This window comes from Phragmites australis, chromosome 17 (assembly GCF_958298935.1).
Source record: "Phragmites australis chromosome 17, lpPhrAust1.1, whole genome shotgun sequence".
In the NCBI taxonomy this organism is placed as follows: Eukaryota; Viridiplantae; Streptophyta; class Magnoliopsida; order Poales; family Poaceae; genus Phragmites; species Phragmites australis.
The window spans coordinates 28,707,215-28,773,667 of NC_084937.1; the positions used below are offsets into that span (position 1 = coordinate 28,707,215).

General features: G+C 45.1%; 10 protein-coding genes across 16 annotated transcripts; 5 read left to right on the plus strand and 5 right to left on the minus strand.

Moving 5' to 3' along the window:
• Positions 1 to 3,420: 3,420 nt before the first annotated feature.
• Positions 3,421 to 8,654, minus strand: LOC133897302 (cysteine--tRNA ligase CPS1, chloroplastic/mitochondrial). Of its 3 annotated transcripts, none has more exons than XM_062337978.1 (9): positions 8,207 to 8,654; positions 7,569 to 7,632; positions 6,991 to 7,152; positions 6,456 to 6,626; positions 6,074 to 6,355; positions 5,863 to 5,988; positions 4,640 to 4,840; positions 4,410 to 4,511; positions 3,421 to 3,850 (listed from the first exon to the last, which is right to left on the minus strand). In XM_062337978.1, the coding sequence occupies exons 1-9, from the start codon at positions 8,572 to 8,574 to the stop codon at positions 3,617 to 3,619; spliced, it is 1,710 nt and encodes a 569-aa protein (XP_062193962.1). In that variant the 5' UTR covers positions 8,575 to 8,654; the 3' UTR covers positions 3,421 to 3,616. The 3 variants fall into 3 exon arrangements, with proteins under 3 accessions (XP_062193962.1, XP_062193963.1, XP_062193965.1); XM_062337979.1 differs by having other exon boundaries at positions 6,991 to 7,186; positions 8,207 to 8,284; XM_062337981.1 differs by lacking the exon at positions 7,569 to 7,632 and having other exon boundaries at positions 8,207 to 8,338.
• A 3,309-nt stretch (positions 8,655 to 11,963) lies between these two features.
• LOC133897258 (uncharacterized) lies at positions 11,964 to 21,231 on the plus strand. Of its 3 annotated transcripts, none has more exons than XR_009905878.1 (12): positions 11,964 to 12,113; positions 12,427 to 12,829; positions 12,922 to 13,053; positions 15,642 to 15,730; positions 15,866 to 15,955; positions 16,266 to 16,935; positions 17,265 to 17,887; positions 17,993 to 18,281; positions 18,386 to 18,503; positions 19,014 to 20,542; positions 20,640 to 20,717; positions 21,170 to 21,231. XR_009905878.1 is itself a non-coding variant. In XM_062337912.1 (11 exons), the coding sequence occupies exons 1-10, from the start codon at positions 12,048 to 12,050 to the stop codon at positions 20,515 to 20,517; spliced, it is 3,984 nt and encodes a 1,327-aa protein (XP_062193896.1). In that variant the 5' UTR covers positions 11,964 to 12,047; the 3' UTR covers positions 20,518 to 20,542; positions 20,640 to 20,910. The 3 variants fall into 3 exon arrangements, 1 of the variants encoding a protein (XP_062193896.1); XR_009905879.1 differs by having other exon boundaries at positions 20,640 to 20,737; positions 21,170 to 21,184; XM_062337912.1 differs by lacking the exon at positions 21,170 to 21,231 and having other exon boundaries at positions 20,640 to 20,910.
• A 1,216-nt stretch (positions 21,232 to 22,447) lies between these two features.
• LOC133897259 (uncharacterized) lies at positions 22,448 to 24,578 on the minus strand. Its single transcript, XM_062337913.1, has 4 exons — positions 23,429 to 24,578; positions 23,190 to 23,269; positions 23,027 to 23,098; positions 22,448 to 22,951 (listed from the first exon to the last, which is right to left on the minus strand). Exons 1-4 carry the CDS (start codon positions 24,437 to 24,439, stop codon positions 22,669 to 22,671), a joined length of 1,446 nt encoding a protein of 481 aa, XP_062193897.1. The 5' UTR covers positions 24,440 to 24,578; the 3' UTR covers positions 22,448 to 22,668.
• Positions 24,579 to 26,134: 1,556 nt separating this feature from the next.
• Positions 26,135 to 27,462, plus strand: LOC133897260 (metacaspase-9). Its single transcript, XM_062337914.1, has 2 exons — positions 26,135 to 26,582; positions 26,668 to 27,462. The coding sequence occupies exons 1-2, from the start codon at positions 26,225 to 26,227 to the stop codon at positions 27,300 to 27,302; spliced, it is 993 nt and encodes a 330-aa protein (XP_062193898.1). The 5' UTR covers positions 26,135 to 26,224; the 3' UTR covers positions 27,303 to 27,462.
• A 2,305-nt stretch (positions 27,463 to 29,767) lies between these two features.
• LOC133897261 (protein HEAT STRESS TOLERANT DWD 1-like) lies at positions 29,768 to 34,918 on the plus strand. Of its 2 annotated transcripts, none has more exons than XM_062337916.1 (15): positions 29,768 to 29,932; positions 30,062 to 30,133; positions 30,691 to 30,816; positions 30,908 to 30,961; positions 31,143 to 31,249; positions 31,338 to 31,416; positions 31,972 to 32,145; positions 32,268 to 32,366; positions 32,575 to 32,743; positions 32,927 to 33,030; positions 33,117 to 33,256; positions 33,348 to 33,420; positions 34,035 to 34,147; positions 34,254 to 34,371; positions 34,551 to 34,918. In XM_062337916.1, the coding sequence occupies exons 3-15, from the start codon at positions 30,766 to 30,768 to the stop codon at positions 34,716 to 34,718; spliced, it is 1,449 nt and encodes a 482-aa protein (XP_062193900.1). In that variant the 5' UTR covers positions 29,768 to 29,932; positions 30,062 to 30,133; positions 30,691 to 30,765; the 3' UTR covers positions 34,719 to 34,918. The 2 variants fall into 2 exon arrangements, with proteins under 2 accessions (XP_062193900.1, XP_062193899.1); XM_062337915.1 differs by having other exon boundaries at positions 30,726 to 30,816.
• A 1,953-nt stretch (positions 34,919 to 36,871) lies between these two features.
• On the minus strand, positions 36,872 to 39,939 carry LOC133896804 (probable purine permease 5). Its single transcript, XM_062337442.1, has 2 exons — positions 38,911 to 39,939; positions 36,872 to 38,131 (listed from the first exon to the last, which is right to left on the minus strand). Exons 1-2 carry the CDS (start codon positions 38,978 to 38,980, stop codon positions 37,056 to 37,058), a joined length of 1,146 nt encoding a protein of 381 aa, XP_062193426.1. The 5' UTR covers positions 38,981 to 39,939; the 3' UTR covers positions 36,872 to 37,055.
• A 154-nt stretch (positions 39,940 to 40,093) lies between these two features.
• LOC133896801 (cytochrome b561, DM13 and DOMON domain-containing protein At5g54830-like) lies at positions 40,094 to 43,239 on the minus strand. The gene has a single exon (XM_062337439.1). It carries the CDS (start codon positions 43,029 to 43,031, stop codon positions 40,383 to 40,385), a length of 2,649 nt encoding a protein of 882 aa, XP_062193423.1. The 5' UTR covers positions 43,032 to 43,239; the 3' UTR covers positions 40,094 to 40,382.
• Positions 43,240 to 45,583: 2,344 nt separating this feature from the next.
• LOC133896803 (transmembrane 9 superfamily member 9-like) lies at positions 45,584 to 49,151 on the plus strand. 2 transcript variants are annotated; one of them, XM_062337440.1, is made up of 7 exons: positions 45,584 to 45,850; positions 46,604 to 46,768; positions 46,858 to 46,967; positions 47,051 to 47,156; positions 47,264 to 47,376; positions 47,464 to 47,617; positions 47,759 to 49,151. In XM_062337440.1, exons 1-7 carry the CDS (start codon positions 45,737 to 45,739, stop codon positions 48,914 to 48,916), a joined length of 1,920 nt encoding a protein of 639 aa, XP_062193424.1. In that variant the 5' UTR covers positions 45,584 to 45,736; the 3' UTR covers positions 48,917 to 49,151. The 2 variants fall into 2 exon arrangements, with proteins under 2 accessions (XP_062193424.1, XP_062193425.1); XM_062337441.1 differs by having other exon boundaries at positions 47,270 to 47,376.
• Positions 49,152 to 49,282: 131 nt separating this feature from the next.
• LOC133896807 (basic blue protein-like) lies at positions 49,283 to 50,427 on the plus strand. Its single transcript, XM_062337445.1, has 2 exons — positions 49,283 to 49,775; positions 49,973 to 50,427. The coding sequence occupies exons 1-2, from the start codon at positions 49,631 to 49,633 to the stop codon at positions 50,329 to 50,331; spliced, it is 504 nt and encodes a 167-aa protein (XP_062193429.1). The 5' UTR covers positions 49,283 to 49,630; the 3' UTR covers positions 50,332 to 50,427.
• Positions 50,285 to 56,279, minus strand: LOC133896806 (probable protein phosphatase 2C 70). The gene is made up of 11 exons (XM_062337444.1): positions 56,108 to 56,279; positions 55,788 to 55,939; positions 55,212 to 55,275; positions 54,093 to 54,201; positions 53,849 to 53,993; positions 53,023 to 53,148; positions 52,812 to 52,935; positions 52,560 to 52,636; positions 52,426 to 52,478; positions 50,805 to 50,859; positions 50,285 to 50,729 (listed from the first exon to the last, which is right to left on the minus strand). Exons 2-11 carry the CDS (start codon positions 55,902 to 55,904, stop codon positions 50,547 to 50,549), a joined length of 1,053 nt encoding a protein of 350 aa, XP_062193428.1. The 5' UTR covers positions 55,905 to 55,939; positions 56,108 to 56,279; the 3' UTR covers positions 50,285 to 50,546.
• Between the last annotated feature and the right edge of the window lie 10,174 nt (positions 56,280 to 66,453).

Below are 66,453 nucleotides of genomic sequence, written 5' to 3' on the forward strand. Positions count from 1 at the left end.
CGCCACCGATTAGCCGATCGATTTTCTTTCGAATCCTCCCCGTCCATTGGAGGACAGGAGAGGAGCCACCCGGGGGCCCACTCGTCCGCCGCACCAAAACCCTAGCACACCACCCCAAAACCCTAACCCCCGCTCGCCTCCGCTATTAAAGTGTGCCTCCAAGAATCCCGCTGCGACTAGGTGCATCCCGCATCTCCACCCTCTCCTCCCTCGAGGAGCACGGCACGGCGCAGCGCAAGCAACAGTAGGCTTCGTGCTCGTCTTCCCCTCCCCCTCCATCATCCTAGTGTTCTGAGGTCAAGCCTCATTTCCTAGAGAAGAAAAATTGGGTTTTTACTTTTTGCATGTGTGGTGCAGAGATGGAGGCAGTAGTGCTCGGAGTGGAGAGGGTAGATGCGTCGGCAGGGCCCATGCTGCCTGTCGCCTCTGCCGCCCAGAGGTGTTTGGCCCTGCTAGCTCTCGCGGTGAGTGGTTTCAGTGTGCCTTGTGTTTTCCGTTTCTGATGTGTGATTGATGGATTGCTAGATATGCTTAATGACCTAGTGGTTTTTCTGGTAATAGAGCTAATTCTTGATGTTCATTGTTTTCTTCTAGACTTGAGTGAAAATTTTGAGGTATTTTAGTCTATAGATCTGGGGGTATGTACTCTGTTCATTGTTGTTTAGACAAATTTGTATCTGTCAAATGGAAATTTTGACCATTTTATTGACTAGGGTTGGTATAGTTCTTGCGGATAGATCTAAACGGATCTGTGTAGTTGAATTGAGAAGTTTCGGTTTGAGCTACAAAAGTAGGTAAGCATCTCATCGGGGTTAGCGATTTACATGGTATATGATAATGAACTGAATTTGGGCACACTGTTTCCAACACCATTCATGATGCATCATGCGAAAATGTTACTCCAGTCACCATGTGCTGAAATAAAGAAATTGCTAGTTGTATTGCTCTCCAATTACTATACTAGTGGATTATTAGTTGTTGATTCATACCTAGTGTCGAAAATAAGTTTCTTATAAGATGGCTGATCGCCTTGATTCTTCTGAGATTACTGTACTAGTGGATTATTAATTGTTTATCTTGTTATCTTTTTCATATTGTCTTGTGCTGATGGAACCATCTTTCTTAGATTGAAGCTGTAAACAGCGGAGCAAATATATTTAATGAAGACCAGCAGGCTATTTACAAGTAAATTCCTTCCCTTTTTTTAGAGGTTCACTCTTATGACTTTTTAGTGGAAGTGTTCCGAACCTGGTCTGTTGATGTACTTTTTGAAGGCAACTTGGCAGAATCAAATCTGAAACTGCCCCTAAGACCAAGGAAGCTGGGGGTTTGATCATGATGATGATGACGATGACAACGATGATGAGGACGATGAAGGTGGAGACAATGATGATGAGGACGATGAAGGTGGAGACAATGATGATGATCCTGATGCTGAGGAGGAATTCTCTAGGGAAGAAGGAGGTGAGGATGATAACAACGATGATGATCCTGAGGCTAATGGTGAAGGAGGGAGTTATGCTGACGATGACAATGATGACAATGGCGGTGACGATGACGACGACGACGATGAAGATGAGGAGGAAGATGAAGATGGTGAGGACCAGCAACCTTCCAAGAAGAAGAAATGATCTGGCTTCCTACATGGCTTGCTTCAGGCTTTAGTTGTGTTGTTTATACGATGGAACAGGTTTGGGACTTATGTAGTTTGTGGCTTTGTTGTCAGGTCTCACAGATTCCCCATTGTGCATGTAGTCGTTGAATGTTGTGTTTAGTGGGGTCACTTTACTGTTATTTAGAGCTATGATTCTGTCTGTGTCATGCATTCAATCCAATTCTTATTACTGAGGCCTGAATTATAATCGCTGATGTGTAGATTCTTTATGCATCATGCAATGTTCTTTAGTCCTCTGATTGCCTGTTGGATTCACTTATCCAACTAAATGCATGATGGCTTATGCCATTGGTAGTTGGAACAATGTAACCTTCACTCAAGGAACAGTCTAGAATGCCTGAGCAGTGATGATTGGAGTAGACAATGAGTATGTCTTCAGATAACTTTCCTGATCGAACAGTCACACTCTTGCTGGAAAGCATTTTAGCGACATTGTTGAACAAAGTGGCAAACTTGTGACAACATTCTGGCTGCAAGTGCAGCTTCAACATCAAACCCAAGTTGCATGAACGACAACGGAAATAAGTCCAATCAAACACGACCAAACGACATCAAGGATTGGCTGCACAACGTACTGCAATTTTGTATTCTGCTAACCAAAAAATGTCATAATGTACTACATATTTACACCTTACGTAATTCTTCTACATTTTTCGTTTACGAGTGGTCTTCTCTTATCTGACAACTGACTTAGAAGGAACATAGATATTTGTTTATTGCTCAAGAGCCCCATAATTTTGCCTAGACTAAGATGAACTTTCCTTCTGAAATAATCCCTTCTGTGAAAATGCGAACCATCTGCAATTGGCTCCTCTCCATGGAATGACTCCTGTTATGGAAAACGCTAACCATATAGCAGTACCAGTTAAGTAAAGAAGATAGAAGGTGTGAAGAGTGATATCTGCACACAAAAAGATACCATTATGGGGATTATAAAGATTCATAAAAGAAAATATAATTTAGAAAGATGGATTGATGGTGGTTTGAACTTTTCTTTTTCTTTTAATTGCGTGGTGGAGAGGAGAGCATGAAGTCGAGAGCTACGAATGGGGTACAAATTACCCCGTGCCTATAGGCAAAAACTGATGAGCACAGATTTAGGTTCTAGTTTTTTTTTCATGGGTTTGGATACGGATTTAACTTTAAACCTAACAAGTAGATAGACACGGATATAAAAATAGTCCTGTATATACCTATTTTGCGTGTGTACTTATTTCAAGTAGTTGATATGCGGATCCAAATCACTAGCATAGGAATAGAAGATAACAATTCTTATGAATGTGTGATAATGTTGTTTGTGTGAACTACTTGTGGGTGCTTGTTAATTATTAAAATACATATCAATTATATAATCGACATGTACCGACATAGAAATGTGCCCACGAGTACGGTAATGAGTGAAGACGTGAATTTAGAAATTAGCTTCCACGCATATGTTTGTATAGGCTAAGGATTTTATGACCGTTGCCATCCCAACCGAGAGCCTGGCCCCACGTCAGTCTATCTCAGAGTGCTGACACGTGGCCACCGCGCCTGGCCTCGTTGGCGCCAGCCATTTGCTCTCCCCGACTCACCCCCGTCAATCGGCAGCCATGAAGCAAGCAACGGTATTGTATATCCGTTGGCTTATGTTTTCCGTTATTGTTTTTTAGGCAAACCATACTAAGCGAGCAATATGATACATTACTAAAGTTGCTGTAATGACTATAAAAAATGCTACATTTCACAATAAGGACAGGAGAAGGTGTTGGGAAAAAAACGGGTATATTTCCGTCATGAGCTCATAACCACTGTAGCTTTAGCGCACAATCGTGCAGATAATCTGATTTTTCAGAAACTCCGTTGATCTCTTCATCACAGAACCAACAAAATATTGCATACGATCCAGTAAGACCGACAAAAACCGTTGTCCGCGGGTCCCACTGAAACTTCCTGCGGAGATCATGTCTTAGCAACCACCCCTTCCTCAGAAAGAGGTACAGATGGTCTCCACGTCGTTCCGTCAGGACCATCCATGAGGGCAATTCCAACAGCAGCCAATTCTCTTCGGATCTCGTCAGATTTTTCGTACTGCTTCGCCTTCCTTGCTGAAGTCCTCTCTTCAATCTTCTGCAGTACATGCTCCTCCGTGACGGAAGCTCGTCTCAGTGCTTTTTCCCGCAGCTGTTGCAGAGCCTGAGAACACAAGCTCGTTAGTAGCGTGAAGGGGACAATTCATATCGGTGAAAGGCGCTTGTGAAAAAAGCAGCTTAACTACAGGAAAGTGTCACGGAATTGGACTGAATTAGATGCTCCACAATTTAAATTACTTATAAAAAAAGTTCCTAAGCTGCACTTGCATTCTCTGCTAAAGACTTGTATTCCCATAGGCAGTAATTGCTACTGTAAGTTTCTTTCATCCCCCTCCCCCTTATATTCATCATGGAGAAGTTCTGAATGGCCACTTGATCGGGCTATTCAACTGAGGATGCCTTTTTGAACTCACTTGAATACGGCTGATAGGTAGGCCTCTATCATATTTTAACTATGTCGAACTCAGCTTTCCTAATACCAGGAGTTTACAGAGTTTGACTGTTTGAGTATACAACGGCCAACATGAAACACTATGATACGAAGGTTGTGACAGTGAAACTCCGGTCGAAACAAAGTTTGTTCTGCATCAGAACAAGTTGTCGACTCGCCAACAATGTATATTGAAATTAATTCGACGGTGTTAACAGAACATTGCACTCACCTCATGATAACTTGAAGGCAGCAATCCTAGAACAGAGAGCACTACTCTTATTTTCTCTTCTAAGGCAGAAAGAGATTCCAATCGTTTTTCCTGCTTCTTTCCCTGTTCAAACGTCAGACGAAGATCAAAACAAGTTAGATAGTTTTTACCGTTTGCATGAAAATGGTACAATTTACACACCGTCTGAGTACTAATAAACTGTATCTCCACGAGTTCATCATTAAATTTACCTTACGAGTGTGCAACAAATCATTCATAACTTTCAGTGGTTCAGAAATAGCAGCCAATGCCACTGAAGTGTGAAGATCATCTGACATCGAAGTCTCAAATTCATTGTGAAGTTTCTGGATGTAATTTAAGGTATTAGCAGGCACCGAATCTCCAGTGTTGCTTTGTTGCTGATGGCAACTCTCTTCACAATCACATAATGTCTGCAGATATGAAACAATTCATGTGAGCTTTTTGATTATAAGTTACGGCACTGAAATGAACCCTAATAAAACAGAAAGAACGGTGAAATGTGACTTTCAGTGCCAACAAAAACTGAAAGTTCTGACTTCTGAGTAGTCAGGCAAACAAGCAACTTCTCAGTCTCCAGGCATGAATCAGAAGCAATGTGCTGTAAAAAAAAAATCTAATTTCAGCCAGAAACTGTGGCAGGGAGCTATCCAGCCAGTTCAGGCCAAGTATGCCGCTACTGCAGTAGCCCCATGAATTCTAAATCAACACTATCAAGTGACATTGGGCACCATGTGGAGGAAGAAAACTGTGGCAGGACTACTGATTCTAAAACATGGGCTAGTATGTGAACACTTATCAGCTACAAAACAAGCAGTTCGATATATAACAAAGAATTCAGCTCAGGCAAGTCAGCTTTTCTTTGGTCCAAGCAGCTAGGCCAGGTCTGTTAAAGTTCAATTGGCAAGTTCTACAAGTGAAAAACAACATGATCCAGCAACAATTCATATGTCAATTTAATCAAGGTTGAGCATCAAGTGTTCACGCATGTTATCTGGGAGAATTACCCGAGAAACCATATTAGCAGTCCATTTTGAAGACTGAGAATTTGATTTAAAAAATACAAAATATGGTAGCTCTAGTTTGTGAATACAATTACTTTTGATTCTAGATCTGGTCAACAAACAAGTCAAGCAACATTATTACATTTCATGCATGATAATCTAAGGTCTAGTGACCTTCCTTCTCTCGGTAGCATGATCACCTGGGATATGCACTCAGGTGTGCTTGAAATAGGGAATCTAAGAGTCTTGGGCTATAAGTGGTTGGACCTTCAACATACATGGTCCTGTATTATCAATCCACTACCCTAACCTCTTCACTTGCCCAAAAAAATATGGGATAACATCAGTGAACTCTTACCAAGAAAGGAGTCCATGCATACAAAGCTGTATCAGAATAAAAACTAGCATGATCGTATAAATATAGAATATACCTGATACGTGTAGTACAGTCTATCTGATGCAACATTCAGTTGTTCTATTGTGTAGTTGATGGGGGACCTGTAGTGTGTCCCAAGTAAGAACATTCTCAAAGCAAGCGGGTGGTACATCTCTATTACCTGAGAAAATTGACAATCTTTGAGCAACTACAGATACGGTTATTAGATATTACTTATTAGGGAAAGATTGGAATGTTGTCTTTACCTTGCGTATGGTGACGAAGTTACCAAGTGATTTAGACATTTTTTGGCTATTTACATTGACAAAACCATTGTGTATCCAGTAATTTATGCAGCTGTCACAACATGCAGCACGGCTCTGAGCGATCTCATTCTCATGGTGTGGAAAGATGAGATCCTCCCCACCACCATGTATGTCAAAAGAATGGCCCAAATAATGTGCACTCATGGCACTGCATTCTATGTGCCATCCTGGTCTTCCAGGGCCCCAAGGGCTATCCCACCATGGCTCCCCATCTTTTGCAGCCTGCAGTCAACATAGAATGAACTATTTTAATGCTGAACTAAATCCACAGAGAACAGAATACAAAAACATACTGCATACTAGCATTTGGGGCATCTTTTACCTTCCATAGAGCAAAATCAGCTGGATTTCTCTTCCTCTCATCAACTGCAACCCTTTCGCCAGCTCTATTATCATCTAGTTTTCGACCAGATAACTCTCCATATTCAGGAAAATTGTCAACAGAGAAATAGACATCCCCACCCACTACATATGCGCAACTGTTATCAAGGATCTGTTCCAAGAAAAGTTGCAATAACACAAAGAAGTCAAGCTGTGTAGTGCAAAAAGCCATTATACCAAATGAACAGGAATTCAATGATGATAATGAACCCTATCATGAAGAACAGGTCAAAATCACACAAAAGCAAGATATTATCTATTGTCAATTTAATGATACATGGTGAACCTTATCGATCTGGACTAGAGTCAAAGCAAGGAACTTCCGATCAATCTGAGAGTAAACCCACTATTGAGCCTACTACAGAAATCAGCAGGCATTTCTTTTTACGAGAGGTCAGCAAAAAAGGAACTGCATAAGCATAAAAGTTAAGTACTGCACACATAACACCAAGGAGCCACAAAACAAGTACATGTACCTGTCTAATCATGTTAATAATCTGATCAATGTGATCTGAAACACGGGGCTCCACAGATGGTGGTAAACATTGAAGATGGGACATGTCTGACAGGAAATCATCAGAGAACCTTTTGCTTAAGCTAAAAGGATCTTCCCCCAGCTGGTTTGCTCTTGCAATTATCTACAGAATTCCAGAAGTGCAACTCAGGTTTCCTCTGCAGATTAGCAAATAGCATTTAAATATTTATTCTAGTTTTCCATGTAAAATAGCTTAATACAATTTAAGCAGAAAATAGAGCAACTAAAGCTATCTAATTAACTTCAGGTATAAGTCTGAAATAAACATGACATCAGCCATAATGCATGAGCATTCAAATAAGATCTCTGTGTTATCTACTTTAATTCAGGTCAATGCAAATTTTGTTCACAGTAAAGCTACAACTTCCACTAACTTGTAAATAGCAAGGATGTCAGAAAATACTAACTGCAACTTCAAGTATTGAATTACGAAAAAAAATAATTTGTCATTAGAATTAGATATCAGAAACTGAGACTCAGCATCACTTATTTGCAAATAAAATTTAGCCTAAAAATCACCTTGTCATCAATGTCGGTAAAGTTCCGAACATAGCGAACTTCATAGTCCAAATAACGCAAGTACCTATCATGATAGCACAGTAAGCATATGCAATATTTCCTTAGGAAAAAAAAATACTAGGAGCAGTACAATGGAAATAAATAAGGTGATAAGATAACAGCTTAGCGATTTTGAGGTGCTTTGGCATATACAATCTTTTGGAATCCAGATCAATCATGCATGTAAGTCCAAGATCAGTTATGTATGCAAGTCCAAGGTCAAAATATACACGCAGATCCAATTTACAAGGAACTTAACCATTGTAGCCAAGTCACTACAGTGTTTATCCTAAACCAAGCCAGTTAAATCACAAAAAATGTCAATGTGCAGTAATAACCCAACTTTTTAGAGCCGGAGTAACAGCCAACGTATAGCATCTCAAAGCAAATGTATATCGTTCCCGTATAAAATTGCGTGTACAGATTCCAACGCTCAATAAATAAATGCTGCTATTAGGCTGACCAAAGTTTGTAACACTTGAAAGAACTACAATACCGCCACTGAGCGAATCAAAGTGTGCAGCTACACTGCTACATCAACAGAGCTCGCAATTTTACGGATTACACCTAATGGGAAACACTAATGGTGTGATGGGAACCTGTAGAGGACGTCGAAGGCGACGTAGGCGCGGGCATGGCCGATGTGGCTGTCGTCGTAGGGCGTGACGCCGCAGACGTACATGCCGACCTCCCCGCCGGGCGCTCGCGGCCGGAACTGCTCCTTCCTCCGCGACTTGGTGTTGTACAGGTGCAGCTCGCGGGCTCTCTCGGCAGCCGCGCCATTCGAGGCGGAGGCGGAAAAGGGGGAGATGGAGAAGAGCCTGGCGGGGTGCGAGAGGAGGCGGTGGGGACGAGGCTGAGGGATCAGGGCTAGCGCCCGGCGGTGGGGTACGCGAGCCCTGGACGGCGAGGAGAGGAGGAGGGGGAGAAGGCCAGTGGCACGCCTCGCCGCCGCCGCCGCCGCCATCTTTGTGGGAGGTGATGGCAGTACGCGCGCGGACGAGGGGCTGTGGATAGCCTTTCGATCTTCGATTTTTTGGGGGGGTTTTCCCCGATTGTATTTTTGCTAACCGTAACGCTCTGTTCTCAATAAATAAAATATCGGATGTTGAATGTAACATATAAAAATAATTATGATAATAAATTTTTATAACATCTGAAATATTATATTTAAACATATGAAATATTAGATATGCGAAAATATAAAAATTAACTGAAATGTATAATTTTTTCGGTTCAGATCTGTGCGCTATTTTGATGAATGAATTGAGTGCAACAAACTAAATTAACTTCTGCAACAAATTTCTATTACATCTTAAATATTAAATTTGAACATCTGAAATATTAGAGATACGAAATATAGAAATTAACTCAATTAAATATTTTTTCGGATCCAGATATGTGTGCTATTTTGGTGTATTTTTTGATATTGCAAACGTTAATTTTAGATGTTATAGACGTCAGTTTTCGATGTTACAACGGGTTGAAGTACGTCCGGGCGCTAGAATCTCCCTTTTGGCTAATTAACAACAGAATTGCTACTTTGAATTTGCATAACGACATGAGGATGTTCTTAAGAAAAATCTCACCGATTTTATAATTTTTTTCATGAGTTAGTAGACTGGTTCTTCCACCGTCCTCTCCAATTCCAAGCAGCTTTGTCTCTAAGCATATCGGCTTCAACAAATTAGAGTTCGAGAGGCGTCATCGGCTCCTTATATCCGGAGAAGACAATGGGTAAGAACACAAGGGCGACGATGAGGAGACAGCAAGCATCGGCAGACAAATAAGAAAGTGAACACTAGTACATAATGAGCAAAAATGTCATAAGAGAACCCTAGAGGTAGCAACACGTAAGTGAAGTGGGAGGTTGGAGGCAACATAGTTGGTTGACACGAACGGATGGAAGCTCACTTGGACAAGTAGAAATTGCATGTTCCGTTCCTGGTGTTTTCATGTGCTTGTCATCTGATAGACTATTTATAAGTTGGTCCACTTGTATTCACTCCAGATCAAGCTAAAAGCGTATATTTATATTTATCAAATCAGATCAAAATAGTAAATACGGACAACCAAACATGCTTCTCACTAAGATCATATATATCCTCCAGACCGAGCTGGGACAGACTCAATCAATCAAACACACACAGGATGTTTTAGGGGTGCTTTGTTCTTGGCATGGATCAGTGTCAACTGGGATGGCCACTAAATCTCCTTGCCCGGCGAATGCACTCGTAGCACGTTAGTTCTTTCGTCGGCGTGCAACGACTAGTCGGGAGTTCGACTCCCGGCTTCGCACCGGGGCTTGCCCCTATAATAAGAATTCTTTGGAACAACCTTAAGCGCCTGTGGACTACATGGGGAGCATGACGTGACCATCGCTTGTGAAGCCGGAGGCTCTGTAGATCTCTTCAATAGGTGTGCGTATAGGTTGGTCTAAGATATGTATGGGTGTGTGTAGAGTGTAGCGTGAGTTCAGATACTACAGCTTGTACCTTAGCGTTGAGACTAAAAAAACTCTCCTAGCCCAATCACATCTAGGGTTGGCAATAGATCGAATCGAGTCGGATCCAGGTGGAGCAAAATCACGTCCGATCCGAAACCCGCCAGCCCAACCCTACCTGAACCCAAAATAATAAATGGGTTAAAACAAACTCGAACCCAAACTCGTCAGGCGCCCGTCATGTTCAATTCAGCAGCAACAGATCAGCAAGCCAAGCAGCCAGCAGCAAAGCAGCATAAGAAGACTCCAGGTTCATAAGAAGACTCTAAGCAGCAAAGCAGCATAAGAAGAGATTACAAATTCAATACAAGACTCCAAGTGTTCAACTTCAACAATCAACACAATACTAAGTTAGTTCAGCAATCAACACTCAAATATTACAAGTAAATATTACAAATTCATGCATGCCAAATAAATAGAACATATTATAAAGGTTTCCTTTGTCTAGCTCCAAGCCTCCAAGGCTCTAACAGCAGCAAGCCAACATTGATAACACAGGCCACCAATAATAACCAATATAAGCATGATCATTTATTTATTGTAGATTCATGGTCCTGAAGTAATGAAACATCAAATATACAATGAGAGTGTAAGCATATATAGTATGTGAAAAAGAACTAATTAGAGGACTTGAGCATTATTTATTTGTGCAGAAAACATTTTCTTGTTTTCTGAAAAACAAACAGATATTGGCACTCATCTTGCAGAGTTGTGGTTTCTCAATGGAAAGATGGATGGATCGACTAATGTTGGACTTAGGGAGTACACTGCACTATGCGTAGCACCGGTAGTCAACATGAGAGAGAATCCAGAGGGAGGAGGTCGCCAACCAAGGGAAGGAGGAGCTTACCAGTTCATCATGCCAGGGAGGGAGGAGGTCGTTGGTTGCGGAAGACTTGGCATCTTGGTAGTCCTGTGTGGGTGTGTGGCCAATCGGTGGTCGACGGCTACGGCTTTGGTTAGACACTTGGACCATTAGACCGGTGGCGACTTGCTACTGCAATGCTGCTGGACGAGACGATGCGACCAGGACTCTTGGAAACCCAGACGCGTGGACGCCAGAAGGGGGTGGATCTATGGCCTGCTGCAGCCTGCAGTGCTGCAGGGCGCGGGTGGGCGGGGGAGGAGGCTACGCGTCGGGATGCCCGGACGCGCAGAGCCGTGGATGCCGGAAGGGAGATGATGTGGATCTGTGTGGTGGTTGTGAGCATGTGAGTCTGTGACCATGCGATGGCCTAACGAGAGTGGATGACAGGATGAGGTTGCGGCTGAGAGTTGATAGCTAGGTTTACAATTTACACGGGCTGGACTGCAATGATATGTACTTAGGCTGGGTTACTGCAATATTGTATCAGGTGACCTGTGGACACCCGCGAACAAAATGTAAAACTCAAGCCTGACCCGACCCTATTCAGATATTTGACTTGCTAGACCCGTGAGCAAAAATTCAGATGCAGATCTAAACCCATCGAGTACAGAACTCAAGAATCCAATTACCAGCCCTAATCACCTCAATCATTTGGGTACACGATCTCGAGATCCACGCCGACTTATCACTCAGGAAAACGAAGCATGCGTGGCAGCCAAAGATGGAGCCGCGTGGCAAGGCCCAGTGTATCGTTTCACTGCAGGTGGGGGCAGCTCGTCTGCACGGTGCATAGAAGACCGGGTCCTCGAGCACCATTGGATGGACGCTGCCGCTCTGGTGATTCGTGCGTGGAGCATGAGCCTGACGAATGGACGAGGTCCAGGGAGACACGATCAGCGTCTCACCTGACCTGACTCGTCCCCACCACCTGACGCTGCTGCAGTGCTTCACTGCGGCACGCCAAGTCGCCAGGCAGCTTGCCAAATCTCTTTTCACCGCTCCTCCCCTCTCCTCGCTGCAGAGCAGTTGTTGCCCGCTTGCTAGTCACACTCCTCGCTGCCGCCGCGCGATGGACGGCGCGTCGTGGCCCGTGCGGTGGCCGCCACCCCCTACTGCGCCACTGCTGCCGAGCCAGGTACACCCCCCCCCCCCCCGGGGGCGCGCCTCACGGTGGGGATTTCTGGGTTTTGATCGAATGCGGGGCCGGTTTTTTTTTTTTTGCTCGATCCCCCGGATGACGCCGACCCTCCTCCGTCCAGCGGTCTGGTCAGGAGGGTGGTTTCGCGGTAGGCGATGATAGCTCGAACGATAAGATATGCTGTCCGTATGCCATTTCGAGATCGGAGCGATGCTGCACGGAATCGCTTGGTGCTTTACTGTTGACACAACTTGAGATGCTGGCCACTCACATGATCGCATCACATGGCGTTTGTACCGTGCGTGTGCAGGTGGACGGCGTCGCTCTGCGCCACCTGCTCCGCCCCTTCTCCACGCAGGCGGTGCCGGAGCAGCTGGTGGCGAGTCCTTCGAGCTCGCAGCCCGGCCAGCCTGCGAGAGCGGGGCCCAGCAGCGAGTTGCTCACTCAAGTCCCGGGGAGTTACTCCACTTTCGGCATTGCGTCGGACCTTAAGGCGTTGTTTGAAAACCCGAATGAAAGCAATGCGGCTGGTCTCATTAATCTTACCCGTGCTTCTCCACTCGGCAGCGCCGCGCCTCTGTCCAAGTATCCGAGACATGGATTGCCAGCTAGCAGTAGCAACGAGCAGTCCGCCTCCGCCCTTGGAGCGCTGTTTCTGAACAAAACTGATGATGGAATGGGTACTTGTACAGGAGAAGGTTCAGCTAATGAAGGTACGGTTCTAGTAACCTCGGAGGCAGTGGCACCATGTGCACAATTGTAGCTAGCCGGTAATCTGACTAGTCACCACAATTGCAACTTGCAGGCATAACACACGGTGGAATACAGTTCCAGGACTCAAGCGGGCACACACTGCAGAAATTGCCTTTCAATTCGACTCCTCCTCATCATCCTACACTGCTTGGTGATCGTATCCGTGTGTCCTGTCTGAATGTTGGTGGGTTCAATTTTCAACATTATTGCAACCTAATTTGACTACCACATCATCACTGTGGAGGTAGTCATTGAAATGGCTAGAAAGTTACAGTAAGCATTTTTTTATGCCACTTCTCGTGATATGGCTTAGTTGACTGGATCGGTAGGGATAACTGGCGGAGCGTACTTGTTCTCTCAAGGAGGCTCTGAGCAGAGAGGGACTATATTTGTTTATTCATTGCTTAACTGATCGGTACATCACCATTATTTAAATAGAATCCGAGCTAACAGAGAATCTTATCTCTAAGCTAAACCAACTAATAAATCATATCTCCAACTAATGAATCCAATTAACTTAAACTAACAAACTCTATCTCTATCTAATTTGATTCTCCTCTTGTCGAAGATACTCTCCATAACACCCCCTGACTTGTAGCTTGTCCTCGAGCTGCTAGGCGGAGGCCAAGGCTGAAGACCGTGTTGATTTCGAATGGACGCGAGGTTGGCAATCAAGCATTGGAGATATGATTTGTTAGTTGGTGTTGATTGCAGTTGCCATCAGGAGATTGAGTAACCGCTGAAGGCATGTCGTCGGCTGACGGCGAGGCGAACACCGAAGTCATCCCGACAAACGTGCACAGGTCCTCAGCGGTGAGCTATCGATGTGGATGTCAGTGCCAATGTTGGGGAGCACAACCTGATTGTCGTTGATGGATGGGATCTCCCGGTGGTTGTCGCAGATGCTGATATCCATGTGCAAGAGCTGAACTTGGTGCTCCTCCTTGTCATGGATTTCAGTCGTCACCATTTCATTGCCCACGCCCTTGCTGTTGGCCATAGATGCCTCTGCCACGATAAACAACTGCAGCACCACAGCAGCCTTCGACAGTGGTGGTGCAGAATCTCCGACGTCGCCCATGCCGCAGCCGCTGGGCTTGGGCACATGCTGCTTGCTCAGCAGCTGGTTGACAGCCACGTTGAGGGAGGAAAACTGTGTTTGGAGGTGTGCGATGGCTTTGCTGTTGCGTTTGACGGCGAGCAAGATCTGATCGAGCTTGGATGCGAGATCGGCCACGTTTGATACGGTCGTACGGGCGTGACGGGGCAGCTCCAGGCAGCGCGCAGGACAGGACGAAGGCCAAAACGGCAGCGCCCGTCGGAGAGCGGTGACCGCCGGCGAGTTCCCACGACGTCGGTGGCGAAGGGCGACCCGGGACGGCGCACCCGTGTGGTTAGCAGAACGACGGGCTATGGTCGGCCCCAAAGCTGGCTGATGTTGCGTCGAGAGCCGATGAGACTGGCAAGGTGGTGGTGCACGAGACTGAGCGTGCGACGGCCTGAGGCGGCCGACGGAGGAGGCCAACGGTGAGGGCGCGCGGCGCCGGGTATGGAGGCGGAACCCGATGGCGGCACGACGAGTGCCGGCAGCTGTGTTTGCCGACGAGGATTGACCGGAGCGGATCACTGACAACCAGGTCGCGGTCGGTGACGGTGAGTAGGCCGACAGCGAGATGGCAGTAGGCAGCGAAGGAGCTTCGAACGACACGTAGGCACGGCCGGTGGTCGCGGGCGGAAGAAGCCAGGGCGGCCCAAGAAGAAGGCCGGCGGAGATGAGCACCGGTGGCCCAGAGGGGAGTAGGAGGGGACGGCGATGCGGCTTTTGGAGCAGTGGCGACACGTGGTGTCTGTTGTGCCTGTCCGAGAGTCGCATGTGTGGCAGAGGGGTAGAGGCCGGCAACTGAGCACGTGATGGCCTGAGGCGGTAGGCGGAAGAGGCTGACGGTGAGGGTGCGCGGGCGGCTGGCGCTGCGGAGGAGCCTCGCGCAGACAGGTGCGGCGGTCGCGCGGGCGCAGCTGCCGTGCGGCATGTGGACACGCCAAAAGGATGCGACAGACGCGTCAGTGACGGGTAGTCGAGCGGACGGGAGCCTCGAACGGCGCGTTGATTTGTATGTCTTGGCCGATGGAGTGCTTATGCGTGCGAAAAGATAGCAGAGGGTGGAACGGAAGGCACGCATGAGAGATAGGTCTTTGATACCAAAGATGATATGGCTTAGTTGACTGGATCGGTAGGGATAATTGGCAAAGTGTACTCGCCCTCTCAAGAAGGCTCTAAGCAGCTAGTTTAGGGGGACTAAACTTGTTTATTCATTGCTTAACTGATCGGTACATCATCATCCTTTAAATAGAACCCGAGCTAGCATAGAATCTTATCTCTAAGCTAAACCAACTAACAAATCCTATCTCCAACTAATGAATCCAACTAACTTAAACTAACAAACTCTATCTCTATCTAATTTGATTCACCTCCTGCCGAAGATACTCTCCATAACATCCCAAATCTGTATCTGGAATGGCCTCAAATAAAGACCCGACCATTGAACTATGCATGATGAGCCTTGTGCGATCAAAACATTTACACCTGGTCGTTGGACGGTGTTCCCGCCTTCTGCATTTTATTAGCAGTATGTTTAGGTGAAAGTGAGAAAAGTTGGGATTGACTTTTAGTTGGTTACTTTTAGCAATCTCTTGATGCTTTTGCCTAAAACAACTATCATCACTTAACATACATTGTTGAAGTTCATCTGACACCTCCTAGTATTTGAATAGGTGGAGAGTTCTTTGTGGGTGAAGCTGGGCTTTTTGGAGTCATATGCTTGTGTCATCGGTTGAGAATGTCTGTAGCTAAGTTCTGTGAGGTACCAAAGGACTGTATCCTAACTCTTCTGTTGATTCCGCATTTAGACACTCTTACATAATTTTTTCTACTGATAAAAGTTTTGCACTTTACGTCTAAAAAATTGAAGCAATGCACTTGCATATGTTTGTTACAGCATGCGGGAGGTCCTCCAGAAAAAGCTGGTGAAATTGTCCGCGTGGAGAATGGCATGAGTATCGCACAATGGTTCAAATTCTGCATAGGGGTGAGTATTAGATTCAGCTGTGGCCCCATCTGTTGTAGTTTAGTTGGTCCAAGTTAGATATTACTAGAACTAAGGACCTTTTGGACACAAATTAGTTGCAACACTTTGCACGATGGAAAAGAATGATTACAACTCCGCCTTTGTTGATTAGTTGTGCTATTTTTGTCCACCTTTTTCTTTGAGACATTTTTGTTTTTGGAAGAACAAAACAATGCTTAGGGAAATTATCATATAAAAATTACCAACAACCTTCACTTCAAACATTAGTGCAGATTTGCCATTATATTTTGCCCTTTTGGTATGCATCTAGGATGGAGGATCTATTGCTGGCATCAATTGGGATTGGCCAGAATGGGCATGTATGGAAAATTCTCCAGAAGAATACAGGTTGAAAAGTCTTACTTCAATAAACAGTGGTATAGGATCAATAGAGTTATTAGGTGGATATGGAAAAATCACTGAGGGTGCAGGATGCACTAATGTTGAGAAGTTAGTGAATAGGCCACATGAAACAAATTACAGAAAAAGTGTTCATGTGCATGAAGCTTTTACAAAGAATTCTACTTCAGTACAGAATGCCACAACTTTAGGGCTTGCTAAAAACCATATGGTTCATACATTGGACCTGAACCCTCTTAGCATGCCAAGTGGAAGCCTACACTTCAAAGCAAGCATGGGAAGACATTGCAATGGAAATCATTTGGTACATAATTATGGATTCCTTTTGGAGAAAAATTTTGATGCTTCTTTTTGTAATCCTGGGCCAAGTTCTACAAGAGTTCCAAACCATGATAGTAGGGCATGCAGGCCTGATTTCCCCCACAAAATATTCCAGGACAGTTTAAGCAATGCTTCAAACACTGAATTAAAGTTTGGGCAATCTTCTTATCATCAATCTATGACCAACCTATTTCCATCTGTGCAGTCAACAGTAATTGAATTTCAGAAACCTCAGTTACATGTGCCATTGATAGATCAAAGTGAGTTTGCCTCTTATATTGTTCTTCTTTCGTTATTTTCTTTGTGCATTGTCATTCAATGGTAGAACACTAGAAGTTCAACTGTGATAGTTACCAAAAGGGCATCTGTAGCTCTGTGTATGCTTAGCCATGCCAAGACTTTTTAAGTGTCTTAACGACAAGACACAATAAGGAACTGTTACATATTGATATTTGAAGAATATGAAATTTTGCTATGATTTAGGGCATCATATCAGAAACATCTGATTTGATCCATGATTGTATGTGCACTTCCTTTGAGAGCATTTCCCCCTGTGGTATAGATATAACACCAAAATCATGTGGTGCAGATCCTTGTCCAAAGCAAGCAGCCAAGGTCACCAAAAGTATAGCAGAACATAACGAACCACCAATTGGTACTGGAGATAAGAAGCAATCACTTGAAGTTGCTAGTGGCACAAAATATTCTGAATGTGATGGGCTTACAGATGACGCATCCAAAAATTCATTTATCTCATTATTTCTTTCACACCTTGAGAGGAATAGTACACATGAACCCATCGACGATATTCTCAACAATAATGAGCATTATCTTTCTAAGGCCCTGGATGTTGCATGTAGTTCTGATCATTCAAAAAATGCAAGTAGACAGATTAAGACAAGGGCTAATGATAATCTTTCAAAGTTGCCCCTGGATATTATTCATATGAAAAGGAGATCAGAGGGCATTTCTCTTTCAGCGGCTTCCAGTGGATATAATCCTCAAGATGCACCCCATGCTAATAGTCTGGAACCTTTGATCCGTGGTGATTGCCTGTCACATTCGCTGCCTAGTCAACCTAACGCTGGAATCTCCAAAATTTGCGCAAGAGTTTCATATCCTGCAAGTTGCATGAGTTACAGTCACGCAGGCGATGAATCCCATCAGGTTGCACATGCTGAGATTGGGGTTCCCTGTTTCTATGATAAAATGGTGAGTTGATCTTTCCCTTGCACATAGCAGAAGCAACCACCAGCGCAACCATCAAAATTGTTGTTGTTCTTTATTACTTTTCTATAATCCAAGCATTTTGTGCAGGCCAGGGGCCGAGGTACTTTTGAGTGTGTTGATGGCTTATGCGCACATAGAAGTTTGAGAGCTTTTGCCAAATTTGGCTGTGAGAATGGGAAATCTCGTTGTTCTTCTCAGGAGTTTATACCTAGCTGTTGCCAAAATGATAAATTAACACTGGGAAAATCGATTTGTGGATGCTGTTGCAAAATTAAGGAAGTTGTGTCCAGGCTTGGTTTTAGACCTGATCACTTCTGCAGAACTCATTTTTCTAGTGATGGTGGTCCAATTCTAGCCAGTAAGCCTACCCTGGAAGGTTGGTTTCTTCGTCTAGGAAGTTGTGTCTATGATGGGCAGCCCTTGTTATTTTGTTGAATGTTGTCTTGTCTTAATTCAGTGCAACACTTTCTTTTATTTCAGGGCTAAATGAACTTTGTACCTGCTCCACTTTTATACAAAGATCACCATTATGTTCTCGAGAACACATCTTGCAGTCTTCTTGTTATGCATGTCCCATTGATGGATTTCACTACAGAAGGTAAATTGATTTAGTTAATCATTTTGTTCTCTTCGTTGCTATTCTGGCTGGTTATTCCCATTACATAATGAACATTTGTTTTTTTCACCGTATACATTTGTCAATATTTAGCTCCATGATTGTTACCAAGATGCACTATAAGGATCATGTTATCAAATTCCTACCTTGATTCTGTTTATTGGTTCTAGCAGTTTTCAGGTTTTAATTTAAAATTATTCGAGACAGCTTTGTGGTTCAGGGGTTAGATTAGAGTCACCATAATAGTTTAGGGGTCCAACAAACCTTTTCCGTCCTTTGATTAAAATTATAATATCCTTTCTGAGCTGTGATCCTTCCTACACATTTTTTTGTGTTTGTTACTTTTTTTTCTCTTAGTATTTACCTTTTGATTTTAATTTCACTGCACTTCTATTTTTTACCCTCTCCACCTTGCATCATATTTCAGACTAAAATGAACGTGCTTTAGCACCTATCTCCATGCTTCTTTTGATGTTCTTCTATTCATTGCAGTTCTATGGGACATGCAACAGACAGCTTGACAAAAAACTCTCTGCTTGATGCACTTAAGAAAAAAGAACGAGGTCCTTGTTGCGATGGAAGATGCTGCCACTCTGTAGTCCCAAAACATTTGTCTGGTTGTGGTTTTACAAAGCAGTGTGATGTCAGAATTGATCAAATTGGTCATACTGGACCAAAAGGCAAACACCAGCTGCAAATGCCTACTAGATGTTGCACATTAGAGGAGAATGAAAAATTAACATGCCAATGCTTAAGCAATAGAATTGCTGGAAGAAGTATGTCTCAAGCTTCTCTTTGTAAAGATGTCTTCAATAAAGCGATGAGCAAGCCTTATATTGCTACAACGGAGAGACTGAAGAATGTATCCGCAGCTTCAGTGGCCGATGGCAGTTTGTCCAAAGCCTTAACAGAGAAAAAGGGCACTTATAGAGATTCTGTAATGTCTAATGGGGAACCAAAGTTGGTTTTCTCTTCTGGATCGTCCAGCGCTGTGGTGACAAAGTTTCAGGCGTCACCTGAATTTAACAATGCACCCTCCTGTGCTGCTAAACATAGCAAACACAAAAATCCATGTGATGAAGGATCAAGAATTGAGAAATGTTCCGCATCCAGCTATGTCCCTTCCAATACAAGATATGAAGAAGCCCTAAATAGTTTCCCTAGATCTCAGTTGTGTCCATCTAGAGTGAAGCGCAAATGTAAAAAGATTTCTGACAGAAGTAGACTGGAGGAAAAGGGCAATGACGAACTTTGTTTTGGACTGCCAAAGAAAACTAGAACATTGAGGTGCTCTGCGAAACATTCAGAATCAGATGATTGTGCTAGGACTAGTTCCCAGTCGTCCCAAAAGGGGGGTTCTCAACCACAAGATGAAGGTAATTCATTTTCTTGCAGGGTGTTGAGAACCAAGCGAAAACATCCTACCATTCATCTGAATAAGCCTGTGAAACGGCTTCACAGCCAGAACAAGATTTTCAAAGGTGATGATGAGCAACCAGATGACAAGGGCATTTTTCGTGGACGATTAAATTCCTCTGATAGGAAAAGGCATGTAGAGGATATGATCACTCCGGATAGAACAAAACATCACCAGGAAGGGAGTCCAGTGTTTGTCCGCAAACTGCCTAAATATGTGTCTCTGAACTGCATTGTAAACAAACCTAACGGTGAAGATGCTTGTAGTGGAAGTGCTGGTATCGATTCTAGTTCAATTGCCACGGGGATAGCAAACGATAATAGAAAATTTCCCAAAATCGTTCCACTTAATCTGATTCTTAAAAAGGCTAAGAGATGCCATGCTGTTAAACCCCTCTGTAAGACAGAAAGTATCCACTTGTCTGAGGAAAAGAACTCAGATTGTTCTGTGGACAGCTCAGATTGTTCTGTAGACAAGTATTCTGTTGATAATGAAAAATGCAGTCCACAAGCTGAAGATGAAATGCAGGGTTCCAAAATGAGTAGATATTCATCTAATGACTTGAGGCCACATGTTTAGGCTCACTGCAAAAGTCCATGTGGTGGTATATTTCGAAAACTTTCATTTCAACTAGGATCAACATATAGCTTGCAGTGATTGTTTTTAGAAAACTAGAAATCTGAAAAGGCCTCTCATTTCAGTTTTTGGAGAAGATGACCCTCTTGGCCTAACAGATGTGGAGACAAATCAGCTGTCAATAACATCATCAAGAAGTAATGGTAGGACAAGGAGTACAACAGTATGTTTGGCTGTATATTACTGAAATTGATTATGTTCCATAAGATTGATGATGTTTGTCTATATGCCCTGTAGTTAGCATTTTTAGAAACTTTGGATCCATTTTGTAAAAATGATGTGAACGTGGTTCACCATGTGAGTGGTGTGACATACAGTTTAATTATTTTTCTTCAACATAGGTAACAAACTCATGTTTTTTTTCTCTCGAAATAGCATGGCACAGCCATGACTTGATCCTGTAGCACATAACTGCTGCTCCCTTGTTTTCCCAAATGGCAAAATACCCCAGATTATGCATTGACTAACATGAGCAACAATTGTCGTACATGAAAACTGTGTCAGGATGCACCAGTAAACTGCACTTTTGCTTAATTTCCATATGAGATGCTAAGGAAATCTTATTTTACAAACATAATATTCCAACCATATACAGGAATTAAGAATTGAAGAGCATGTGTATCCCTTACTAGGATGAAGAGGCGTAAGGAATTTGCAAACAGATCAGCATTCTGTTCTAGCAGCCATAAAGACAATGCAGTGCGAGCCCGTGAAGTGAATGTTAGAAGGTTGTTCTAACATTCAGAGATATATCCTATGGAAACCACTTCAGAGATACCCTATGTTTATCTAATTTATTTTGCTTTGTTAGCTGATCTGACAAAGGTCTTCTTAATATCTTGGACAGATATAGTGGAAGTCTCAGCTCAGATGCTTCATGTTGTGTTTGTGGAATCTCAAATCTGGAGCCTCGCAATCAATTGATAGAGAGCAGCAAGTGCTATATCAAAGTTTGTCATACAACTTCTTACCTGTGCCTAGTAGTACTGCATATTTATAGGGACCTGTATTTTGTGTAGGTGCACCAAGCTTGCTATGGTGTTCTAAAAGTTCCAAGAGGAAAATGGTTCTGTAGACCCTGCAAGACTTATACCATGAACACAGTAAGCAAATTCATTTTCAGAAAGTAATTTATTTAAGCATTTAGTATGTCACACAGTAGATCAGTACATGCATCCTTGTGGTGATTTACTTAGCTTAGTATGTCATATATGCAAACTACTAGAGTAGCAATGCATCGGTTTTATTAGAAAGCTGAAGATGTCATAAGAAGCACCAAAATAAAAAATAAAAAGAGCAAATACTGGGGATAGCACCTTTGTCGGACAAGCAACAATGCTAGTTAGTACCAAATATAACATTTTAGCTACAAGCCTCGTGTGTTAACAAAGTATGTTAACGTAGAAGTTGTTACGAACTATATGTTAACTTAGTAGTTTCAAGGTACAGAATTCTCACAAGTTCCAACTGTGATGAACTAAAAATTTAACTACATAATTCCTATGTCCAGGTAGTGTTCTTTGCAGAACGCCATATAAACCCAGGTGAGGAAATTACTTATGATTACCACTTCAACTGGGAAGATGAACGCCAGAGGATCCCTTGCTTCTGTAGATCAAGATATTGCAGGCAATATCTCAATTAGTTATCGGTGTGTCATGTTGTTGTGTAACTTGTCTATTTGACCTTCATTTTCATCCTTGAGAGACCTGTCATTTCATGTTTCGGAAAATAATGAATTGCCTACTGTATATATAAAATGTAGGGACTTGCATTTGGCACTGGCAGTTCATCTTTGAGAAAACACTGAATTACCAGCTGTATAGGATTGGATCTGGCACTGACCATTCATGTTCAGTAACGGTCACTAGGAAAAACAAAAACTTGACTGAGCATTCATAGATATCAATGGTAAATGATTAATCAAGGGAACTATGAGCTCCCATATAAATACAACTTATTACACCTTAAACCGCAACCTAGTCCAATATAACAATTGAACCTTAAGTACAACACCAATAACCAGAATATAAACGAAGCGATACATCCCAACTCAAAAGACCCAAACAAACAGCATTCACTTGTATGATTGTATCAGTTGTAGTTTGTGTTCAAGAACGGGTTCTTCTCGTCATAGAAAGGGTTAGTGAAACTGCTAGTGAGGCTCTCGTTAACTTTCTTTCCCTTCACAGCCGAGTCTGACTGATGCTGAGAGAAGGCCCTGGGGTTGAAGCTCTCATCAAGGTCGATGTCCTCAAAAGTAGCCCAGCCCTCGCCGCCGGCAATGTCCCTCTGCTTCTCCATCTCTTCGACATGTTCCTTGAACTCTTTCTTCGCAGCGGTGATCACGCCGTCGCCGTGCTGATCGCACCAAGCCCTGCAAAACCAACGCCATCGTCTCAGGAATGCGGAAAATCATTTGGCTGATCTGAATAAGTGATGTCTTGTGTACTTTGGGAAGAAGGGCTTGAGGTCGGACTTGTCCACCGGAAGCTTTGTTGAGATGGTCTCGATCTGCTGATCCCTACAGAGGAAAGAACCATTCACGTTTGAACACTTCAAACAAGAGGAGAAGATCTAAAATGTTGCCAAGAACAGAGCGATTTACGACTTACGAGAAGTTCAAGTTTCGATTTGTAGATGATAGCTCAGCCTGAATCCTCGAAAGCTCCTTCTTTGTGTTCTCCACCAGAACCTTCAGTAGTTCCAGACACAAACTCTCAGTTGCGCTATTGACAAAAGTCTAGCCTACTATGCCCTAACTAATCATACTTATTATATAAGTTTGCTCACTGTCATTCCTCTTGAAACTTGCTTAGACATGATGAGAAGAAGAGTCACCAATTCACAGTACCTTATCATGTAACAACTCGGAAGCAGAGTCATCACCCGTCGCCGAATGCAGCTTCTTCTTGGCCCTCTTTGCGTCCGGGCCGGAGGCAACCATGGGGCTCGCCTCAAGCCGGCACTCGCTGTGCGATGACCGTGGCGGTGCAGCCGGGGCGTGCTCCGCCGCCTCCTCATTGTCACCACCAGCTGCCTTCTTCCACTTCTTGAGCCCATCAAACCCCCACGAGCTCTTCTTCTTGCCCTTCACCGTCTCCTTCTCATCGACTTCTTCTTCCGTCCCCGCGGGCTCCTTGTTCTCGCTGCCGTTGTTGAAAATTGCCGCCAGGTGCCTCCTCTTCCCCTTCTCGGGCTTCCCGGATGGCACAACCTCCGACGGGGAGGTCTCGGCCATGAGGACTGATGCGTTCTTTGAGTGGTTCTGGTCCACTTGCGCCAGCGGCGGCCTTGAAGTGTCCTGGTCCTTCCTGGATCTGCTCTTCCATGGCGTGATGAAGGCCTTGTGCTTTGGCTTGTCGCCGGCCGCTGCAGCGGGAGGAGTCGGGTCCCGGAGGTCGATCTCCGACCACTCCTCAGCCGAGGCCTCCGCGTCGGGGCACTCGACCACGACGCCGAGCGCGGCGAGGCGCTGCACGAGGGGCGCCTTGGAGGAGTTGTACTCCGCTGCGGAGACGCACTTGGCGTAGAGGAGCTCCTGGAGGAAGAGGAGCCTGTCGCGGAGAATGGCGGGCTGGTCGGGGTGCTTGGGAGGCGCGGTGAGCGTTGCGAGCATGGAGGCGCGGAAGGCGGCGACGTCGGAGGCCGGGACGATGCCCTCGCGGTGGAGCGCCGCTAGGTGGAGGATGCGGTGGAAGGACTCCTGCTGCCACTTGAGCTGCTCGGCGTGGCGGCGCGCGGCGGACTGGTCGGCGGTGAGGCGGCGCCCCGCCCGGAAGGGGAATGGCATGATGGACTTGCACAGCGACGCGATGGTGTCCTGCAGCCCCGAGTAGTAGGTCGGCGTGTACGTGTAGCCCATCGCCGCCTGCTGCTTCTTGGCGTGGTCTCTCTCGCGTTCCGTTGGCGGGATGGAGAATGTGGTGAGCTGAGCTGAGCTGAGGGAGGGGAGCGTCCGTCGGAGTGAGATGGAGAGAGAAGAAGAGGTTGGGGGTGGAACTAGCCGTTGAGGGAAGCCTGCAGGTGGGCCCCTGGCAGCTTCCTTGATCTGCCTGTGACTGTTGTTAAACATGGGGTATTCGCTTTTTTGTCACCGGAGATCCTCGGGTGGTATCTCATTTATCAACATCTTCTATATGTATAGATTAAGATGGTTCGCATATCATCCTCAATAATAATTGTTATTTTTTAAGAGTGACAATTGAGCAATTATTCTATTGAATTAAGAATCAGTCAGTTCATGTGCCGCTAGATGGATCTGGACCGTTCCTGGCTTAATCCAACGGTCCTTCCTTCCTGACATTGTACTACCAGAAGAGCAGATTTACCCATGTAGCAAAAAAGCAACTTGTTGGCCATTCAAAATGAACATATTTAGAATTCCAGAGAACGAAAGGGGGAGATTCCAACATCGACACAATCCAGATCGAATTTCAAACGATTTTCAATTTGGACGCACTGTTTGAGGACCGAATTGACCCCACTCCCACGTGACCTGTGCGCTTTTTTTTAATAACCGCCCTGTGCGCTTTTGGAGCCATTTTCCGTTCTACTTGCCTTAGATTAACACCTCTCAAAAATAAAATAAAATAAAATAACTTATATAGCTTTGAATAACGGGTTTCCCGCCTGTGACGCTTTGGTGACCGGAGTTGCCAGGGAAGAAAGGCTAGGTTAGTCCGGCATGGAAATCCATAAAAAAACATCAATACTAAGAGCGTCTCTAATGTTATAGATAGCTGTTATCTTTTAGCTAAGAGAGTATATTTCTCAATATTGTGAATATCACGATTTCATATACTTCATATAGGAAATACTAACTCTTGAAGATGAGAGATGAAGAGTTAGTATTTATAAGTTATCTTAACATCTATCTAAGGTATGGGGAATTATGAACGGTAGGATTCACATAAATTTTGAATGTAATGAATCACATCCATTTTGAGAAGCTATTTATAACCATTACAGATGTCATAAGATCAGCTAAAACAAAATGATATCACACAGGGATGACTAAAAAAACTCAATAAAATGGATGTAGTAGTAGTAGTACTATGCCAATGCATCAGTCACTACCTGTCCTTCCGTAGTAGTACTCATTCTGACATAAGAGCAAGGCAAGCTCGGAGGCACTGTTGCACCCCACAAGAAGGATGCATGCAGGAAGCAACAACTGCCGATCGATATGATGATCTAACCGTGGAAGCAAAGACGACCGATCGCGACCTTAAGGAATGAAAACCATACTAATTTGGATATATGTCCAGTCGAAGGCAAGGCAAACATTCCTTGCACGCAAACCGCCGCTTCTCCCGCTTGAAAAAGATTGCTCAGATCGATCGAGCAACCCACATCGATCTCGCCTAACGCCCTTCTTTGATCTGCAAGTATTGATAGATTTTGTAGCGTAACGGCATTGATCAGTATGGTGTCATTAGTCTTAATTGCAAAATAAAGATTGCAAGGAATAGCAAGCAGGCATAGATTGCTTAATTAATTAGCTCAGGCACAAACAAGAAATCATTAACATCCATCGATCTATATAAGGGCCGGTCAGCAATAAGCTCGGAGAGATCGAGCTAGTAGCGCGACTACACGAAAACATTGCGAGCAATTTCCAATTAGAACGTACAGTGCATCAAAAATAATGGAGGGGAAGAAGAAGATGCTTGCTACGTTGGTAGGGTGCAACTACGCCGGCACGCCCCACGAGCTGCGGGGCTGCATCAACGACGTCCTCGCCATGCGCCACGTCCTCCTCACCCGCCTCGGCTTCGCGCCCGCCGACGTCACCGTGCTCACGGACGACGACCGCAGCGCCGCCGCCGTGCTCCCGACGGGGGCCAACGTCAAGCGCGCGCTGGCCGACATGGTGGCCCGCGCGGAGCCCGGGGACGTGCTCTTCTTCCACTACAGCGGGCACGGCACGCTCGTCCCGCCCGTCAAGCCGCACCACCGCGGCCGCGACGAGGCCATCGTGCCCTGCGACTTCAACCTCATCACAGGTCGAATTCGCGCGTACCATACCGTGCCGTTACCACCACGCACGTGCGCATCGTTCTGACATGCATGCGTGGGCGCAAGTTGCAGATGTGGACTTCCGGCAGCTGGTGGACCGTGTGCCGCAGGGCGCGAGCTTCACCATGGTGTCGGACTCGTGCCACAGCGGCGGCCTCATCGACCGCGAGAAGGAGCAGATTGGCCCCTCCGTCGACCTCCCCCTCGGCAGTAGCACACCAGCTTCCCAGCGGCGCACCGCGCGGAGATTCCTCCCGTACGCCGCTGTCCTCGACCACCTCTCCGGCGCCTCAGGCATCGACGCGTCCCACCACGTCGCCGACCACCTCCTCGCCCTCTTCGGTGGCGACGCCAGCCCCAAGTTCCACCAACACCGCCACGACAGCGCACCGCCACCGACGCCACGCCCCGACGCCGGGATCCTGCTGAGCGGGTGCCAGACGGACGAGACCTCCGCGGACGTGGCGGAGGACGACGAGGCAGCGGCAGAGGGGGGCAAGGCGTGCGGTGCGTTCAGCAACGCGGTGCAGGCCGTGCTGGCGGCGCACCCGGCGCCGCTGAGCAACCGGGAGGTGGTGAGCAGGGCAAGGAAGGTGCTGCGCGAGCAGGGGTTCGAGCAGCACCCCTGCCTCTACTGCAGCGACGCCAACGCCGACGCGCCATTCCTCTGCCAGCCGGAGGAACCGGCCGCCATGGCTGTGCTGTGAATATTTGCGACTCTGTGCGTGTGTTCTGAATCTGAATTACGTGTGGATACGGATATACATATGTACGAGTTTGATTATGCCATGCCACTATCTATATTTCTACGTATTTCCTACTGTCAAGTCGATTGAAATACACCATGATTTCAGTCGACGAGCAACACCCGACGGAAAGCTCCCCTTCTGGTTCAGGGAGGGGGTTGCCGGGGTCAGTTTGTATTCTCCAGACTTAGAAATGGGGCTTTGGGAGGCAGCTGGCCCGGCAGAAGCAGTGGGTGGAGGGGCAAGGCAGGGTGTCGCTGGTAGCGGGCGGTGGAGGATGACCGGTGGGCGACGGCGGCGGCGGCGGCGGGGGGAGCTCAAAAATTGACTGGTTAGTGCGGCAGGGGCGGCAGGAAAGCTATTGGAGGCTGTAGAAAGTGGGGGTAGGCAGGGGTACGACGACGCGCTCGTGTAGAATGACACCGGTTAAAGTAATAAGAAAGAAGGTGGAGAATTGGATCGTATTTGGATGATTTAGATCATCGACTGAAATCAATTTATTTTTAGTCAATTGATAATTAGTGCGACCCATATTTCTATCTATATTTGTAACCCTTCAAGTTTAAAATTAGCAGTGAAGCTTTCTTAATTGATTATCGATGTGACACTGCAAGTTTTTTTTCTTTTCACTGTCTTGCGATGGGTTACAACGGTGAACATTTCGCAAATATTTATTTGATTTTCGTGTGGTTAAAGTATCTAGTTTTTAAGATATATTAAGGGCATATTTGATAGAACTTCAACTCCAGGAATTTATGGAGCTAAGTATTCCTGACTCTAAAAATTCGTGGAGCTGGAGTTGTACTTACACTGAGAGTATTTTGGTGAGCCATTTTCTTCTTGTTTTATATAAAAATAGTAACTTAAACAACTTTATTATAACCTACAACCTTAAAATCTGACATGGAGCTAAAAGCTGAAGCTCTGCCAAATAGATTATAAAGAAGCTTATTATAGAGAGTCATAGACTCCAAAGGAGGTTATGAGAGTAGCATAAACATAAATCCTCCTTGGAAAAAAAAATCCTAATGAAATTTATACTCAAGTGCAATTTGTCATGTCTGATGCTTGTTGGACGTACAATTCAACCAACATAAACTAAAATTGTTGTTGAAACTCTAGGGCAGGGCAGCGCAATGCAATCACCAATTCCTTTCCTTGGCCCTTACTTGGTCCACCTCCTCTCCTGTTGCGCCACCTATTTCTCCTCCTGGTTCCCTTGCAGCCGCAACCCCACCTTATTAACTCCCTAGTCTACTAAACTCTTCGTCGCTCTCCCTACCCTAAAGAAAAACTTGGTGGGTTCTTCCCAGGGGTGGATCCACCAATAGGGCGAGGCCACCCCAGGTATGTTTGTATGATTTTTGTATGGTTGAAGTATCTAGTTTTTATGGGTTATGATGGACTGTAACTATGTAGGCGTACAATAACGGCCCATTGTAAGTTCTTGGTCCAGCAAATTTTCGGAGGAGAAACTGAAACTATTATCAAAACCCTGTGGCAAGGCAGGGCATACAACCGTCAATTCGTTTCCTTACATCGGCCACCGACTGTTCTCGTCTGTCACCTATTTCTCCTCCTAGCTCCCTCACAACCGCAGCCCCACCTCAGTGACACCCTAGTCTTCCAAACTCCTCGTAACTCTTCCTATGTCGATGAAAAACTTGGTGTGTTCTTCTCAGGGGTGGATCTACCACTAGAGCGAGCTTGAGTGGACGCCCGATGTATGTTTGTATGATTTTCGTATGGTTAAAGTATCTATTTTTTAAGATACATAAAAAAGCTTATTATATTGGAACCTAGACTCCAAAGGAGGTTGTGGGAGTAGCATAAACCTAAATCCTAATAGAATTTCCTAAAAAAAAATTGTAATGGAATTTATACTCAAGTGCAATTTGGCATGTATGATGCATGTTAGACACAATTCAAACAACATTTTAGACGAGTTGGCTTTCTCAAGTTTAGAAGAACACACAAATGACACGGAGCAACCCATTACAATCCACTATTTTTTTATAAATTACAGTAGACTGTAACTCTGCAAGTGTACAATAACGACCCATCATAAGCCTCTCCGCCCGGCCAATCTTTAGAGGGAAACTGAAATTGCTACCGAAACTTTAGGATAGGGTAGGGCAGCCACCAATCGCTTTCCTTAGCCCTTACTTCAGCCACCACCTCTCCTCCGCCGCATCCCCACCTCAGTGACGCCTTAGTTTGCCAAACTCCTTGTCGCTCTCCCTACGCCCCAAAAAAAAAAAAAAACACTTGGTGTGTTCTTCCCAGGGATCCACCATTAGCCCCCCATGGATTTGTTTCCTTGATGGGCCGGCATTATTTGTTGGGCCACCGCTAGGGCGAGCTCAGGTCTGCATTGTTTATTGGGCCAGCACTGGCCGCCCGCGCCCGCAAAGCCCTACTCCTAAACCCTCTACACCGCCGGCCAATTCCCTCTCCGGCTCTCCCTCTCTCTCTCTAACCCTAAGTGCGCAGCCGGCCGGCGGCAGCGCGGCGCCGACGTCGAGCACACCCAGACCCAGGCGCGCAGGCAGCATCCTCTCCAAGACGGCAACACGGTGTTCAGATTTCAGGTAGCTCATCATGATTATTATTTATTAGAGAGAGTCTGCGCCCCTCCTGCTTCTAGTTTACTTCGATTTGGTGTTGATGCGTTGTGATTGATTCCGTGGAGTCCTTTTTGCTTGCTTGTTTGTTCGCAGAGCACACTTTCGTAGTGTTGGATAAGGACTTGATCGAGGGAGAGTTCGTCCCCGGCAACCCGCACACTGAAGGTTCATTCCTCTATTTGCTTTGTTACCCTTATCCCACAGCTATATCTGAGCTTGTTTAGCTAACTCTATGATCATGAATTGGGAGATCAACAATTACGTTGACTATATTTGACTTTGGTTCATTTTTTTCCTTCACATATCTTTTGTGAGGAACGACGCAGGTTATATCTTTACTTTCTTAAAATCGTATGTTTGGAAATATATAACCTAACCTCATGCCTTTCATGTACCTCTGTTCTGCTCTGTAGTCAAGGAATTATAACTTGTGCATCTCCAACTGGCATGGAGCACAATCCATATAAATTTACAGAGAGCTTGACTAAAAAGCATATACATGTTTTTGATATATGGGTGTGCTTAAATGATTACTCGTCTGTTGACTGAAATATCTGTCAAACAAAATAGGCTAATGATACTGCTTTTTATTTATAATACACATGGCCACATCTGTGTTTCTTTTCACCCTTTTGGTCCAATATCTGGATGCGGTATGTGTGTGGAGTGGAGAGCAATATACAGTGGTGTATAACCCTAGCTAATTTTTCCGTCTTATTGAGGTATACTTCTGATCTTCTGTAAAACTCCACCCTAGCTCATTTTTCTGGCGGGATCCGCCACTGGTTCTTCCACTGATGGGTCGCTTGAAGAAGGCCAAGAAGGCCAAATCCAATAAAAAGACCAAGGTACCAGACGTTATTCCTGTTTTTTTTTTTTTGGCCTCTTCAGTATGTTCTTTGCTTCACTTTGCTAATTTTTCTGTATTTCTGGCTGAAGAAAGCTGAAGCCTCGTCATCATCTAATCCTGCTGTTGCGTCTGGCCCGGCTAAGGTGAGGGGGAAATAACTAATCCGATTTTTTTCATACAGCCAAAATAGTGGTGTTTACTCATCAAGTGACCCCTCAATGAGTCACCTTTTTATTAAAAAAATTGTTTTTAATCCGTTCTTTTGGTCAGAAGATTTGTATCGATTTTGTGTGCGAATTAGGCTCAACTAGTGGTTCTTTTCAGGTATGGCAACCGGGTGTAGATGCACTGGAAGATGGGGAGGAGCTCCAGTTTGATCCTGAGGCCTACAATTATCTCCGAGGATTTAGCATTGGCTGGCCTTGCTTGAGGTGAAATTTATACATATATGACATTGTTCTTGTTGTAATTTAAGGCCAATATATGGCCTGTTCTCAACGAATTTACCTTTGATTGCAGTTTTGATGTTATGCGCGATCAACTTGGACTTGTCCGATCAGAGTTCCCACATACATTGTATGGTGTTGCTGGAACGCAGGTTTTGTTTCTCTTTACCATTTTAAACCTAGCCATTATTACCAGTAAAACTTTAACTGCTTTTCATGTCTGCCACATAGTGACTCTTTGTTATTGTAAATCATAATTTGTACAGGTATATTTATTCTGTACTGTTGTTTCCTATTCTTCTATGTTTTAACTTTATTTTTGCAGAAAATCTCATGAGAACGTGCTATGATGTTGCCTATTTTTTATTAGTGTTCTTATTAGGTTGTTTTAGATTGAAAATCATGCAGTTTCCGATTCTGAGATTAGAAACAAAAACCATACCAGAAACTTATTGTTAGTGCCCGCTTGATTGCATTTATATCATAATCGTTGCCAGAAATTGTGATGGATCGCGAGTGAACTCTAACTTCGATTGTTACAAGAGTAATAAAAGCATAAATTCAACAACTTTCTTTAATGAGTTGATCTTACGCTGGACATTGAGCTTGGAATGACATGAGATTGATGGAATTGCAAATAATCATTTCATGACAATAAATTTTAGTTTGTCTTTCTGATTTAAGAGGTAAACTTCTTGTTTCTGCAGGCTGAGAAGGCTTCATGGAATTATATTGGTATTTTCAAGCTTTCCAACATAAAAGGGAAGAAGCGGGAACCTATACCAGCTTCAGCAGTTGATGGTGACAGTGATATGGATAGTGATAGCAGCAGTGATGAAGAAGATGAAGAAATTAACGAAGATACAAAGCCTGTTGTACATGTATGTTCTTTCTCAAGACCCTAACTCTATACTTTGCCATAAAAGTAATCATTTCACTATCCAGCAAACTCCTTTGATACATAGCTTGTAATATGTTCTGTTGCTATCTATGAATGTACCAGCTAAAAAAGGTGGCTCATGCGGGGTGTGTAAATCGGATACGCTCAATGACTCAAAACCCACATCTATGTGCTACGTGGGGAGATACTGGTCATGTTCAGGTAATTCATTTATTCCCCCACATTTCCGTTCTGTTTAGTGTGATGGTTGGCTCACTCAGCCTGTACATCAATCCCCTGTACTATTTTCCCAGTAACAGAATGTATATTTTATGCATTATTTTTTTCCTTTGGAAACCTTTGTTTGTGACAGATGCACCACACTGACTATTTCTTTGTGCATAACTAACTATGCATTCTAAATATGCAGGTGTGGGATTTGAGCATATTTCGTAATTCATTAGCAGAGTCAGAGACAGCTGGACACAAAGAAGACGACATAATCAACAAGCTCTCTCCTGTCAAAGTATTTAGTGGCCATAAAGATGAGGGCTATGCAATTGATTGGAGTCCACTTGTTACTGGAAGACTTGTTTCTGGTGTGTATCTGATCTTATCCATTTCACTATGTTTGTCATCTGCTATGATGTTAAGTTGTTAACAATGTTTCTGTGTTGAGAACTTAATGTGTGGTTCCCTCTTCCATGCCCATAAATCATCCATATCATTTAATTTCATATATAGATATTTCCATGGATTAATTTAATGCTTTGTCTATGCAGGTGACTGCAATAAGTGCATTCACCTATGGGAGCCAACTTCAAACAACTGGAACGTAGATGCAAATCCATTTGTTGGACACTCTGCAAGTGTTGAAGATCTACAGGCATGCCCCTGAACGATGTATCATATATCTATTTGTATGTGTCCTCGAATGTGATTGTCTCAACTATTATAACTATATCCTTGTAGTGGAGTCCCACGGAAGCCGACATATTTGCCTCTTGTTCAGTGGATGGTATGATATTGATATGGGATATACGTACAGGGAAGAAACCATGTGTTTCTGTTAAGGCTCACAACGCTGATGTGAATGTTATCTCATGGAATAGGTATATCCAGTGGAAAACTCTTATCAATTTTATTGAGTACTATAAATTCTGCTGCATAATGTTTGACACGTGTTTTGACTTGCACTGTCAGGCTTGCTAGCTGTATGATAGCTTCAGGATGTGATGATGGCAGTTTTTCAATTCGTGATCTTAGATTAATCAAGGTACTCCATCTTGATAATGCACAATTTTCTACGCCTGTTGACTTTTATATGTTACCCACTTAAATTGTATTTTCCTCAATCGGTGTTTTAACCATAACTTATGCATCAATCTTCTTCTACCGTTATTACTTTTACTTTTTTTTACTATTACTACTACGTTTATTATTATTATTGTTTTCTCATCATCTTTTTAGTTGGATCTTGTGGGTTTCATCTCTAGCCTACCCCAACTTGCTTGAGACAAAGGCTTTGTTGTTGTTGGTGGTGGTGGTGTTTCAATGGTTTGTTCTAAGTTTGGTTTCTGTTTACCTCTCTGTGTGTAATGAGTAAACATTCTCATGGATGAAAATTGGTAGGTGAGCTTTTGCTACTAGGTTTTTCATGTTAAGAGATGCTATGGTAGATACTGATTTAGTGCTGGTAGTATATACATTGTGCACTCTTTGTGCAAAAATCAGTGCAGCGGACTACTATCCATGTCATATTACCCTTTTTTGCCTTAACATATTTAGCAAATAATAATTTTGCTTGTGTATTTTTTTTTAAGTATATTGCTTGTGAATGATATATTCGTGTCAAATCTTTTTCCCTTATGCTCTCTATTGTACTGGTAGGGGGACTCCTTGGTAGCACATTTTGAGTACCACAAGAAAGCAATTACATCTATCGAGTGGAGTCCACATGAACCATCAACATTGGCTGTAACATCTGAAGATCATCAACTCACGTAAGTTTCCTTCCTTCCCTTCTCTCATTCATGTTTTAGATGCACTGAATTGCTGAAATGTTTGCCTAGTATTTCTTGACGCCTCTCCTTTATTGTCTGCATTCAGAATTTGGGATCTTTCATTGGAAAAAGATAAAGAAGAGGAGGCCGAATTCAGAGCGAAATTGAAAGAGCAGGCAAATGCACCTGAAGATTTGCCCCCACAACTTCTGTTTGTTCATCAGGTAGTATAATGACATTATTTTCTCCCTCATTTTCTTATTATGGTATTAGAAATTAACCGATTTGTGTCCCCATCGAAATGAAATGGCTATTCTTTTCGCTTTGTCGTCTTCTGTGGCTGATTCATTTTTCCTACGGATTTGTCAGTCAAACTAATGATGTTCACTGTTTGTATGAGCAGGGCCAGAAAGATCTGAAAGAATTGCACTGGCACCCACAGATACCTGCGATGATCATATCAACGGCAGCTGACGGCTTCAATGTGTTGATGCCTAGCAACATCGATACAACCATTCCAGGTGCTGAGCCTAGCAACATTGATACAACCATTCCAGCTGCTGAGCCATAGATGTTTTTGTAGCGCCATACACTTCGAGATTTATGTATCCAGTAGTGTGTATTCCAGTTTTGCTGTCATATGTGTTGGTTACTATGATCCTCAGTTCGAGTATGATCAGAGTTTTGATCGACTACCATTCTGTGCCACATAGAAGATAATATTTAATGTGCACATTTTTTTTGCATGCATCCTGGATGGTAGTTCTGCTTGGTTCGCTTCTTGATCAAAATACAACATATGTTTTTCCCATGATAATTCAGCTGGATGTTGGCCCGGCATTTATCAGCTGAGAATCTGGTCTTGAAGCAAAAAAAAAAAAAAAAAAAAAAAACCCGAGTTTGGACTTTGGAGAACCTAACACGAGCGGTTTCTAGACGAGAAACTCGTGTTGACGAGCAGAGCTGCAGTAACACGAGCGGTTTGCTACTGAAGCGTCGATCAGCTTTGTTCTCTCTTCTAAGTATATAAGATGCTCTAACCTCCTCATTATAGGCAACAACAGAGGACAAGAACAACAACGTACAAACTATCTAGAAATGGGAATTCAGTTTTGCCGTTCTACGATTAAGAGAAATTACTCGTCCCTGCCGATCGAATCCTGAACTGAGAGAAGAATGGACGAGGTGAAGCTGCAGCTGAGCAAGGAGCAGATCGACGACTCAATTCCGAGAGGCCTTCAGCCTCTTGGACAAAAATGGCGACGGTATTACTCTTGTATCGTTTTTGTTCATCAACGAATTGAATTGCGCGCGTAGATGCATGCAATGCGGCAACCGATTGGTGCAAGAATTCATCAGGAGGGACGATCACGACCAAGGAACTCGGAAGGTGATGCGTTCACTGGGGCAGAACCCCACGTAGGCCGAGCTGCAGGACATGGTCGACGAGGTGGAAGGCAGCGGCGCCACCGATTTCCACGAGTTCCTCACTCTCATCGCCCGCAAGATGCGCGACGCCGGCGCCGACGATGAGCTCCGCGAAGCCTTCCGCGTCTCCGATCCAATGGCCAGGACAGGCCCAGGGGTGCTTCCTGCACGCTGCCCCTCTCTCATTTCCGCCACTGGAGCTCCGCCAGCACGTCCGGCATCCGCGTCGGCACGGTGAACCGCTCTCCGACCGCGTTCGTCGACCCGATGGCTTCCGAGCCGCTGCACGTCGCCCAAGGCCGGGATCCCTTCTTCAACGCCGAGAAGCAAACTTTGCACCACCCAGGCACCGTATGCCGTGCCGCATGGTCATGTCCCCTAAGAGGATGGTGTGCTTCGAGCCCATTGCTGGCGCCGGCGCGGACCGCGCACTGTGGTGCGCCTGTTCTTCTTGTTCAAGCCAAGCACTGTACCCTTCTCCTTGCTTTGACTGTGTCGCCTTCAATGGCTGCACGGAGGAGGACAACGGCGATGACCGAGGGCGAACACACAGGCAGCGGCCCGGTTTTCCACTCTTGTGGTTCTGCTGCAACAGTGCAACCATTCTTGCTGAATGGCCTGTCATCCTCTGCCACACCGATGGTGCCTCTCCAGCAGCACTACACTACATTGACGACGACGACGATGATGATTATTTTGTCTTCCTGCCGACCGTGGAAGGAAATGGCAGGAGTGCACATTGCACCAGATATGTTAGTGTGACAATGTTTTGGCGTCCAAATGCATAGATTGATTTGAAGCTGAAAGGTGGGGCGGCAGATGCGAATTGGGCACTGAAATAGGACAACGCAGAACGCCACAATGCAGGGGCGAGTAGTTCTTGACAATCGGAGCAATATGGTATGGTGTTTTGACAGTTCGTCGTGCAGCCAATAGCCCAGCTTTCAATCGCCAGCAGAAATCTTTACAGGAAAATCTGGAGGGAATCAGGCAAGAAGGACTGCTTCTCTGGTAGTCTGAACGGCTGGTTCAGTTAGTGCTGGATGTTCAGTGTTGCTGCGTAGTACTAGTGCCGTTGTGTTTTTTTCAGTTTCTTCTTCTTCTTCAGTATAGATGCTAGCTATTCAGTTACGAGATTCGTATCCTCTAAACAAAATCAGAAATGCTATAGTAGCGCGACTTTGTTAGCTCCCAACCGTTAGATCGTGAGCGGATGGACCGTGCTAAGTGCTACAGTACCCATGACACAGTATTCTCGCTACAGTATTAGCGCCACAGTGAAAACTGCACAGACACTGTACCTTCCACGCGAATTACTGTAGCATATGCGTGTCCTCAGTTACGAGTAGCAGGATGTAGTTTGTTGTTACAAAGTACAATGAGAACGTACAACCTTTTTGCGCGTTCTCAAAAAGAAATATTTGTTGTGCAGCAGCTGCGAAACAAAGTTTTGGACATGGACAAACGATAAGATATGGTATCAACTTGATGACGTACTCTTGGCAGAGGAGTGCCCGACCATGTAGGACGCGAACCCCCACACCGTGATGACCAGCGCCAGGATCTTGAACCCACTCATGGGATCGTGGAACCAGATCACCGCGGCGACGCTCGTCAGTGGCACCCTGACGGCGTTCAGGACGCCGGCGAGGACGGTCGACGCCAGGAACAGCACGCCGGTGCCGCCGAGCACCCCCAGCTGGAACGTGACGGCCGTCCACACCATCACGTTCGCGTACGCGGCCTCGCCGTGCTTGAACCGTGACGCCTCGCGCCGCATCGCCGGGAAGCCCTCGCTTATGGCGAGCCCGACGGACGTGAACGCGAACGCGGACAGCGACACCGCTGCCTGCTGCTCCAGCACCACGTGGAACGAGCGCCTCCCGAGGATCTTGGCGAAGACGAGCTCCGAGAGCGCGAAGATGAGGCCGTGGAGCGCCGACCCGAGCACGTCCAAGACGAACCCGAGCGCGTACTGCCTCGCCGTGACGCCGGGTGGCCTGTCCGATCCGGAGTCCAGCGCGACGATCACCACGCCCGCCGTGATCACGACCACGGCATTCAGGGAGGACAGGGTCAGCCTGTTCTTGACGATGGCGCGGCCGAAGAGCGCGGAGAACGCGAGCGACGACGCGGCGACGAGCGACGCCGTGGACGCCGGGAGGTAGGCGTACGCCCAGGCGTACATGAGGTTGTCGGCGGCGCTGAGGAAACCGAGGAGGACGTACCAGAAGCACAGCGCCAGCGACAGCGGCGTCGGCGAGGCTTTGCCGAGGAGGTAGAACGGGAGCAGGAATAACGCGGGCAGGGGCCAGCCGGCGACGGCCGCCCACGACAGGATCCACTTGCTCTGTCCGCCGTTGTTGTAGTAGAGCCGCGAGAGGAGGCTCGAGGCCGGGAACGCGGTGAGCATGGCGCCGCTGCTCAGGACGAGCAGTAGCCAGAAAGACAACGGCTTGCTCCGGTAGGTCTCCAGGGTGGCGGCGATCACTTCGGATGTTTTCTTGTGCAGTGACAGTGAGTGGTTTGGCTCCGAGGTCCCCTCCTCCATTGCAACTTCCGGTAAGCAAAGCAAAGGAAATGAGAAATTCAGATACGCCGTAAACAGCACGATGATATGCAAAACAAGAGAATGTCAGAAAACATATTAGTAGTCGTTGATCAGTATTGAATTGTTTGCTCGCAGCATGGCGATGTAGTAGTTTTGCAATTCAAAGTGATCGGTATGGTTTGACAACATGTTTGCAGTGTCTATTTAATAAAGCAAAGCTTCTAGTGTGCTTGCTTCCATCTTCCTACCAGTTCCTAGACTGCTAATCCACTGCAAAGACTCCACAGGGGCACGCGAGACCTGGGTTTCGCAGGCATCAAAATTAGAAGATCCAAGACATAATATTTTTCTTTAATCATATAACTGATGCAAGAAGGAGCCATCACCGGTGCCCAATGGTAGATGTTAGGTTAGGTGTGGGCTCAAAACAAACACAATTGTCATGCTACGTTCTAGACGAGCACATCAAGAGAAGGCAAAATCCGACAGAATCATAGTATTTTTCAGGATCGTTGGTTGCCAGTTGCCAAGAAATGAAATCAAGTGGAACCCCCAAACCCTGAACTGACCCCTGCGCAATTGGGAGACGCAACACAATGGAGATGCGCCAAGAATTGAACTAGAGGCATGCCTTCAGATGGGCATGGATGCACGGGGAGATCTAAATAATTCAGCCCTAGGAGAGACTAGAGGAAGCCGACTGAATTTGCTCTAGAAGCTCACTGTTTTCTCTTCCTAGAAGAAAGTAGAGGGGGGCAGAGAGGAGAGGTAAGTGGAATCAGACCTGGGGACGAGACCCGGATGATGTTCTGATGGAGGCTGCTGTCTGTGTCTGCGCCTCTGTGCTTCTCCATCTTCTGCTTCCTGCTAGAGGCTGGAGTCCTCCAGCCACCGCCGGAATCAGTGATAACTGTATTCTCACGTTATGTCAGACGAGCCCCATGGGGTACAACCTCACTTGTGACGGATTTGTTTATTCTTGGACGAGCTTGTTTTGGACGCGTTTGAGCGTAAACAAATCGGAACCGCTGCGTACAATTGGATGACAGTGGCCGGGAGCAAGCTTTTCCCCCTGCGCACTGGGCTTCCACTGTTGGTGTATCTCCTATCCTACACACAACACTTGGAAACACAAATCGAAACAGAGGCTCGGAGCTTTTGGTGCTGAACTGACGAGTTTCAGCTTTTCTTCCACTATTACTGTATAATAAAGAAGGACAACAGAGTGAAAAACGGGCACAACTACCTAATCTAACAAACTTGTTTGACGGAGTCCGATCAGGCCCACAATAGCTCACCATCGTTTTCTCTCAACTTTTTCAGCTAACTAATCTAACTGAACGCAAACTACTCTTAACAGACTGAAAAATGACAGCGTGCTTTATTCAGCGCTAAGGATTACTTCGTCATCCACGGCGTGGTTCACGCCACACGGACGGAGCTGCTCCCTCCCTCCCATCCGGTTGGCCGGCGCCGCCGCGCCCTTCCAATCTGCTGGTTGTTTCGCCGCCGCATGGTATGCGCCACCGGTTGGTTGGAGGAGTCACGCATCTCGTCCGCGCAGGCGCCGGCGCATGGTAATGGCATGCTCCGCCGGCGCCTCCTTCGATTCCGCCGGCCACTTCGCACCTCCAATGCAGCATGCCAAAACGCACGCGAGGCACACCTCCTTTGGTCATGGATTGTTTTTGCCGGATTCACCATGCAAAGCTCCTGCCATGACGAGGAGCTTCTAACACTCGTGCAAACAAGAATAACCAGAGACCAGAGAATGGAGAGGAATGGAGTACTTCGAAGGACTTTAGGGAGCCTGGTCACGTAGAAAAGGAGCGCAAAAGATCAACAAGCAAAACAGGTCAGCAACATATTTTGCCTCGTCTCAATACGAATGAATCTGGCTTCAGAAATCAGAATAGATATGATATAAATTTCATGGCGTTCTCTCCTCGGCAAATATACTGATGCTGTAAATCAAATCAGCACCTCGATTAATTCTTTTCCTCTATAAAAGAATAATCACTAGGCCAATGCCGCATTGTACCTGTCTATTGTCAAAAAATGTACACTATACAATGTAAGCAGTGTGATGCACGAAAATAAGACAGAATTTGAACACCATCTTGTCTAGCATGGAACCATTCTGCCATAATAAAATTAACCATGAAAACTCCAGTCGAGACTCCTCTGAAGCAGAAAAGGAGAATACAGAGACGGGTGTATTTGTATCTGTCACTGGGAAAAACAGATTGATCCGCATCATCTCGTGAGAGGTTCAAGCTGCACCTCCATTAAACCAGAAGTACTAGATTCTGAATTCCTGGCTGTACTGTCAGGATGCAAAAGATCGACTGAATCATCTTCCTCGCTGTTACCTAACACCCAGTGCCCTCTGATGCTTCTGTCACTGCTCCTTCGTTTGACCTCCTTATATTCTAAGCACAGCACTATAACTATAGCTGAAAGCACCCACAGCATTAAGGCCCAAGTGAGCTCCTCTACATTCTCGCTGTCATACCTATGGCCTAAATGCTTCATTCCCGTGAAAAGTGCCACAATTCCTACAACAATAGCTGACCTGCCAGTGATAACATGCAGGTACTCCCACAGGATACGATTCCGGGATGGAACCTCCCCATTAGCTGGTCTACTAGGCCGGAATTTAGCGTTTAACGGCTGAAAACCTGCCAATAGTAGAGCAAGTACACCAAATTTAACATGCACGGAGCTGACAGAAAAACCACGGAGCTCGGCTGCAGCAAAAAGGACGCCAAGAAACATTATAGCAATTCCTGAATACTGCAGATAGACATGTATTTGGTACCACCCATCACCTTTCAAGCTCTTCAAATACCGGGCAGCCATTATTCCACCAGGAAGCAAGATGCCCCAGGCAACAAACATCATAAACCCATGAACGGCCAGAACGGGACGCAAATCCTGTTCTGCCTCAGCTGAACCTCTCAACAACGAAACACGTATGGGGCGACTGCTTGTGACCGAATGCATGTTACTGTCTGTCAGATCATATCCTGACCAGCTTGCACCCATGGCCCAAACAACCTTAAGGGGTGTGGTTGGATCAATGATGTTCTTGCATTCTACTCTCCCGCTACAAGAAGGTTTAAGACGACGTGTAAACTCAAATGTAATAATTCCATTTTCCGACTTACACCGGACATATGTTATATTCTCTGACGTTGGATGGATACCCGTTGCACTCTTCCCATCAATCCAATAAGTTTTTACTTGTCCAACCCCATCATTGCCCACCCAGCCGACATACGTGTAGCTATTCACCATCCCATTCCCGAACCCAATAGCAAGGTATCCACTTTTCTTCTCGCCTCGGGCTGCTATCGATATGGAATCTGCAGACAGAGTCCAAAACAATGTAACCTGCTGATCATCCAAAACAACACTGTTATTATACATGTCGCTAAGGCCTCCATCAACCACTTGAACCTTCCATCCCATCTTTGGTTCATACAATGACTGATAATAGACTAGATCAGGTGTATTCCGATCGGGCAGCCAAACAAGCTCTTTAGGGGTTGCTAGTACACCATGAGCATCAGGCCCACCAGCATATATGACCTCAGTTTTATTCCGCAGTGTAACATTCCCACCAATTGGATCTGAAGTGATATAAAGCGCCACATCATGCCCAGCCTGCACCGAGAACTTCACTGGCACGCCCCTCTCAACCTTCAACAGCGGCGCCTCCTTCTTGTTGATGTAAATCACCTTGTCAGGGTTTGGTGGGTTTGGGTAGCGCACTGCTGGAGCAGATGTCACCACAAGTGGTGTCTTCCCATCCGCGATGATCCTCTCCTGATCCTCCTTATTGTCTGCATCCAACGGTCCAAGGCAATTGTCCACTGTCTCTGACAAATTTAGCCTGGCAAACCCAAAGGTCGTGTCCCTCGGCCCCCCATGGTTCTGCGGGAGGTAGTGCGGTCGCAGTGTGTCTGGCGGCCGGAGCTTCCCGATAGCCCAAACCACCGTCATCTCCTCTGTGGCATCCACCGGCACATCATACTTGACATCCTCGGTATCAAGCTTCCTTGCATATCTCACGAAGGACACCCCATCCCGCCGGTGGCCGTACACCAGCCTCGAATCGTTCCTCCCATCCTCATAGACCTTATCTGGGCATACCCCAGACACCGGCGAGCCATCCTTCTCCAGCGTGCACTCAGTGTAGTCGCTTATGTAGTAATCCTCGGCAAATGGCATACCTTCCTCGGTGAAGCCGGCGACAACGACGTCAGCATGGACCATGGCGGGTGAGTTGGCCTTGGGGTCCGCCCACCCAAATGCCATGTAGTACTCGGAGCCCACGACCGCCTCGAGGCCGATCTCGACGGTGCCGGCGGAGGCGTTAAGCGTCCAGCGGAGGCGGTAGGTCTCCGTCTCCGAGAGGGGGATGCAGTTGTCGAACATTGTGGGCACGGGCGCGGGCGCGGTGGTGTCGAGCTCCGATCCAGTGCCGTTGGGGAGGAAGGCGTGGCCGAGGTCGGAGGAGGTGTCGGGGTCGAAGAGCGCGAGGAGGCGCGGGAGCGGGCGGGAGAAGGGGAGCTTGAGGGTGGCGTTGCGGAAGGTGCGGTTGAGCGGGAGCGGCGAGAAGGCGCGGCCCGCGGCGAGGTCGGACAGGGTGGCGCCGTCGGCGGCCCAGAAGCGCGCGGAGGGGGAGGCGGCGAGGAGGTCGAAGCGGGTGAGGGAGAGCGCGCAGGAGCCGTCGGGCGCGAGGCGCACCGTGCCCCGGAGCTGGTGCTGCAGCATGCTGAGGTCCGCCGAGAAGTTGGCGGTCAGGTTGGTGTGCGGGCACGACGCGGCCCCCGCGGCCACGACGAGCGTCGCGACCGTGAGGGCGGCGAGGAGGCGCGCGGTGGCGGCGGCGGACATGTGCCGCGGCCGGACGGATCGGGATCTGGGGCGGCAGTTGGTGGAGGGATCTGGAAGCGGAGGGGTTGGGTTGGGTTGGGTTGGGTTTGGAGGCGGGGAGGGAGGGAGGGAGGGAGGAGGCGGCGATGTGGTGCGGCGGTCGCAGGGGTGGTCCGTCCGGTCGTTGCAGGCGGGCGGGCGGGCGGCTGGCTGGCTGGCTGAGATCCACTTCGTTTCGGGGTGGTGGTGGGGACTGCTGCGGGTGCGTGCGATGCTCCGCGCCGTGCTGCACGCCAAGAAAATTCGGGGAGCACACCTTCGTACTAGTAAATTAGGCGGATTTGCACGCCCACGTCACACCCGTTTTTTCTTACAAACAGCATGATAAAAAAGACTAAAAAATTAGATTCATTATTTTAAGATATCACAATATTTATTTATGAATTTATCAATATTTAATATATTTATTTAATTATAGAAAAAATAATGGTACTTTAATATGCACATAATTTTAACACGTAGACGATAGTAATACGAACCTAACTAAATTTGTGTCATATTTTTGAAATTTAGATATTTTTTCATACATTTTAAATTATTTCAACCGATTTATCAATATAACTATTATTTCTTTCGCTATTTTTTGGAAGTTCAAAAAAATATGTGTGTGTGTATATATAGATACATATATGTATGGCACATATAGTACACGCATATATACACGTATATATGGATACATGTATGTGTCCGTATATATACACAAACATGGGACCCATATAAATAGTAGCTACAGTTAATTTGACCTTCTAGAATCACTCTAAGTTTTTGTCCTTTAATATATGTAATAGATTCGTGGAACACACATTGATACTAGTTTCTTGCATTTAAAGAAAGCCTTTAATGGTACTCCCTGTTGAGGATGTCTGAGTGTCATTTTAGGTTATATGTAGTTAACTATTTTAAATTTGAATACAATTTATATTTTATGTATTGAGTTTGAAGGTTTAAAAATGATTGGGTAAATTTGTTTAAAAAATATTTTATAATATTTTATTTTATAAATATACTATAACAAAATATAGTCGTTATATTTTGGATATCGTATCGATATCTAAAACGTTGACTGGAGGGCTAGTCGCTCTCAAAATTTTGATGTGATTTCAAGATGTCTAGTTATATTATGGAGTTTACGCTGTTTATTTTTTTATAAATTCTACAAAATCATCGCGTTCCAAACAAATACAAGTACATGGCTTTACAACACAAATGGGGTACCAATGTGTATGATACAAATTGCTTAGACTACATGTGAGAAGCTTTGTAACGGAATAAAGGCGTTGATGATTGCTTGATTAGCTGCTTGTTTTGGCTGGCTAAAGGCATTCTTTGCTTGACTAAGAGGAAAAGATATTAGACTAGAACTTCTAGAGGATTTGACGTCTTACTGTTTTCTCATACTTCTACAGTAAGTTTCCGATGAAATTACTTTGAACAAGAAAATTTGGCCGCTTAATCAACTAGTAAAATACTGTTAAGAACTATTTCCATTGTGTGGCAAAAATCTAACTGATTATGATTGGGCGCCTGTTGTTTTTATATGTTTGTTTGCTATTGGAATGAGGCTTTGATGTAGTGTAGTTAGAGAAGCAGGGAAAAGAAACCATCTTGTACCCAAGCCAGGTAAAGATGGCTAGAGAGATGACAAACAAATATATCATGGAAAGAGAGGGGAAAACAAAATATTCACCTTTCTGAAAAAAGAACCGTTAAGCTTTTATTTTGCAAATACTCTTTGTTTTATTTCTTTTTTCTAAGCACCTCTAGCCATTAACCATGGTGTTACAAAACATGGGAATGCAGTTTAAAATGCGAATTATGCGAAACAAATACACTGTCTTTTTTTTTCTTATTTCACATGATTGAAGGTGATTGATAATACAAATTTGGCGAAATGACATGTAAATTTGAGGGGAAAAAAGGTTGTTCTGCCATATATTGATGGGAAAAGTGGCTTATGCTAGCCACCATTTGTTTTACTAAACAAGCAAGATATTTTAAACCGTAACATGACGCAGAAAAGGACTACCATGGAGGAAAAGGAAATTGTGTCTTCTGAATTTTGCGAAAAGTGCCTCAGGCAATCTTTTAAGGCCATAGATTATCTTTAAAGTACAAGAATAAAACCTATAGATTATCTCAATCAACAATTCAACATTGGAAACAAAAAAAGCCATGATCATGCTTCGCAACATCAAATTAGATCATAAAACCATATTAGCATTACATAATTTACGGTAGCAACATCAAATTAGAGTATAAATAAAACCAAGCCATGTAATGCCAAACTCCATCATCGCCGGCGCCGGGTCAGACCCCAAACAAGCATCACGCCCCTCGCACGTGCCGCCTCTGCCACGTCACGACGAGGTCAAACTAACTGAGGCCATCCAAGAAATTACGAACTTCTCCAGGGTCCCATGCGTAAAGACCCAAACAACGGGACTATCCGAGTAATTACGAATTTCAATAGGGGCCCAAACGCAAAAAACTATTTATCGATAAAACCACCGGGACGGGAAGATCCACCCGTCGCCCGAACGAAGAAGCTTCCTTCTCGCGCGTCGTCGTCGTCTCCGCCCCGCCGAGCCTGCGACCAACCCACCGCCTCGCCTCGCAGATCCGGGAGCCTAAACCGTCGGGCGGCGACTCCCCCCACCGCCTCTCTGATGCGGTCGCCGGCGATGCTCCGGTGGGCAGCGGCGCTCGCGGTCCTGCTCGCCGTCATCGCGCCGGCCGCGGGGTTCTACCTCCCAGGCGTCGCCCCGACTGATTTCGCGAAGGTTGGTTGGTTCCCCGCCGCTTCCCTTCCCTTCCTCCACCTGCTAGGAATGGCCGTGTCCGTGTTGGGAGCTGGATCTGGTCAACGGGGTGGCTGCTCACGAGTTGGGGTCCACAGATCCAGCTCGAGGGGTTCGTGTTTCGCGCGTACCTTCCACGATTCGTTCATCCAGCTCAATTAGTTTCGTTCCATAGTTGGGCTTGGGAATCACATGGTTGCACCTTGATTCGCGCGTTTTTTCAACCTTTCACTCGTGGTAGCTGCTGTTATGATCTCTGTCCCGATCTGATCTGAAACACATTCGCTATATTTTGGTGTGATCAGAAGTTGTGACCTGCGTGGAAAAGTCGACACACGCCATTGTGACCTGCGTGGAAAAGTCGACACACTCTTAACACATAACTTAAAGTTGTCTTCTTCATGATGCTCATTGATCCAAAGGTCAAGTAGAAGCTAGACTTTGATATGGTTTCTGCACCACTACTAAATAATAGAACTGAATTTCGGCTCCTAAGTCCTAAATGAGATGCTAGATCATGTAATAAGATCTCTTGTAGAGGGTTACTCATAGTGAAGGATTGACATTTATTATGTTAATATCCTGTGACAAAGTATTAGTTAGTGACATCATAGCATTTTATTCTGCTAGGAACTGCTTTCCTAATTTGTCCTGTAACGAAGTATTAATTTGTGACATCATAGCATTTTATTCTGTTAGGATTTTTCCTAAACTACTTTTGTAATTTGTCCACAGGGTGACCCACTTCAAGTGAAAGTGAATAAGCTGACATCGATCAAGACTCAACTCCCCTATACGTATTACTCCCTTCCATTCTGTAAGCCGACTACCATAGTCGACAGTGCTGAAAATCTTGGTGAAGTTCTTCGCGGTGATCGCATTGAGAACTCTCCTTATTTGGTTAGTACTTTATAACAGAGCAAACTAATTGAGGTTTATGTCCTGGGTTAATGTGCCTGATTTCGAATTTGTCATTTCATGAGCTGTAGTTTCAAATGAGAGAGCCAAAGATGTGTCAGATTGTCTGCAAAGTAACCATCACTGAAAAAGAAGCCAAGGAGCTCAAGGAAAAGATAGAGGATGAATACCGTGTGAGCATGTAAGGAATATATTACTGTATAGGTAGTCTTGTGCTTCTGTTCCCCTGTTAATTTTCTGAAATGACATGAAGTTGCTTTACAGGATTCTGGACAACCTCCCACTAGTTGTTCCTGTTACAAGGCAAGATAAAAGCACTGTTGCTTATCAAGGTGGATATCATGTTGGTGTGAAAGGCCACTATGCAGGAGTAAGTCTGTTGCTCAGTTAATGCTTCCCTTTTCTTTACACATGTGATTTTTTTTTATTATCTTTTCATATGGACTAAAATATTCTCATATACAAATGCTTTCTCAGGGCAAGGATGAGAAGTACTTCATCCACAACCATTTGTCATTTTTAGTGAAGTATCACAAGGATGATGATTCAGAGCTTTCTAGAATAGTGGGATTTGAGGTCCAACCATTCAGGTTTTCTTTCAAATTTGCTTGGTGGTATTAAATTGTCTTGTGCTTTTTGAAATGGACCTAAGGTATATTTGGTATATATTTTGCCAGTGTCAAGCATCAGGTCGACGATAAGTGGAACGATGTAAACACTCGTTTGACAACATGTGATCCTCATGCGAACAAGTTTGTAACAAGGGAACAGCCTCCTCAGGAGGTTGAAGCTGGCAAGGATATCATATTCACCTATGATGTTCACTTTGAGGTACTAGTTTGGGATTCAGGAGTTGCTTAATTTTACTTTTGTTTCTCCACTGTAGCATGAGCGGTTTCTTACAAACTACTCTTTGAATGTTAAATTTGCTTCAATGATGATTTTTCATGGAACCTTCCATTACATTTGCAGGATAGTGAGATTAAGTGGGCCTCCCGCTGGGACACATACCTGTTGATGACTGATGATCAGATTCACTGGTTTTCAATTGTGAACTCTCTCATGATCGTGCTTTTCCTATCTGGTATGGTGGCCATGATCATGCTTCGCACTCTCTATAGAGATATCTCTAGATATAATCAGCTTGAAACTCAAGAAGAAGCACAAGAGGAAACTGGCTGGAAGCTTGTTCATGGAGATGTGTTCCGTCCTCCAACCAACTCTAACTTACTCTGCGTTTATGTTGGCACTGGTGTCCAATTCTTCGGCATGCTGCTAGTTACAATGATTTTTGCTGTGTTGGGTTTCCTTTCTCCATCAAACCGGGGAGGACTGATGACTGCAATGCTTCTAGTCTGGGTTTTGATGGGGTTGCTTGCTGGCTATTCTTCTTCACGTCTCTACAAGATGTTCAAGGGTTCAGAGTGGAAGAAGATCACCCTGCAAACGGCATTCCTATTTCCAGGGGTTGCATTTGTTATTTTCTTCATCTTGAATGCTCTTATATGGGGGGAGAAGTCATCCGGTGCTGTTCCTTTCACCACTATGTTTGCCTTGGTCCTCCTCTGGTTTGGCATCTCAGTACCTCTTGTTTTTGTTGGGAGCTATCTTGGGTTCAAGAAACCTGCCATGGAACCTCCAGTGAAGACAAACAAGATTCCACGACAGATCCCTGAGCAAGCTTGGTACATGAATCCACTCTTCAGCATTCTGATCGGTGGCATTCTCCCATTTGGAGCAGTTTTCATTGAGCTCTTCTTCATCCTCAGCTCCATCTGGCTGCACCAGTTCTACTACATTTTTGGCTTCCTCTTCCTTGTATTTGTCATCCTCATCATCACCTGTGCCGAAATCACAATCGTGCTCTGCTATTTCCAACTGTGCAGCGAGGACTACATGTGGTGGTGGAGGTCTTACCTCACCTCAGGATCCTCTGCAGTGTATCTCTTCTTGTACGCTGTGTTCTACTTCTTCACGAAGCTGCAGATTACTAAGCTGGTGTCTGGCATCTTGTACTTTGGATACATGCTTCTCGCCTCCTATGCCTTCTTTGTGCTGACTGGCACAATTGGTTTCTGCGCCTGCTTCTGGTTCACGAGGTTGATTTACTCCTCAGTGAAGATTGATTAGGTGCCAACACGACAGAGAATAGCACATGTTTCAGAGTCTGAGTCATGAGAACTGTATGACAAATGTGAAGTGGGGAATCATTCCCCCTTTTTTTTTCCAGGTTTTTCAGTAAAGTTGTTTTTTAGGATTTAGTTTATGAGTGATTTATGTTGTGGTCCGATGAAATACATTAGTGAACTGGAACTGAGACAAATATAAGGGTAACACATTGTGATGGAGTTGTTTCTTTTGACAATTTTTTTTTGTGGGTCACTATAAATTCAATTCATTATGACTGGTATGCTTGTACCGGTTCAGTTGCTCCAGCACCAGAATGAGACACCGTGATGGCAACAATGTAATCACAGTTTTTTTGATATAGTTGCCTCTTTCATTTCCAATCTTGTTTCCGGCAATGGGCATTTGGTGTGCTCAAGTGTTGACATTTTGTAGGTGCCTTTTATCATTAAATCATTATGCTACCTTCCAAAGTTTGCTTGCAGCATCAGTAATTCATATTGTGGTCTGCATGATTCTATCACGGGTCTAGAGGACCAAGGAGTGGTGGAAACATCTAGTGCTGTAGCTTCTGGTTTGGACAAGACCGGAATAGAGCAGCTTCTCTTTTGGCTGTGAGCTTCGTCCCTCTCTTGTGATCGGTGATCGCCGGAGTCGCCCGCGCCCCCACCCACCAGATTCCCTTTCCAACCGGGAGAGTGGACTGCGGCGCCAAAAATGGAGGCGGCCGTTGTCGCCGTCTTCGCCGCTGATCTCTGCACCGCGACGGACCACATCGTGGGCGGCAACCACGGGTGGAACACCCAACATCAACTACTCCCTGTGTCCGGCAACCAGACCTTCTACATCGGCGACCTCATCTGTAAGCTTAGCTTAGCTGCCTCTCTTACTTCTCGTTCGTTCAATAATCAGGACCAGTAGAAATTACCAAAAACCAAACAAGAAACCCTTCGCCCTGCTGTATTAGATAGATCCACTTCGTTCGTAGGTGACTTGAGCTCCACTCGAGGATTCCATTCGATGCTAACGCTGCGACTGGGTGTGGTTTGCTGCGCGCAGCGTTCCGGTACCAGAAGGGGACGCGCAACGTGTTCGAGGTGAACAAGACGGGGTACGACAACTACACCATGGCCGGGGTCGCCGGCGACTGGGCCTCCGGCAAGGACTTCATCCAGCTCCCCGAGCCCCGCCGCTACTACTTCATCAGCGCCAATGGCTTCTGCCAGCAAGGCATGAAGTGCGCCGCTGCGTTGCTGCCTAGTGTTGGGACTTCGGAGCTTGATTCCCAGCATTCTTTGATGTGTCTCACAAAACCAGGTCCAACAGCCAACACGCCATGTATTATACAGGTTGTGACGACTCTGAAGACTAGGAAGAAAAGAATAAACCCTATAAGAGATTGTCGAATAGAAATATAGAATGCCTTTCTTATATATACACCACTTGCTAATCCTTGTCGATCGCCCACCACCGGTTAGAGCTCCACGGCACGGTGAGCCTACTTCAATGGGTCGTCTGGGGGAGCCATCAAGCTCGCTGTTCACAAAGGGAAGAGCTCAAATTCTGAAAGAGGAACTTGGGCCTAAGATTTTGGTGACTGGAGTATATGTAGTTGCGTCAGCCGAAGGGAAGCCTACTTTGGCCGCATCTCTTCTGAAGTGGCTGCAGATTGCACGGCGCTAGAAGTAGCAACTGACGAAGCTGCCTTCTTAAACTGAACAATGATCGCGGTCATATTATCGCATCCTTCGCCACCAGATGTAGGTGCCAAGCAACGGTCAAGCAACTTCTCACACACTGTGGATAGCCTGTCCTCCTGTGATTTTTTTGGACAGATGATGACAACATTTGGAACGTAATGTTATCAAACACAGCTATGTGCTAAACTTACATTGTTTATGTGTTTATGTACAAAATCAACCACTTCTTGACTTGACATGCAATCCCTGTCACAAGAAAAATTGGGTCTCAACAACTCAATATCAATCACAATAATACAAAAAACAGAGTAGACAGCACTCTTAAGTGGAATTCACCAATTAAATTTAACGCAAAGTGCTAATGTCGAACTTATCTCTGGCTGACAGCATGGATAATGAATTACCAAAACGTCGTTTTGCAACCTCAAGATAAGGAATTCTGCTTGTATATAGTCTAACGTGTTAGCTCTATGGCATGGAACCATCAATGCCTTATGCAATCAACTGCAATAAAGCTCCCAGTACCATCAGTCTACGTTTGTCTAACACCACCTGCTAAATGCACAATATTTGACCCTTGATGAAAGCTAGAGATGCTTGCTTTGTTTGACCTGCCCCTCATATAGATCTAGGCATCCAGCTGATGTAGATAAAACAAATAAGCATTCTCCAATTCGAATTTCATTAATAGAGTATGTCTGGATACACATATCCATCTCAAAGTCAGAAGTTTGCTACAAAACTGCAGCTACATATCAGCAACTGCAAATTATCTCCAAGAGTGTCACACCCTTGATTTCTCAGAGAAAAGCAATCCCCCCCCCCCCCCCCTCATAAGCTCAATTTATGTGTTACTCTCAGAAATGCTTTTAAGATAGCCTTTGCAAATTGAATCTTGCATCAAAAACTAGATTTCTGCAAAACCTAAAGACTCTACAGTCTTATCCTTGATCTACCTATATGCATCTAATGTCTCCCATTAAGATAGGACTTGTTGAATACCCTATATACTCACACTTGCTATTTGTGAACCCAGTTGATCCAGAGGCCGATTTCGTTGAAGGAGAAGATGAAGAATATAGAAGCTGGTTTCGTCTGCACTCAAGTTGCCTGTAGGGTATAGGTCGTTTTTGCATTATTTCCGTTGTACTGTGAGGGTTTATTTAATTATGTCTACGTGCCTTTATTGTAATGAACTCTGTGATGTACCCTAATATCATACTTAATCGATGTATGCCTGTGATGTCTACTTCTATTGGAAATATGTGCGTACCAGCTACTGATCCTAAGACTGGTATAAGTTGCACAAGGTGACCCGAAAGAGAGGTCCGACAAAGAGACTACCTCTCATCTGAATTAGATGGACGGTGTCGCAAATGTTGATTAAATATATATGCTGTTACATATTTGATATCCTTATAAAAAGTTATAGTGTTCTAGCTACTTAAGGTTCACAGCTGCTAGTGCACTAGACTTCCCTTCTGTCCAAATTTCAATACTCAGGAGCATTTGCTCTAACCAATAACATTTTCAAGGCAATAGGTTCATGGTTGATAAGATACTTTTGCACAAATAACATTAAGCACCATTGGCTAGTGAATAATTATGTTTCCTAGGTTTGGCAGAAACTCTTAAATGATAAGCGTGCTATGGATGGTGTCTGTGATGGCCATTGCAATATGTAGTGTCCAAACGAAGTCATTGCATTGTATATTTTTAGTATGACGCAAATAAAACGAATGCCAAGGTTTATAAGAAAGTAATTCAATTATAGTAACGAGTCTGCATTCAGGAGAGAACTTGATATCATACCATATGCCATCACATGCTAAAACAAGGAATTCATCATCCTCAGAAAGTTTAACCTGATCAAAAGCCAAAGCAATCCTGAGTATATTTTGTTCAGGAAAAGGAGATACTGACAGAAAGGAACGGGCAAAACTCACTGTTTTCAACTCAGGTTCAGCTGTCACAATCTGTCTCTCGGCTGGCAAAAACTCATTTTGCTTCAGTTCCATGTCACCTAGAGGAAACCCAAAAAAAAGGCTGTATGTAACAACAAAATATTTTCTGCTTGAGAAAGAGAAGAGCTACCGATTGCCCTTGTCGTGTTCAAACTTCCTAGAGGAAAACACAAATAAATAAAAAGGCTGCAAGTAACAACAAAATATTTTCTGCTTGAGAAAGAGAAGAGATACCCATTGCTCTCGACAAGTTCAAGCTTCCATTGACCCGCCCAGCAACAACAAATCCACCAGCACTCAAAATCCTCTCCTTTTCTCCCTCAAGATCTGGTTTGTGATCTGTTGACAAATTGTAAGCCTGCACAACAGATGAGTCAGCGAAACATATTCTAGTATTTATGTTTGGCAATTAGAACTAAGACTGAGTCATGGAAATCTAATGTACCTGACCCTTCTGTGAGATAACACACCGGGAATCCCCGGCATTTGCAACAATGATTTGATCATTTCTTATGACAGCCACACAAGCTGTGCTTCCAGATGTTGGCCCAGGATAGTTCGAATTTGGTCCCTGCTACAGTAACTTTGTTACAAGGGTTCAGGTACGTTCTATATCTATTAGAATTTAACCAAAAATAGAAAAAAAAATGAAATAAACAAGGGTACATAAAAGCCCAAATACTGCATGTGTTGCAAGCAACATCCATATAACAATATTTTTATTTATTTATACGAAAGGACTTTGGATAGGGTACATTAGAGAACATGTAATGTTGAAATAATGGCTACAATGATGTTCTGCAGTATAGTTGTCAGTCTGTCACCAAATGGCCTTAGCTCATTAGATGTGTTCGGCACTTTAGCCTGACCAGATGGGAATCTTATCTACTGATGTCTAACCTAGACCCAAGTCTGAGAAGCAAGAATATTCAGCAATGACTTGATCTGTTTTGTTCTTACAGTTTCAAGATATCTACTAGAGAAAGGTATCCTGTCAGTTGACAAGATAAGGATATTAAGGGATCCGCGATCTGCTTATGAGTAATGGACACTGAGAGTACTACTCCCCACATCCCTTTTAAACCCATGTTTGAATATGGGCTCAGTTAATAAGCATACAAGGAACTTTTATACCATGAAATGTGTATTCTAAGAAACACAGAAACACTACTTCAGAGCCTCATGCCAAAAAAGGTGATGACTGGAATTTCACACACCAGGAAGGCAGAAAAATAATGTTTGACGATGAAAAAGCAAATGAGCAGTTTTACCTCCTCAGGATCCCAGCTATCCCCTAGGTTATTTGAATCTCCACCCTTGTTGGACCATATTATGCCCTCCAGCATACCCGTGAACTTGTTTCCCAGCTCAGTCAGTTCTCTCCATCCCCTCTGTCCTTTCATCATCTCATCCATTCTGAAAGAGTAAAATGTTATGAAGGTTCACTAAACCACCAAAAATATGTCAATTTTACCCAAACTGACTCCATTCTAAACCGAGAAGCGTGAAATTCACCTTAAGAAAGCTTTGTGGACAGAAGTAGATAAATCATCGGATGATGATGCTTCATTTATGAGAACTTGCTTGTGTAGGTGCCTCGCACAGAATTTAGAGACGGCTTTTCCTAAAATAACAAGGGGTAGTATGTCATGCTACCAGAGAAAATAATTGCTTATCTGACACATAACTACACGACAAAGTACACAATCATTCCCAGCAAGGACACGTGTGCAAATTTACAAGTGATATTTACGGTATTTACTGCTTACAGCTACTCATTAAAACAGAACTGTAGAACAGTTTGATCATTTGACTTGTTACAGCCACATTAGGAACTTAGTATTCTGCACAAGCAAAGTCCAGAATCGCACCAAATGAGTGCTAAGTTGTTAACGAGGTCTAATTGAGATCATTCCCATATTCAATACTGCCCGTTTGTCACCAATAGTCATTGGCAGATACAAGGAAGTTTCTTCTGTGGGGGCAGATACTAGACGCTAGGCAGGCAGCAGGGTAGCACCTAGCACCTTATCATAAGGCGGGCTAGGCAGCCGCCTAGGCGGCGACTAGGAAGCATCTATACAGGCTAGATAGCCAGTTTCTGAAACAGTGTGGGCGGACAAGTTTCGAAAATGCCACTTCCCGTGTTCATTTGTTGTTATGTCTAACAAACCAAAATGGCGCAATCCTTTGCAAAACTCCAAAAAGGACAAATAATAAGAACTTATAACAAGTGCTCCTAAGAAGCGTGTACAGGACACTCCTCAGCTAGTACATTGATATGTACATACGTCCAATACTGGATGTTAGGGTCAGCACCGTTGCCATGGTTATGAACATACGCAATAGAAAATCAACAAAACCCATGGCCCATAGCAATATTGCTGCAGAATCTTACTGCACATCTATTTGGCGCATGACTACAATACTGAATTTCCCGTCCTTTCAATTACACTATTATATTTTAAGAAGCACCAATATATCTAACTAATAATTGGATAGAATGAGTGAACTTAGATCATGCTAATCCAATGAACAAACCCTCTCAGAAGCTCAAACCAATGCAGATTCACTCGGTAGTCAGTAGAGCTGAAGACAATAACATAACCTGAATAGAAAACAATCAGGATTTACCTCCATGGCCATCGTAAACGCCAAAAAATGATGTGCAGTCATCGAGGTCTGGCAAAGCAGCATGCTGCAAGTAATACACAGATATGTTAGGTTTTAAAGCGGAATGGCCGTGCTTATACAGATGATTCCTTCAAAGTGGTGTAAACAAGTAAGCAAAGCTAACGTGTGCCAGCTTCCGTCATACATCATCAGGATCAATTTATCAGACGTAGCAGTGAACTCCCAATGCGAGTGTGACATGTTGACAAACCGCTATCTGGAGCTTTTCGCTTACAGGGGAAACGCCATTGGTCGAATCACGACAGAATTTATTCTAGATTGTCAGGTCGCCGGACTATCGGAAACAACAATTTGGCACTTAATTCGTCATGTGAATCTACACAAAATGAAAAGATCGCTACATGGACTCTAAGCAGCTGCAAATTTCCACATGTACAGATGCATCTCACTCAGAACCAGTCCCCAGTTGAGTTAGCATCGAACAGAAGAGTGGAATGCTCTCACCCAAAAAGGAAATGCGTGGACCTCTCCATCACGGGTGTTACAGGAAAGCGCAAGGAAGCAGAAGCAACTCACCGCATCCTCCATGGCGGCCCGCCACCCCTGCATGGAGGAGAGGCCGAACCGGAGGCGGTGGTTCTCACCATCGGCTGAGAGCTTGTCGGTCTTCGGCGTGCTGAGGTAGACCCCCATCTTCTCCCCCGCCCAAGCGCACCAATCCCGGCACCCTGCAGCGCAAACCACCGAGCCCCGTCGTCAGTCGTCACGACCCAGCACGCATTCCACCGCGACGCGACGAGATTGGTCTGAGAACCCCAACACAAGCTCCCCGATTGCCACCGTGCCGCACGAGATCACCCGATGAGTGCGATTGGGAGGAGTCAGGAGCAACTTACGAGGAGGAAGAGGAAGGAGCGGCGGCGGTGCGACTGCGAGACGACGACGAGGAAGCGGAAGCGGCGACGCGAGAAAGAGACGGTCCAGTCGGGGTGGGTCGTGTATTTGTATGCGGTGGGGATGCCGTGCGGTGCGGTGGGGGCGGCAGCGGCAGCAGAGAGAGAGAGCCGGGGAGTGGGGGGGGGGGGAGATTCGGGGAGGATTGCGTATCTCTATTTTCTATTCACCGTCAGCTCACACCCATCTCGCATCTCGGCACTAGTTAAATTATACCTTCTAAATCCATCTAATTTTTTTTATATCTCTCACTCTAATATATTATCCATATTTCATCCTCTATATTTTACTAATAGAGTCAAAGTCTATATCGACCAGATCAAAATTAGCTTGGCCTAGCTCGCACAGTGCTGGCCTTGACAGTGAGGACCGCGACGGGGCACTAGGGGCCTCAACACGCGAAGGGGTCTCGTTTGGGGTCAGCCGCCCCGCTGAGGGGAGATCAGTGACGGAGGCAGGAGAAGCTGTAGTGCGCTAAAGGATAGTCAGCTAGGGGTCAGGCTGAGGACCTAGCTATGGCCCAGCCGGCGACGACGCTCGGTCACCGTGGAGATTCGCGTCGGCGATGGGTTAATGACAAATTGATGCACGCCAAAGTATGGTCGTGGGTCAAAGAATCTCACCGAGCACTTGGTTGACCGCAACAAGTTCTGCAGCGGTGGCTCATCGGTGTGTGACAGAGGGTCTCGTTGGTGACAGAGAAGACAGTGGAACGAACTGTTCACCAGGAAAGTGACCAGATCCGCACGGGAATCGGCTCGAGATGCTCCTACGTCCTCTTACTTGCTTATGGAGCTCAGGCTTGGCAGAAAATCGTCGACGGCGCGTTGGATTTGGGCTTAGCGGCGATTGTGGTCTGCTCTACTCTCTTGTAGCAAATATAGCCCTCTTAGAGAATATATGTGATTTTGGTGATTAATAAAAATATAGTCAATAAGACTAACATTTTTATCAAGTATATGATTTAATAGGTCTTATGGATACAACAAAAAAGAAGTCACTAAAGCCGGAACAAAGGGAGAAATGAATTAGACTTATTTCATGAATTTTTGATATGATCAAATGGGATGGATTTCTGTACAATCATGTAGAGAACTTCACAAGCTTTCCATAGAACCCAAGATCATCAAAATCGGAGTCTGGGGTGAAAAGTTATGCCCAAAATACATAATACTGTTCTGCTGAAATTTGTCTCACTGGATGATCCGGTGCTCATAACAAAAATAGTCCGGTGCTACACCGAATAGTTCGGTGCTCACAGAGAAAAATGGTCTGGTGTTCAAAAAGAACTGCACCAAAGTCTATATGCCTCACCGGATGATCCGGTGTTCAAAAAATGAACTCACCTGACTATTTTCCAGAGAGGTCGCAAAATGACCCAGTTCACACCGCATGCACATCGGATGTTCCAGTGTTCACAATGAAAAATACTCCGGTGTTCAAAAAATGGCAGTGGAGTTCCAACGGTTAATTTTTAGAGAGTACACACCGTATAGTCCGGTGCTTGTAATGTTGCATAAGCCAGACCATTCGGTGAGTACAAAAAGAATATGACCGTTGGAGCAACGACTAGTTCACTGAGTTATGCCTATTTATACCCCTCCACTCAGTCATTTGAAGGTGATGGAGTTCAGAGAAACTCTTGTACAACTAAGAAGACATCCAAGCCATCTAAGAGCATAAAGTGTTCATCCAAGGCGATTAAGCACATCATTAGTGAGTGATTAGTGCTTATAGGCCTGGAGAGAAGAGTTGCTAGGTGCTGCAACCTAGAGTTTGGATCAAGGAGTGATCCAAAAGTGTACCTAGAAGTACGCCGGTGCCTTAGAGTCTTTGTGACTCGCCGATAATTTATTGACCCTCCAACTTGATGTGGAGCGGCGACAAGAGGATTGTACGGGGACGCGGAGACCCTTGTCTTTGTGACTAAAGCTCCAAAGTGAAGACGACGTACAAGTGACCGGAAGAGAGGTTAGTGGTGAGACGTCGCCTTGGTGGCTTGGTGGTTCATCGTGCTTGAGACCTTATCTTGGTGACTTGGTATCTCAAGAGCCACGACCGGAAGAGACTTGACGAGGGGAGCATATCCTTTGTGGAGCTCCAACGTGGACTAGGAGTGGCTTGTGTGTCACATATACCACGGGATAAAAATCCCTCGTGCCGAGGTTGTCTCTCTACTTTATTTATGTTTCCGTATTTACATACTTGCGATTTACCTTGCAATTTTTATAAATGGTAGAAATAGACATATTAGATAAGTCTAGAGCATATTTAGATAGACATTAAGATAGGTTTATCTTGTGAAAGTTTTGGAGCCAATAGTTTTAAGTATCCTAATTCATCTCCTCTTAGGACGTCCTCGATTCCCTTCATCTCTATTATGTTCGGCTAGGGAGAAGAAAGAGAAAGGGGCACGTGCGAGAGAGAAGGGGGAGGGAGAGCTGTGAGCACGAAGGCAGGACCAGAGGGAGATGGACACGGGAGAGACGTGACGCGACATCAGGGGCTTGGGGCGGAACCATGGAGGACGGAGGAGCCATGGCCGGGCGATGGGGAGGCAGATCGACGAGAGGGTGGTGGTCGCGTGCTTAAGGATGTCAGATGGTGACGGGAGCACATGGGGGCGACCAGTGGTTAGAGGATGGCACGGGGGAGAGACACGCTAAATTTGACATGCAGGAGGAATTGGATGGCGTGCTTGTTGGTGAGGCTCCTAAGATACTCATAGGTCGCTTTTGGAACACATGATTGCAAAAATATAAGAATAGAAAAAAATATAGAAATATGATAAAAATACATATGCAAAACAAATAACTGAAAAACATAGGAATTTTGTTGGAAAAGTTGTTTAGATTAAGTGTAGGAAAAACGTTGGAATTTTTGGAAGATGTATGTAGAGGTGAATGATAAATCACGTTTGTTAATCTTAGTTTATCGGTAATGTACCGGTGGGGAGCATCTAATTAGGTGTAATAATGCCCAATCTACCTCGATCCTAGCAGCAAGAAGAGGAAAAGGTGCTAGGAGTAAATTCTTTTTCTCTGTATTTTTCCCGTAGTTTTCCTATAAAAGTGGAAGGATTCAAAAAATTTCGGTAGTTTTCCTTTGATCCATTTCTTCTGACCAATGGGTGCTACAATACCTTCCATAGGATTATTGATTCCTACGTTTTTCTTTTGGAATTCCTGTAAACCAAAGGAGCATTTATCTTCTTTCTGGCACCTGCTCCCACCCTCCCTCTTTCCTCCCCCATACTCTTAAGACTTATTTGTTAGGACTAAAGCTTTTCCAAAAATTACTTTTAAGAGCTGTTGTTAAAAAATTGTTTCAAAAAAACTGATTTTGAATTGGATTTAATGTGGATAAAATATATAATATATGTAATACCTTCAGAATATCATCCTTCAAAAATTAAAAAAACTCATTTAAATTAGTTTTTAGCTTTTAATAATAATAACTTCTTAAAATCAAACCATATGGGCTCGCTCTACTGCCAGTGTCAGTGTCAGAACAGATCTGGATCGCTGGGAACTTGCAGAATAATGCTCCGTCGCCGTCACCGTCAAACTTTCAGGACCACCACATCTCATAGATTTTTCCTCTTTGCACCGCATCTTGCTGACGATAGTGAAACAGAAATCAACACTGGATTTTTTTTTTACAATTGCAAAGAAACCATTATTTCTGGTGTTATTGTAAATTTGTCATAAAAAAATTAAAAAATATTATTAAAAATATCATTCGAGTGATATCCTTACAAATACCCCTTTTTTTTCCGAACAGAGGCAACTTTCCTAAGGTCACAAGTGGCACCATTAGACTTGTAGCATCCATGAAGATTGATGTTTCCTTTAAAGATTGGTGGAACAGAAATGTGTTAAATTTTATAACTGTACTTCTATATAATTTATTAAATATAATAAATATAGACGATCGTCATTATTCACCGAATTAATTAAACAATCATTGTGTAAAGTTAGACCCCGAATTTTCCTTCCAAAAATACATTTAATCTCTCATTATTTACCTTACATACTTAGATGTCCAATATTTGTCTTCGTACATTTTAAAAATACATTCACCTTCCATTATTTGTCTTCTATATTTTTTTATTGCTATATACTAGATTAATTCTATATGTATGTTTGTTTTTTATTATGATTCTAACAATCCAGATTTTGATTCTCACAATCTAGAATCTGGATTGTACAAAACAAACAACACCAGATTATTAGATTCACTCCTCTGTCTCCCCCTCCCCTACAAACTCGCTCTCTCCCTCTGGAATCTCTCTCTGCTTCCGCCATTGGAGGCCGAGCACGATGGCGACGGCGGCGACGTCAGTGACGGCAGCAGCGTTGGTAGCGAGGCTCGAGCTCAGGGTCGATGAAGAGGATTGAGGCGGACTTGCCAGCGGTTGTGCGGTGGCTGGACCTCATAGGAAACTGGTGGCACACAGATCGAGCAGCAGCACAAGGGCTCACGATCCAGCATGCGGGGGACTTGCGTAGGCGAAAGGGGTGATAGCATGGGCTTCGGTGAACCGTCCGCGCAAATAGCCGAACATCGCCGCCGCCACCTCTTCGACGAGTCGCCCGCCGGTGACCCGCTTCTCCTCGTTCTTGAGCTGGGTGAGCCTCTCAGTCCCCCTAACACCCCCTAGATAGCATGTAGGCGCCTCCCGAGCCCCCTTTTTGCTCATCGCCGTGCGCCGCCTTCGGTATGACTTCCGCCGCCGCATTTTAGCTCGCCGCCGGTGTGTTAGAACCCCGTTCGCGTCACCGGGCGTCGTACCGTGATCTCTAGAAGCCGTAGGACCTTCCTTCGAAGCGGATTGGCACCTCCCAGTGAGGGTGAGTGCTACTCGACTCTTCCCGCGCCGCTGCCCTTACTTCGGCTGTGATCTGGCACTACTTCCGCCGCTAGCCGTCGTCGGTGAGCTTTCCTTTGCGTTCCCCGTAGCGTGTAGAAGCCCGGCGTCAGCAAGTTGTCGTGAATCTATGGCGGAAATCCGACGCCGCGACCTTTCCGGCGACGCCCTGCCGAAATTTCTCGCCGCCGACCAAACTCCCCCTCTTACTCTGTCGTGTGCTCGCACGCGCGCAAAATCGGGACGTCGCTCGCGCGGGGGGAAACGGCCGCGGGCCATGGCTCCGTTTGGCTCGGCCCAGCTGCCGGCCTCGCCAACCCAACCGCCAGATGGGCCGCTTGGTAGGCCTGCCTGCCTCCGCGGCCCGTTAGTCAGGCAGCCCAAACCCGAACAGGCCAACATTGTGCAGCTCAACCCGTACCAAACCCGGCCTAGGCCCATATAGGCCCGTATCCAGCCCATTCAAGCCCATTCGACCCAAAATCATATTGTTCATGTGGGCCCGAGTTACTGTGCATGTGGCCCCCACCTATGAACGGTACTATTTATTAATTTCTCGATTTAAATTTTGATTAAATCTTCCGAGAGCAGTAACTTCTCTGTTCTGACTCTGATTTCGGCGACTCTTTCGCCGAAATTCATCTGAAATCGAGATCTACTCATCTGTCATGTTGTAGTGTCCATTAGGACTCATTTGGATTTCCATTTGTTGTTTAATTGATTCTTCTTTAATGTCGTCGTTATTGATCGTAGTTGCGATTTCAGGCAACCCGAGTTTTGCGAGTGCTGCACTGGAAGTATCCGGAGTGAGGAGGATCCCAATTACAATCAAGACTTCTAAGAAAATTTCGAAGAAGGCAAGTCCTATCTTCTTGATCATATTGAACCTATGCTTTCAAATAATATACATGATCAACTAAAACGGGACTTATTATCGCATGTGTTATATATTGCGTTTTCTTTCAAACTGCTTGTAGTAGTTAATCCTATCAACACTACCATACCTTACATATCATCATTCAGAATACATATCACCCTAGGAATACTTATTGTTAAATATATTAACGATATACGACACCTTGATATTTAGTATGCTTAGGATGGAATACGTCTCCTCGGAGACGTCGCTTTTAAACACTTCTCTTCGGAGGCAAGAATTACTGTTATCAATGACAACTCATATACCATGCCTCCTTGATGGTTGTGAATTCCATGATGGTTGTGAAATCCTTGATGTCATGGGGGACATGGCTGATGATGTGTAAAAATGGGTGAAAACTGTTTTGGCGCGGGCAGGTAGAGTGGTCCTCCAGGGAGGATACTCTCAGGGGCTTGAGTTACATGGTGGTATTCATTGTCCATGAAGATGCTTAGCCCGACCGCTTAAGGACCGAGTCTTATGCCGTCATGCTTAGCCATCCAGTGCAACCATGCGTCCTGTATGGGCAGCACTTGACTTTCCTTCACCGGACTAAGTTGGGCATTATACCAGGAGGCTGAGAGCAACGAGCAGCCAAGGGTCTATCTGTCCCGTTGTTTGGAGGTTTCAGGGACCAGCTTAGGTTAAAAAGGGATGCTGGCCTTCGGAACATGCAGCTCTGGGACTTGGCATGTCTCGTGGAAAAGCTGGGCAAAAAAGGTGTTTGGAGAGTCTCGATATGATTCGCTCCTCCACTTGCAATGGATGGAGACTGAGCATATCACATGGGTAAAGTTGTACAACCTCTGCAGAGTGTAAATCTATTCGAATAGCTGTGTCCATGGTCATGGACACGCGAAAGCATGGTCACACTTGAATAGACTCCTGATGAGTGAGTTTTGATGAGTGAGTGTGTGGACTAGATGTCTGTGTGATATGGTTCTTCGCTCACTCTGTCAGAAGCTGTGTGGTACTAGATGTACACCAGATGTGATAAAAAGGGACTGCGAAGTGAGGTGTAGCCCCTCTCAGGACTGAGAAACCCCAGAAATAGCTCGTTATTGGTTCCGAACTACTTAAAATATCTTGAAATCAATAATAGGTGATACAATTGGTAATCTGCATAAAACCTGCTTTACGCTTAAAAACTATGCCGTAAAGTCTTATCCTTGAAATATCCATTATACATCTATCAACCCCTTGAAGTAGTATATGACTTGTTGAGTACCTTCCGTACTCACTCTTGCTATCGTCCAGATGAAGAACCTAATGCTGACTCCGCCGGAGGTGAAGCCGGGGATGAAGAATAGTCTCTGAGGCCGCGTTCGCTCCCTCGCTGCTTGTGGCTTGGGCTTTTGCTTCCGTTGTGTGTTCTGTTGGCCGCTAGGTCAAGTGTGTAATATTCAGTATGGTTTGTAAGCCTTTCTGTACCCAGAATCTTGTTATTTACATGCGAAGTTTGACTGTGATATTACAAGTGTTGTACTGTGCGTATCAGCTACTTAATCCAGGGACTGATACAGGAGGCACAGAAAACCCCAGTAATGAGGGGTTCTTACAGCGAGCCTCTCCAAAAAAAGGAAAATATGTTTGAGATAGTTCATAGAGTTTAGAACTCACTCACTAACCTAATAACACGATTTCTAGCACAAAACTCAACCGAATCCTCTCTTTTTTTCTCCAAAGCTCAAGAACTCTGTAAACTTAGCTTCAAACTAAATACACTTATCCAATTACGAGCTATGTGAGGAGAACAAGCTATACAATAGGTCAAAGGGGTTCAAAGAGATGCCAAAAGAGATTTCAAAAAGAGATACCAATTAAAACTTCAAAAGATATCAATTAGATACCTACAAGAGATACCAATTGAAAAAAATGCCAATTAAAATTCCAAAGGATATCAATTGAATACGTATAAGAGATATCAATTGAAAATTCAAATCATACCAATTGAAACAATTGAAAGAGATACCAATTCCAATTGAAACTAATTCAATTGAAGGCAAAACAAGCACGAGTCCGAAATAAATATCCAAAGCACAAGTGCAATGGATTATGCTCTAAGTTGAACATAGCAAAATTGTTGACAATATAACAAATTTCTCGTTTATTACAAAGTGTCAACATCTCATAAGCATATATGTCCAAAAGAGCAATTTAAAGCGGACTACAAACCTTAAGCAAAAGATTTTGCAATTTTCATCAATATTGCATATAGGAGCAACTCAAGCATTTGATATGAAATCTTTTGCATATTTGGGATTGAATAAATCATAAACATGATTATAGAGTTTCCCACAAAAATATGCTACTTCAAATTGCTCATATTTGCAATAAAGAGGTTTTAAGCACTTGCAAGAAAAAAAAACATTTTTGCAAGATATTTTCATGATATGATGCAATCTATATAAGATTGAATCTTTGAAATTAAATGCATAAATTAAGAACAATTACTTGGAATGATATTGAATTGCTCACTTTGATATGGTCCTTCTCTTGATTCCAATTGAAATTGAAGGAGATGATCTTCTTTGTAGATACCAATTGAAAGATAAAGACCTTCTTCATGAAAAATCCAATTGAAAGGACAAAATCATCTTCATGAATTTCAATTGAAATGAGCTTTTACTTGAAAGGACCTTCATTATGATTAATTCAAGCATCCGATGCATCTTCATTGTATCTAAAACTCATTCAAGTACAATTTGATCCCCAAACTCATTGGGTCCGAAGAGGTTAGTGAACTCATCACAAAGAGCATGCTCTCTCATAAACTTGTGCATATTGATATGACATGGAAATGATGACAATTGAAGTTTATACTAATAGATAGATACCAATTGAACATATATACCGAATGAAGGTATATACTAAGAACTTCTCGAATCCTTCGGGAAAATAAAAATGAATTGGATGGATATGAAGCTTATGAGCTAGTGATCGTATGAATACTACATGTGTACCTCTATTCAGCTTCTAGAGGAAGGAATCGAGGGAGAAATAGAGAGAGCTTGAGAGAAAGGGGGTTGCTCTCTCCTTGGCAGGTTGGAAATGGGAGGGAGTGAGAATGAGCATAGTGGGAGTGAGGGAGTGGGTGGGGGCTGCTGTCCCAAGAGGAGATGAGGTGGTTGGCCACCCATGTGGGCCCCACATGCTAGAGAAAGAAGCATGTTTCAACTGTGAATTTATATTTTTCTCTCTTCAATTTTTTCTCTCATCCAATTGACTTAAAACCAAGTACTCTAATGCTCTGACACAAAATTACTCAAAATTAAACATAATGCTTATGAAGTATGATTGGTCTTAATTACGTAATTATGGCTTTGAGGCGTGACAACTGCCGTGGATAGCCTTCCACCACGTTACGATGGCTGCCGATAGTTCAGATGGACTCATGGGATCATGTATACGATGTCAAAGTGAGCAATAGGATGGCGATGGGTCCTGGCAACAGCACGACGACGGATGACAGCGATGAAAGCAGGTGCATGACAATGACTCACCTCAGCGGCTGTCGGTGACACAGGAACCAGGGGTCCCTGAGTCCCGAGGCCAGAACAGCAGGGTGCCACATGGCGCTCTCCCTCGGGGGTTATCTCCCCGAGGTCTGAGAAGACCAAGTTCCGGGAGAGGGTGCTCGGGGCCATGAACAGTGGTCCCCGAGTACCCGAGTTCCCCGATGACCCGAGAAGACCAAGTGCTGGGAAGAGGGTGCTCGGGGTCATGCACAGTGGTCCCCGAGCATCCAAGTTCCCCGATAACAAGAAAAACCAAGTTCTGGGAGAGAGTGCTCGGGGTTGCGAACAGTGGCCCCCGAGCACCCGAATCCCCTGAGGACAAAAGGGAAGTCAGTTCCGAGAGAGAATGCTCGGGGCCATGAACAGTGGCCCCCGAGCACTCGGTTCCCTGAGGACCTGAGCAGTCAGTTACGGGAGAGAGTGCTCGGGGCCGTGAACAGTGATCCCCGAGCACTTGGTTCCCCGAGGACCAAGGGAGGGTATATCCGGGAGAGAGTGCTCGGGGTTGTGAACAGTAGCCTCCGAGCACTCACAGTTCCCCGAGGGCCTAAGAAGTCCTTCGCCGGTGGTCCCCACAAGGGCTTAGCGGTGAGGTGTCAACTGGTGAGAGGCCCGATACTGCATTTAAGAGGGCGCGTGGCCTGTCACTTCCAACCACTCCCTCCACGCTTGCTGTCAGTCCCTGCCACAGCCTGACAGGGAGGCGTGGGGATATTTAATGCATGGGTCCTGTATGGGTCCCATCGCGCGTCATCCGACGCGCCTCGACATAACGTCGCGGAGCTTGAGGCACACCGCCTGCCGCCCTGCTGTGTCAGGCCTGCTCTGACCGGGCGGGCACGCGGGGCTGCTCGGTGGCTGCCCGGTGGGCCCTCCCCGCAGCACTCGCCGAAAAGCCGAATGATGACGAACAAGACCGGACGGGGGCGCGTTTTTAACCCTCCCCGTCACCTCGCGCAACAGCCCATGATGGTTGCTTTC

What these genes read in the sequence shown, in the direction of transcription:
- LOC133897302 (XM_062337978.1), bottom strand. Translation starts at nt 8,574, where the DNA reads ATGGCGGCGGCGGCGGCGGCGAGGCGTGCCACTGGCCTTCTCCCCCTC. An exon ending in GCCTTCGACGTCCTCTACAG is followed by an intron (nt 7,633 to 8,206) that starts GTTCCCATCACA and finishes CTATCATGATAG; the next exon opens with GTACTTGCGTTATTTGGACT. An exon ending in GACTGTACTACACGTATCAG is followed by an intron (nt 4,841 to 5,862) that starts GTATATTCTATA and finishes TCATATCTGCAG; the next exon opens with ACATTATGTGATTGTGAAGA.
- LOC133897258 (XM_062337912.1), top strand. Translation starts at nt 12,048, where the DNA reads ATGGACGGCGCGTCGTGGCCCGTGCGGTGGCCGCCACCCCCTACTGCG. An exon ending in TGTGCCATTGATAGATCAAA is followed by an intron (nt 16,936 to 17,264) that starts GTGAGTTTGCCT and finishes CATGTGGTGCAG; the next exon opens with ATCCTTGTCCAAAGCAAGCA. An exon ending in CCTGTTTCTATGATAAAATG is followed by an intron (nt 17,888 to 17,992) that starts GTGAGTTGATCT and finishes CATTTTGTGCAG; the next exon opens with GCCAGGGGCCGAGGTACTTT.
- LOC133897259 (XM_062337913.1), bottom strand. Translation starts at nt 24,439, where the DNA reads ATGGGCTACACGTACACGCCGACCTACTACTCGGGGCTGCAGGACACC. An exon ending in CCGAGTTGTTACATGATAAG is followed by an intron (nt 23,270 to 23,428) that starts GTACTGTGAATT and finishes GAACTACTGAAG; the next exon opens with GTTCTGGTGGAGAACACAAA. An exon ending in CTCAAGCCCTTCTTCCCAAA is followed by an intron (nt 22,952 to 23,026) that starts GTACACAAGACA and finishes TTGGTTTTGCAG; the next exon opens with GGCTTGGTGCGATCAGCACG.
- LOC133897260 (XM_062337914.1), top strand. Translation starts at nt 26,225, where the DNA reads ATGGAGGGGAAGAAGAAGATGCTTGCTACGTTGGTAGGGTGCAACTAC. An exon ending in CGACTTCAACCTCATCACAG is followed by an intron (nt 26,583 to 26,667) that starts GTCGAATTCGCG and finishes CGCAAGTTGCAG; the next exon opens with ATGTGGACTTCCGGCAGCTG.
- LOC133897261 (XM_062337916.1), top strand. Translation starts at nt 30,766, where the DNA reads ATGGGTCGCTTGAAGAAGGCCAAGAAGGCCAAATCCAATAAAAAGACC. An exon ending in AATCCAATAAAAAGACCAAG is followed by an intron (nt 30,817 to 30,907) that starts GTACCAGACGTT and finishes TTCTGGCTGAAG; the next exon opens with AAAGCTGAAGCCTCGTCATC. An exon ending in ATGGTGTTGCTGGAACGCAG is followed by an intron (nt 31,417 to 31,971) that starts GTTTTGTTTCTC and finishes TTGTTTCTGCAG; the next exon opens with GCTGAGAAGGCTTCATGGAA.
- LOC133896804 (XM_062337442.1), bottom strand. Translation starts at nt 38,980, where the DNA reads ATGGAGAAGCACAGAGGCGCAGACACAGACAGCAGCCTCCATCAGAAC. An exon ending in CATCCGGGTCTCGTCCCCAG is followed by an intron (nt 38,132 to 38,910) that starts GTCTGATTCCAC and finishes GCTTACCGGAAG; the next exon opens with TTGCAATGGAGGAGGGGACC.
- LOC133896801 (XM_062337439.1), bottom strand. Translation starts at nt 43,031, where the DNA reads ATGTCCGCCGCCGCCACCGCGCGCCTCCTCGCCGCCCTCACGGTCGCG.
- LOC133896803 (XM_062337440.1), top strand. Translation starts at nt 45,737, where the DNA reads ATGCGGTCGCCGGCGATGCTCCGGTGGGCAGCGGCGCTCGCGGTCCTG. An exon ending in TGAAAGGCCACTATGCAGGA is followed by an intron (nt 47,157 to 47,263) that starts GTAAGTCTGTTG and finishes ATGCTTTCTCAG; the next exon opens with GGCAAGGATGAGAAGTACTT. An exon ending in CCTATGATGTTCACTTTGAG is followed by an intron (nt 47,618 to 47,758) that starts GTACTAGTTTGG and finishes TTACATTTGCAG; the next exon opens with GATAGTGAGATTAAGTGGGC.
- LOC133896807 (XM_062337445.1), top strand. Translation starts at nt 49,631, where the DNA reads ATGGAGGCGGCCGTTGTCGCCGTCTTCGCCGCTGATCTCTGCACCGCG. An exon ending in CTACATCGGCGACCTCATCT is followed by an intron (nt 49,776 to 49,972) that starts GTAAGCTTAGCT and finishes TGCTGCGCGCAG; the next exon opens with CGTTCCGGTACCAGAAGGGG.
- LOC133896806 (XM_062337444.1), bottom strand. Translation starts at nt 55,904, where the DNA reads ATGGGGGTCTACCTCAGCACGCCGAAGACCGACAAGCTCTCAGCCGAT. An exon ending in GGGCCGCCATGGAGGATGCG is followed by an intron (nt 55,276 to 55,787) that starts GTGAGTTGCTTC and finishes TATTACTTGCAG; the next exon opens with CATGCTGCTTTGCCAGACCT. An exon ending in TACATAAACACATAAACAAT is followed by an intron (nt 50,730 to 50,804) that starts GTAAGTTTAGCA and finishes AAAAAATCACAG; the next exon opens with GAGGACAGGCTATCCACAGT.